Here is a 72089-nt window from a genome sequence, read left to right as displayed (position 1 = left end):
TTCTCTCTCCATAATCGACTTTTTCTTTCTTCAAAACTTCATCCATATCCCTAGTTTATTCTCTAAAATTTTCATTACAAATATCTTCCATTTACATCTTCAAAATCTATCTCAAACTCCCTCTACACCATTTCTTCACTTTGTCCCTCTATCTCCTCATTTGGACTTTTTCTTTCTCCAGACTCGTTCATGTCTCTCTCCAAAAATTCCATCATCTCTCCCCTTAGTTCCTATTGAAATCCAAAAAAATCATTTTTTTAAACATCTAGAAGGCCTTCTTTCCCATCGTTGTCACTTATGTGCACTAGTGCGTGCTGTAGGGCAACACGCATGTGATGGATGGCAACACACGTGCACCTGTGCTGCCCTTTGCCCCCAGTTCGTGTGTGTGCCCAGAAGCACCCACAACGGACAGAGGGGCATGCCCTCTTGGAGGACTTAGCAAATTTTCAGCTAATTCCAAAAGGCATTCGAACCGCTTTAACCGAGTTGAGCTGATGAGTGAAAAAGAATTCTTTTAGGCTATTCGATGTTTTAAAAAATCCTCAAAAATCCCACTCAGCCGCTACTGTTGTCAGCGATCACCAGGACAGGTGTTTTTGTCTTTTATTCATTTAAAATTAGGAAAAATTATTTTCTACATTTAACAATTCCTACAAAATAATGAAAAAATCCCTGAAATTCATTTCATATCAATTTCAAGTGATTTTAACATCTTAAAAAAAACTCTAACTCTCTTTTTTAATATTTATAGTGTTTTCTGGTCCAACATAAATTCAAGAAAAGTCTGAAAATATGTATTTGTGATTTCTGGTGTTAATTAAAACTAGGCAAATTAGTGTAAAATATTCTTAGTATTTGTTTTTGTATTTCTGCTTGAAATGTAACCGTAGAAAATTATATAAATTAACTAAAACTCAAGGAAAATCCCTGAAATTATAAATCTTATCTTTAACTCGTTTCCTTCATTTCAAGCTTCTCAAAAATTCCAAAATTGAATTTGTGGCTCTTTATGGATCGAACCCTTAGTTGCCCTATCTTCATTCTAAAGTATTTAAGTGGACAATGTTTATGAATATTTTTTGGTTAAGTCTGAATTTTAATAGCGACATTAAAACCCTAAATTTGGACTTATCATAGTTCTGTTATCACCGATGTTTCTCTTTGGATGATATTTTTCAATTTTTTTTTGACCATTGGTGCTGAAAGTTATAGTATCTTTTGTATTCTTTGATCAAATGAGATGCTTTCAACTGGTATATTCTTAGAACACAATTACAAAAACTGTCATATCTGAAAGCCTCTTCAAACTTGAATCAAATAAATCTCCAGAGATCAATCTTTTTACATTCTCAATGAACCATCTGATTCTTCCACGTCCAAGTATAAACTGTTGTAATGCTTCAAAATTCAGCCAAGAGATGCAATTGCAAGTTCAATTTTTTGTGTGATTGTTAGCGATGTTTCATAAGTTGAAACAAATTGCAAAATAGACTAAAAAGTTATGTTAAAGAAGTCAAACTTATCAGAAAGTTGAGGACCCACAAAATTTGAGGCCAACCTTCTTTCCTTTTAATCTTGAATCATTTGCACCAAAAACTCAGTTCTAGATTTGGATTGATATAACAAACAAATACCATGTTGACGAAATGCTGAAAAACTGCTTGAAAGTTCTTCAGGGAGTGGAATATCTCTCTAGCTTTTGGATTACGATTATGAAAGAGCAGGGAGAAAGGGAGTTTTAAATTAGAATTCAAACTGTATACATTTACTTAGAAATCAAAAAGGTTGTAATGGTAAGTTATCAAGAGTCCAACAATAATATATATTGATTATGATCAGATAATATGAAACATTGATCCTTTTAGTGTCAAATTTGTAAATTTACATTTTTCTACAATTTCAAAATATGTATCAAGTGTCAAGAGTAAAAAGTAGCTGTTATGCCAATGATTTCAGCTTTAAAATAATCTTAAAAATTCAGGTATGTTTACCACATCATGTTAATCAAGATATCATTATTGGACATTAAATACCCCTAGTAGTAAATAAGAATTTATGAAGTTATTAAACAAATTAAATGAGGCCAAATTCTGACAAATATTTGAACAATGTTAGAGATTATGTTTATCTTCTTCTCATAGAAAATCCAAGTCATAAATTCCTGATTGGATTTGTTCACTATGTCGTCATATTTGGTGGCCTTTTCAAATAACTATTGATGATATTTACTCTTCACTTACAATTAGGCAACTACTCAACTAAGGACCTATTGTGATTCACCGCAACCCCTATTAAAGAATGCATTACTTTGAGCATTTATAAAAACATATATTCAACAATTTTTACTCAAAGTGTTCTTTAATTATAATCTTCAATAAGATGTGGAAAATCACTACGGAGTACATTGGTTCATCACCATTAAGCCAAATCAACATGGGACACACATCAAATGGTCAAGTCCAATGATCACTTAATAAATTCATAATAAATCAAAAATATACCAAAAAAATATAAATTATTTTTCTGAGATACAAAGTTTATATATTATTGAAATTTATGTAAGAAATTTCATAAAAATAATATGAATCCTTAAAAAAATTATTTTATTTCAGAATTTCACTTGAAAAAATTCGTAAGTATGTCCAAAACATCGTCCTAAAAACAAATATAATGATTTAAGGCTGGATAAGACACACCCATAAACCTTTTAATTTATTTTTATTGATGCCCTCAAGTACTTGCTAGTTATGAGGGTATCAATTCAATAATGCTCCTTTCGATCAATTGTAAAAAAATGTGGTTCAACATAAACTTATTACATAATATCACCCCAAGAAAATGACAAAGTGAAAACTCCAATAGGAAGATTAAGAAAAAAAAATAAAAGTATCAGGCTTTATAGAATGGTCAGAAAAGTAGACTCCATGGTGACTTGTGGATCTATAACACTATCTAAAAGACCACCTGGGTTGCATTTTAGTAAACCATGCCCCCTTTGAATTTTAGATGCCTAAATTGTAGGAGCTGAGACATGAAACATATGAGAATTCAAGGGTGTGTAAATAAATAAATAAAACTACCACGAAAAGGGCATGATTCAAAAGAACCCATAAAACACGAAGGATATGAATTCATAATTTTAGGTTCCAACTTTTCCAAGTAAGCTCAAGTAAAGGTGGGATTTACCATTCATTATATTTCATATATTCGACGAAAGATAAATCTTAGTTTATAAATGTACGACAGGGAATAAATTCAAGTATGAATGCTCAGGAGCTAAAAAATATGTTAAATTAGAGCCTGGCAAACCTCTGATGACCAATATCATGAAGGATCTAGGCCGCAAGTCTCATCACTCTCTTGCACGAAGATCACTACATTAAACATTTTAGACTGTTATTATTTTTTGTAAACCTATTAATATTACATTAGTACATTTTTTTAATAAGTAGGGTTTTATCTTCTTGAAATAATAAGAACAGGGATATTACCCAAGCTCACCACTTGTTTGTTTTTTTATTTTCTATAGCATTCAATTAATGCAGATGAAAAATCTATGTTTTTGAACTTGACCCTCTCACTCTAACTATCAAGCTCACTCCAAGAAGCCAACCTATATGATCACTTAATATCACCACTCAGTTTCCCTCTGAAACCCATGAAATTATTGTGAAGTATTTTTTATTTATGAATTGAGGATGGTCAGAAAAAAAATAAAAGTATCAGGCTTTATAGAATGGTCAGAAAAGTAGACTCCATGGTGACTTGTGGATCTATAACACTATCTAGAAGACCACCTGGGTTGCATTTTAGTAAACCATGCCCCCTTTGAATTTTAGATGCCTAAATTGTAGGAGCTGAGACATGAAACATATGAGAATTCAAGGGTGTGTAAATAAATAAATAAAACTACCACGAAAGGGCATGATTCAAAAGAACCCATAAAACACGAAGGATATGAATTCATAATTTTAGGTTCCAACTTTTCCAAGTAAGCTCAAGTAAAGGTGGGATTTACCATTCATTATATTTCATATATTCGATTTAAAGATAAATCTTAGTTTATAAATGTACGACAGGGAATAAATTCAAGTATGAATGCTCAGGAGCTAAAAAATATGTTAAATTAGAGCCTGGCAAACCTCTGATGACCAATATCATGAAGGATCTAGGCCGCAAGTCTCATCACTCTCTTGCACGAAGATCACTACATTAAACATTTTAGACTGTTATTATTTTTTGTAAACCTATTAATATTACATTAGTACATTTTTTTAATAAGTAGGGTTTTATCTTCTTGAAATAATAAGAACAGGGATATTACCCAAGCTCACCACTTGTTTGTTTTTTTATTTTCTATAGCATTCAATTAATGCAGATGAAAAATCTATGTTTTTGAACTTGACCCTCTCACTCTAACTATCAAGCTCACTCCAAGAAGCCAACCTATATGATCACTTAATATCACCACTCAGTTTCCCTCTGAAACCCATGAAATTATTGTGAAGTATTTTTTATTTATGAATTGAGGATGGTCAGAAAAAAAATAAAAGTATCAGGCTTTATAGAATGGTCAGAAAAGTAGACTCCATGGTGACTTGTGGATCTATAACACTATCTAGAAGACCACCTGGGTTGCATTTTAGTAAACCATGCCCCCTTTGAATTTTAGATGCCTAAATTGTAGGAGCTGAGACATGAAACATATGAGAATTCAAGGGTGTGTAAATAAATAAATAAAACTACCACGAAAAGGGCATGATTCAAAAGAACCCATAAAACACGAAGGATATGAATTCATAATTTTAGGTTCCAACTTTTCCAAGTAAGCTCAAGTAAAGGTGGGATTTACCATTCATTATATTTCATATATTCGACGAAAGATAAATCTTAGTTTATAAATGTACGACAGGGAATAAATTCAAGTATGAATGCTCAGGAGCTAAAAAATATGTTAAATTAGAGCCTGGCAAACCTCTGATGACCAATATCATGAAGGATCTAGGCCGCAAGTCTCATCACTCTCTTGCACGAAGATCACTACATTAAACATTTTAGACTGTTATTATTTTTTGTAAACCTATTAATATTACATTAGTACATTTTTTTAATAAGTAGGGTTTTATCTTCTTGAAATAATAAGAACAGGGATATTACCCAAGCTCACCACTTGTTTGTTTTTTTATTTTCTATAGCATTCAATTAATGCAGATGAAAAATCTATGTTTTTGAACTTGACCCTCTCACTCTAACTATCAAGCTCACTCCAAGAAGCCAACCTATATGATCACTTAATATCACCACTCAGTTTCCCTCTGAAACCCATGAAATTATTGTGAAGTATTTTTTATTTATGAATTGAGGATGGTCAGAAAAAAAATAAAAGTATCAGGCTTTATAGAATGGTCAGAAAAGTAGACTCCATGGTGACTTGTGGATCTATAACACTATCTAGAAGACCACCTGGGTTGCATTTTAGTAAACCATGCCCCCTTTGAATTTTAGATGCCTAAATTGTAGGAGCTGAGACATGAAACATATGAGAATTCAAGGGTGTGTAAATAAATAAATAAAACTACCACGAAAAGGGCATGATTCAAAAGAACCCATAAAACACGAAGGATATGAATTCATAATTTTAGGTTCCAACTTTTCCAAGTAAGCTCAAGTAAAGGTGGGATTTACCATTCATTATATTTCATATATTCGACGAAAGATAAATCTTAGTTTATAAATGTACGACAGGGAATAAATTCAAGTATGAATGCTCAGGAGCTAAAAAATATGTTAAATTAGAGCCTGGCAAACCTCTGATGACCAATATCATGAAGGATCTAGGCCGCAAGTCTCATCACTCTCTTGCACGAAGATCACTACATTAAACATTTTAGACTGTTATTATTTTTTGTAAACCTATTAATATTACATTAGTACATTTTTTTAATAAGTAGGGTTTTATCTTCTTGAAATAATAAGAACAGGGATATTACCCAAGCTCACCACTTGTTTGTTTTTTTATTTTCTATAGCATTCAATTAATGCAGATGAAAAATCTATGTTTTTGAACTTGACCCTCTCACTCTAACTATCAAGCTCACTCCAAGAAGCCAACCTATATGATCACTTAATATCACCACTCAGTTTCCCTCTGAAACCCATGAAATTATTGTGAAGTATTTTTTATTTATGAATTGAGGACCATGCATGTATTGATAGGAGGGAAATAATAAATTATTTTACAAAATTTAAACATCTTAAAAGCCACATGTTAGACTAAGGGGATATATGTCTTATTAACTTGAACATTAATCATCCCCCTCTTCAATACGTCCTTTTATTGTTCGTTCAATAACACATGAAGAGAAGTTAAGCTCTCAGAGTAAATCAAGAGCATTCTTAGATGATATAATCCATATATTGGAAAATGCGGAGTTGATTTCTAAACGTACAGTTACCTAGTTGAGTTGGAAGAGGCCGAATAAATCAAAGAGTTGAAGTAGGTATGGCCCAAATGTGGCGTGGGGTAATGAATGAAAAGTGTGGATTTCCACTGCACCACAATCCTCTCAATTTACTGATCCTACAAGACAAATCTTTATTCTGAGGAAGAAAATATAGATATATCCAAGTTAGGGTGAGTCTTAGAATTCCCTTTTCTTTGAATCACCTAAAAATTTATTTTATAAAGCATTACACACCATATGCACTACATCACGTTCCAACTCCTTATTAAGTCTCCATCCAAAATACCTTACACGTCAGACTTGGTGGAACTGCTTAATAATGGTAGGAACCATGACAATCCATCACCTATGCACTTAGGAAATGCTCAAGTCCAAGATATATATTAGTCTTCTAATTTTTTTAAAATTATGTCTTTATTTCATATTTGTGTAAAAACATTGGGGATAAAAATAAAAAATGGAAGCGTTACAGATCAACAAAAATCGGAGGGATACAGAATTTCGGGGTTTCAAGTGATGATAGGATAATCTGATTTTATAACTTTTATTCTTGTTGGTGCCTGTTTCGACCATCAGTTCTAGTCTTATTTAATTCATCACCTTCAGTCATCCTCAGATTATTCATACATTTTTTTTAGGACATATTTCCCTATTGTCATCTCACTTTCTTGGCACTCATATTCACTCATTTGTACTAACCTTATGGGTCACCTTGATTAAATTTAATATACTACCTTGGAATTTAAGGTTTTCTAGGTGATTATACCCTTTTGTTCACCCTCCAACCCTGACATTCATTCACTGGTCAACAACAAAAGGCACAAAATGCACCATGTGTAACTCCTGTTCAATTCCCACTCCTTCTTTCTCATTTTTTCATAGAATTAGCCAGCCATTATGTTTAATCCTACCTTATTTTATTGGTTCAAATTCAATATTATTTTATACAGAAGAGTTCAATGTATATTTGTATAATGCCATGGGTGTGGGATGTAGAGCACCTTAGCAATATATATTTTATTAATGTGCCCACGTGTAGGACTCCTGCATCTCTTATCTTCGTAATTCAAATTAAATACCTACATTTTTTTCATTGGCTCTTGTATTTTTGCATGGTTCTCCACAAACAGTTAGACCAATTAATTATCCCATTATGGCTTTAAGATTTGTGAGGACAGGATGTGCCTTTCAAATCATTGAAGTAAAACTGAATTTATGAGTCCGCAACACATGGCATGTGGCGATTAATTCAATATGAAACTTAATATATATGAAGACTCTGATAGACCTTAAGAAAATAATATTTTTGGCTTATCAACATGCATTTCCCTATGATCTTAAAGTAATAAATTCAATAAAATACCCCCCAAATATGAAAAATTAACAGAAAGTTCAAAAGGGAAAATTAATATGCTAAGGCAATGGTAACATTCAAAAATGGGAATTCATCTGCATGAGCTCATATAATATTCAGGGTTTATATAATGTACTTTTCATCTTATTGAAAGGACATCTTTAAGAGCACTTACGGGATATTTAAGGGGGAGGGGGGGACGAATACATGATGATTTAACTTATCAATATTATTTACTACCCATGTTTAATGGTCATAATGGGATTTTATGATAAGTAAAATGATATGATTAGCCATAGGAGCTTAAGCCCATTTTTATAGATTTTATGATATTTATGTGTAATTTTTTAACATCATAATCCTATTGAAATTAATTTTATAAGTCTGAATATATATTTATTGAATTACTTAGAGAACTGTATGATTTTATCTTGTTTTATCTCAATATAATTTCCCTCCATGCGTGTGTCATTTTTTCCAATGATTTTCTTTGATATTCATATGATAAGGCAGGATTATGGCATTATTAACATTTCTAAAGCCCCGATATCAAAAAATAAGGGTAATCTATACCTCCTAAGTTACCTAAGACATGTGGTAGCAGGAAATAAGGAAAACTTAAATAACAATAAATTCAAGATGAATTATGACGAATTTGTGGACACTAGGAAGAATGACATTTTTTGAGCTTTCAGACAATGTTTTTGTGAAAAATATGAACTCACAATGCCATGAGTTGATTACCAGATTATTTTTTTCTCCATTTAGGGGGGTATGTCATCTCATTATGACAATGAATAAAACAAGGCACAGAATTATGAGCCACTCAGGAGACAACTTTTGATACCTTAAAAAATGATTGACTAGTGAGGATAGAGAAAAGATATGGGACATGCCGGCATAAAATATTTTAAATCAAAATACCTATTTTTACACGAGCTCTTGTATTTTACAAGAGACAATCTTCGAGATACACTCACATAATATTGAATAAATGTTCATACTTGTAAAAATAAGGTTTTGTTTAACCCCAAGTAAACGAGCTCGAGGTATTCTCGATCGGCGAAGCCTCCAAGGTGTTATCAATCAGCGAAGCCTCAGTAAGGTGTTCTCAATCGGCAAAGCCTCTAAGGACTGAGGTGTTCTCAATCGGAGAAGCCTCCTAGGTGTTCTCAATCGGTGAAGCCTCCAAGGTGCTATCAATCGGTGAAGCCTCCATAGGGACTGACCTTTAAAGCTGAATTTAATAATTGACTTCGGTTGATGGAGAATCGATAACACCCTAAATTTGGTATTTAATTCAAGTAATTAGCCCAATGTTTTACATTTGAAGAGTTTAAAATAGTGATGTTATCATATAATTACTAAATTAGGGTAAAACGGTAATTTTACCATGTAACCTAAGTATAAAAGTCAAATTTTGAGAGGAGGAGGCCATTCTGGAGGTGGCTCTATCACAACTGTAAGACAGAGAGGAGCTTCATCCTTGATCAGCCATATTAGGTGCTTTCTATTTCATTGTATTTGATTTTTAGTATGATTTGGATTACATGTTAGTAAATTTTGTGATTATTCTTCTTGATATTGGTCTGCATTTTCTAAATTGCTTGGCTTGAGCCGAATGTACATGCCCATACTAGGATTTATAGGATAAATTATGAAATTGATCTAGCTATTCCATTTGCACATTAAGAAAAAAACTTATAAAAAAAGTTTAATTTCTAGGAGAGATATTAAATTGTCCTTTATGATCTAATAGTTAGTGAATTTGGATATGCAATTCCCCCAAAGCAATTAAAATCAAAATTTCTTCTTAGTCCTCTACTTGATTCCTTTGATCCTTTTCATTGGATCAAAGGAGTTCAATCTAGAGCTCCCAATGTCTTCTATTCCTCTCATCTCTTCTATCTCCCTTTCTAAATTCCTCCTATAATTACGGTGATTTGATCTTTATTGAAGATTAAATTAACTTTAATTAGGGTCAAATTATTCAAGCAGATCATCAATTGGATTCCTTACTAGCTTCCTTTGGATGATACCTCTACTTATCACTATATATCTTGAGTTAGGGTTTTATATTGTATAAGCTAAAATCAACAACGACAAGGGATTAAAAAATTGCAAAATTACCCCTAATTTTGGCTCATCAAGAATTTAGTATGATAATATTGGTAGATAAATTACTTATTTGAGTGATAGAAATAGAAATAGTAGTGAATATACTGGAATAGTAGAAGATTAGTAATTAGTAGTTGGGAGGTACTATCTAGTGGATGATAGAATTAAGATTATACTTGACATTGAGGAACAGTAAATGGTGCGAGAGAGAACTAGAGAATAATGATATAGTATACGATACTATTTGTATATGTTTATAGTTATTAGGGACAATAAAGAAGTAGGACATTTGAAATGAGTTAATGATTCTATAACGAAGAGTGATGTTACTGTAGGTAGTGAAGAAGAATAAATATTAGTGAGATAGATTAAATAATAAAATACTATGAATAGAAGATGGGAGGATTATTTATTTAATTAATATTAATTAATAAGTAAGATATAAGATGGATATAATAATGATAGACATTGAGATCTAGTTAGATAATAAATAAAGTTTTATTTTAATAAGAGGTAAGAAGTTAATTAATACTAGAGTATGATAGAAGCATGAAGAATAAAGGGGGTCTTAATATTAACTATACTAAGGAATGAATTATTTAATTAGATATAGATTAGTGAGATGGTGAAATATTTATATATACTAAAATTTCAGACTTAGAGGGATGTAGAGAATAGAGTTTTTTTTAAGAAGAAGATCATGGGTTAATGGGGAAATGAAATATGAGAGAAAGAGAGAATTATTAAGAGAGTTATGGCATTGATGATGTGTATTAATACACCTTCATATTTCAGTTTGCCATCACCGTTGCCTCTCACCACATCATGTTCACTTCCCCTCATCATCTTATATTCACTTCAATCTCAAACCCTAATGCAATCACGTCTTTACTTCCAGCTCTTTATTCACACGCGCTCTTCTCATCATTAATTCTTCTCGTTATAATCAATTTTATTTGTCTTGTTCACATTAAATAATGGCTATCGCCTGCTCATTATTGCCTAATTTATATGTATCTCCTCTCATCTATTTTTTATCACTACAACCGATATAACCCCCGATCTCTAATCATCATGCTCAACATGTAATTTTCTCTAGTTACATTTAGTTATGAGCATATTGTTTCTTATATGTTTATTAAATAACTCAAAAGCATCGATACTATTTCTTTGAAATGATTATTTCAAGGGATTTATTTGTGTCCTTATACTACAGCTTTATTCTATTTCACTAAAATTAATTACGAATACAAAACAATCAAGAACCGCCGTGAGTCAATTCAAGGGAAGGTTAAATTTTATTTTTTTTCTCATTAGTCCATGTTTTTGTATTCGTTACAATTTTATTTATAATCAATAGTAGAATATCACTTACACATCATGACTTAGGAAATGAAGTTTGCCAAAGAAAAAGTTATAAAGATAAAGACACTCAGGGCCATTTTAAAGATCTTGTGATAAATTAAAATGTCGGGACAATAAATGGATAACAAGGATTGAAAGCAAAAGTGGCTCCTTTAGGGTATGAACCGCTTTCTAAAATAAATGCTACTATTGACAAGATATCAAAATCGAAATAAATCATTACAGGGTCCAGTCTCTCCCAAATCTAATGGCATATCTCATCCAATTTTTTTCTCATTTTCTAAAGATTTTATTTTTATAATGTTACTAATGAATTATTAAGAGTGATATTCTACCCTCTCAGTCATAGATATGAATATTGACATTGGCTTACATCGTTAGATGTGAGCTTTGTATCATGGAAAGAAATATTAATTGAATTGTGTAAAATAATTTATGCCATTGGAAAAAATGCATGTCAAAGAACCATACAGGAATCCTAGGGTGAAGCATGGGAAACAGAAAAGTATAGAATAATGGGAAATTGTCCAACATTTTATGTATTTTTCAGAAATCAAGCTCCCCAAATGATCGACGCAGCAAGTGCAGTTACATATATACAGAAAGATTTGGATGAAGCCCTAGAATTTTAGAAACTCTTTCAGAGAATGAGGCCTATTAAAAACAAATCAAGATCAATCTTCACGTTAGAAATACAAACTATAGAAGTAAGATAACAGATGTAAATGTGGTTGAACCCAATTTTCTTATTGAGCAATCAGTTTATGACTTAGTTGTACTTTTAGATAACTTGAGGATCTCATCATTGCCCTAGATCCCAGATTCAAAACCCATACTACTCAGATATATCAGGATCACATCATTGCCCACGATTGGATCATGTACAGGTTATGGCCATTGGTAGATCCAAAAAGAATAAACCTCCAGGTCCAAAATCTTGGAACCCTAGTGATAACATATTCTTATCAAGCTATGATCACATTGATAAATGTATTTTTATCAAGCTAACCCTTAATGTTTTACCTTAAAGAGAAAATTCTATCCACAGGCTCCACAAAATAATTTTGACCGAAATTTCTAAGCTGTACATCTATGTAAAAGAAAAGCAGGACAAGATGGAGCAAAAAATTTTTAATGCTGAGAAGAGATGGAGCGGATGATAGAGGAGCAATAACCAAGAGTGAAGCACAAACAAAAAGGTAAATTGGAAAAAAGTGGATTTGATATTTAGAGTTAATCAAATTTCATGGGCACCTAAAAATGGTTGCCGTGCATTATTTTTACGCTTGAGGAAACTTTAAGTGAACTTTATAAAATGTGAACATATTGAAGAATGTCCAAAAATCTTATGCAGGTGACCTCTATGACTCCAGTTACTAACTCTACTACACTAATAGCCTTTATTGGAACCTCTTATTTATTAAACATACCAACTATCCATTACCTAATAAATATCTGATGTAATACGATTGGCCGGGATCGATCGGCTCGTATTACGCCACAAGAATTTGATGAATAATTTCGTGAATGATATGAATATATGACGATGAAGAAAAACGTCGAATGAGCAAGACTCGGTGGTTTACAAGCAGGGAAGAAGACCCCACCGATCAAGGGGAAGATATTGACCCTAGATCAAACTCCCAATGACCCTCTTGATCGACTAGACGACTACGAGGTAAGGGGTGTGTGACGGCCCTAAGATGTTCGGCGTTCAAATCAACGAATATCCTTTCAACCACAAAAATAAGATCCTATCTCTCGACGAATGTGGCTAACCCTATCCATAGATTATATTGAAAGAGGCCAGCGGACGAGATAGGGGAAGACGACACTGAAGGCGGTAATATTACTGGGAATGACAGAGGGGAGACGAGAGGGTACCTTGTATGTCGATAGTCCACGGCGTGGGAAATGGTGTCTCGACGTAGTCAAAGGTGATGGGAGATTCCGTGTGGGTGAGGCACAACGAGAGCGGAGGATGGGGTTCTTGGCTTGTAATCACCCCAAGAATGCCTCTGAATGGTGGCTCGTGTCGATTCTTAAATTTCTTGCGCAGTAGTTGATCAGGAACGCCAAGAAGGTGACGATTTCTTGAAGCCTTGATTGTTCTTGAGCGGTAGTAGATGAAGAATGCCAAGAAGGTGGTGGTTTCTTGAAACCTTGGGGTTCTTGAGCGGTAGTTGATCAAGAACGCCAAGGGGGTGGCGGTTTTCTTGAAATCTTGGTGGTTCTTGGTGGATGGCGATATCGGCGGTGGACGATGGCGGCGGCGGGGACGATAGCCTCCAAGAAGAGGGTTCTTGAAAATAACCACCGAAGAAGTCTATGATAGAGGGGCGTTTCTTGATCTTCTTGGATGGATCTTGGAGGAGGTCGATGGTGGCGGCGGACAACGGCGGCGGCGGGGATGATAACCTCCAAGAAGAGGTTTCTTGGACGTTTCTTGGGGACTAACAACCCAAGATTCCCAAGGAGAGGGCGTTCTTGGAGGAGGTTGGTGAAATCTTGGGGAGGAACAATGGCGACGCGTACCCGGAGTGATCTCGACGGTGACGGTTGACGATGCTTCTCCCTTGGTGGCGCTTTCTTGAATCCTTGAGACCCTTCGGAGTGATCTCGACAGAGTGCTTCTTGGCTTCAAGAAGGGAGGAATTCTTGAATCTTTTAGCTTCTTCGGAGTGACCTCGACGAAGACGTTGAACGTGTTCCCACGGAATGGTCTCGACGTGGGCGGGAATAGCCAATTCCCTCTACTCTACTTACTATGATAGGTGGAGACCAGAGTTGTAAAAATTATTTCAACAAATGACTCAAATGTTCCTTGGGCATGCTATCCCCTTATATAGTGAGGATAGGTGCCAAGTGAACATGGGGAGAGGATGAACTGTCGCGAGACGTGGTTCGGCCTCTCCTTATAATTTGAAAATAAAACTGAAATTTCAAAAGTAAAGACGAAGGCGAGGCCCAACATTGGCCTAGTCCATGAAATCCAAAGACACAAGCAAAACATAAACAAACACAAGGGAAGATAGAGATGCTTACGTGGGGTACTTGAACCCCCGGTGGCGAGCGTCGACACGAGCTGCTCGGCGTGGCTGATGTCGTCCTGTCGTGCCGTCTCTAGGATGGTCCTCCATCAATATCTGATTCAGTCCCAACTTATAGTCAGCAGTTTGCTCGTCTATTGATAAAAATAGATCATTTCCTTCACAAATGATCTTGGCTTTAAGGAACAGAAAAAACAATGGTCCCTCTGTATCCTCTCTTTGGTGGTAACTTTTTCTCTGCCAGGAATAGGGTTTGGGTGTACAATAACCTCTTACCTCAGGATTCACCAAAAGTAAACTCCATCAGAATGTCAATTTAATTAAAAAATATTGAAGAGGAGTAATTACCAGAATCAAATTGTACACAAAAAAGTTAAAATATGAAAATGGGGCTCTATGGTCCCTTGCACCTCTGATTATTATTCTTCAATTTTTCTGCTAGATTGATGGTATGAAACTACTTTTACATAGGATAAAAATAGATCACAATGGATTACACCATATTATGAGATGGTGTTATCACATTGTGAGGAATATATTTCACTATCACTAGGTTCATTTGACAAGTATTTTTAAGATATTCATATTTTTTACTGTCATGCTCTTGAGTAAATATATTTTCCATACGGTCATCTTGATGGAGTTGTTAGTACATTTGTGATATACCCGAGTAAAGATCAGATTGATAATTTTAGCCCCATAGTTTTGAGAGTCACAATTCATAGTCGACACAAAACTGTGCATCTAGAAGGTGTTTTTTGGTGCAAGAACCACTTATCTGAAATTATATTAATCAGCCTGATTGTCAGTAAGGTATACTACCATTCAAATATTCATAGAGTGAATATTTTTTTGACAAGTAGCCTCTGTGTAATTGTTGTCACCATACTAATCAATTCAAGGTTCACCATATTCCTCATATGTGTTAGATTAGATAGTGTCATTTTAGCTAGATATTCTGATGTCATTCTTGAGATCATTTGGATTGAGATATTTATAATGCATATCTAAGAATGGTTGATGAAATTTTGTGATCTCATCATAATTATCTTAAAATTCATGGACTTAGTTATTAACATGTGAGAACTATAATGAATATAAATTTACTTTGATGAACGAAAAGACCTCAAAGGTGTGTAACGGGCATGTGTGAACACATAGTATTAAAATGAGTATATATATACATGGTATCAATACTAAAATGATAAATCTATTTATATAATTCATTATGAGTTTAATAATTTTCTAGTATTTGTATCCCTTTTCTGGTGTCCTATTCACAAAGACAATACTTTTAACACTCAATATATATATAGAAGTGCTGACATTATATTCATTAATATGTTATTTTTATAAGTCTGAAAATAAATAAACATATATATATATGACCTAATATTCACTTTATGGGTTTATGGAAGGACTTATAGTCTTATTTTTCCCCTTTTAGGTGTTGTCATTCTATTTGATGAGTAGAGACCTGTAACATTTTTTAGCAATGAAAAATGCATCTAGTCATTAGAAACAGATTTATTTACAGAATTTCAAATTGTGATGCCATAATCACCAATCATTAGTGGACAAATCCCTTAATTTTTTAATGTATAGGGTGACATGCGTTAATGGAAAAAAGCCAGATTAGAATTAGAACTGTGTTTCCAAAGAATAAGATGGAGGGACACATGCCAGTCTTAGAAAAAAATTCACTGTACGTTTAATTTTATGCTATAAAATTACAAAAGAATCACACACTTTTCAATTCATAGTGGGTAGAAGAAATAAAATCTGTTAACATGGTGCAGATGGATGCATCACCGCATCACACCCCTAATGTTTCTCAATTATTATTTTGTTATCTTATTCTGGGCATCGATGAGAGTCATTTCCTGTGCTGTAGATTGAGGAGGATGTTGAGATCCAAGCCAATCATCTATGTAGAGTTTTTTGGAGAAACTAAGGAGGCATAACCCTAAAAATGATGTGGCGGTAGTGCTAACAAGGAGAGACAACATTTATTTAAAATCATAGGCCATTATTGCTACAAATTAAAATACGGATTTGTGATAATTCAGAATGCCAATCATGTTAAAATAATATTTATGGGATGCTTCATCCTTATTCCTTTTTCTATGAATGCCTTGTGATCTATAAGTTCACGCACTAAACATTGTGAAGATTGTATTTGAACTTGCAATGCATTTGAAGACAATTCAAAGGGAGTGAGTTGAGATATACACCAGGTTTTCATGTTTGGTGTCTTGGGTGATTGAGGATTGGCATATAAAAGAGAATGAAGTTAACTAGGTCTGGAAAACACCTTGGTTCTGGTAGAACGTAAGGATCGAGGGTGGTACTTCTTGTCTGACATTGTGTCATCTTCATACTCTGATGGCGCGGCACCGTGCGATACCGCAGGGCCGTCGCTCGAGGAACCAGCATCATCATCGAGCCGACACGACAAGCCACAGCAACGACACGCAACTCCAGGTTCAAATATTCGGCGTGACGACGCGCCATCTTCGACCCGTGCCTGCTTGCATTTCCCGCTTTTAATTCCCGCTTTCTTAGTTTTCTTCGTACCCGCGTGTAGCGAGGGGAAGTTCCCATATGAGGATACCTTCCCCTCCCGCTAATGGGCCCTAGCCCTTTAGCCATTTCCCTTTTTATTTTGTTTGTTTGTTTTGTTTCAAGGGGCCCATCCACCTATTCCCTATAAGAGGAAGGGGTGGGCGCCCTCTTTTGATACTCTTGAATTTTCATTGGAAAGTATAACGTTTGGAAGTCAAAGAGTCACTACGTGGAGGAAGAAGGAAGAAGGATGAAGGAAGAATGAAGAAGGAAGGAGGAAGGAGGAGGAAGGAGGAAGGAGGAAGAAGAGGAGGAAGGGAGAGGAGTAGGGGTAGTCGCCGCCGCCGCTGTCCCCAGCGCTGTCGCCGCCCCCTGCGCCGTTGCCGCCCCCTGCACCGCCGCCGCCGCCCCCTGCGCCACCGCCGTCTCCAGCACCGCTGCCGTCCCCCAGCACCGCCGCCATCTCCAGCGCTGCTGCCATCCCCTATGCCGCTGCCGCTCCAGCACCGCCGCCGTCTCCAGCGCTGCCGTCGTCCCCAACGCTGCCGCCGTCCCCAGCGCCTTGCCACCCTGCGGCCGGCCGTCGCTCCACGCGCCGACGAGGCATCGCGCATTGACGCTGCCGCGGATCTCGCCGCTGTCCCACGCGACTCCGCTAAGCCCTGAGCGCGCCACCGCTCTACGGTGCACCGCACCTGCCGTTGCGACGTGCCTCGACGACGCCATAGACTCCGCCGCTGTCCCTCGCACCTCCGCCGGGCCCTGAGCGCACCGCCGTGCTCTGCCCGTGCATCGCGCCCGTCAACTGGCTGCGTCCGGACCGCGTGCCACATGCCCGCTGTCGCTGGCCACCCGGCCGCGCGCCGCAGTGCACCAACTGCGCGCCGCGCGCCCGCTGCGGCCGATCACCTGGCCGCGCGCCACCGTGCTTGCCCGCACCCCGCGCTCATCAATCGGCTGCGCCTGGACAGTGCGCCGCGCGCCTACTGCCGCAAGCACACGTCGTTGGCGCCGTCATGTACCGTCCGCACCTCGCCGCACACCATCTAGTCTCCAGCCATGTGACGCTGACCCACGCTGCTTTTCTCTTCACCGGCCCCAGCCCTGATCACCGCGCCGTTCCTGCCCTCCAACGATCCTTGGGCACTACCGAGATAGCTGTCGCCGGATGCAACGAAGGTACCCCTCTTCACTGCCCTTTGTCTCTTACCTTTTCTAGTACGCTTTCGATTTACCTCAACCGTGCTCGGGTTAGACGTAGGTGCGAGTGAGACAGGTTGAGAAAACGACGACGATAATCTATACAAGAGTCTTACCTGCCTGGTACGAATCAGGTCCTCCCGACGTGTGTGAGCATATTAGCGGGGTATTCCCGTTCGGCGACGTACTCGCCCTCGACCCTCTCGGGCGAGGTTTGGGAGGTCCGTTTGACCTCACCAGAAGTGATCCCGTCAATCTCTGGAACGGCAACACCGCATTTTGGCACTCGCACATACCACTGTAGGATTTTTACGCATTTCCGTCATCATTTATACCTGTCCATCAGCATTATCAGACGACACTGATCGTCGTTGTCCGATCGAGACCCTAATTCGATACCGAGCCGCTACCCTCGGTGTCGACCGGACGACGTCTTGACAACGTCCGGCATCATACTCATTGTTTAGGTTAGATCTATCTCGTTATCATTTTCACTTCATATCACTTTTATTAGTCCTTGTGCCATCTATGTAAGCCTGCCTCATTATCCTGCCATTATCATATTTATAAGAATACATATCCTCCTCCTCATCATACACAGTCACTTCAATTTATTTTTCTTAGTCTTATTTCTCATTCTCTCACACATCACTATTCACTATGTTCCATAGTGCATCTTAATCCTCATATCTCTATGAATATTCTCCATCATCTTCCTATCTCATCACCTCCCCCTTTTTTCTGTTTCATATTTTATCAGTATTTTGTCTGACATATTTAATCACCTTATAAATAATATTAAATTCTAATCATAGTTTATTGTGGAGATGATACTTAATAATCACTAACTAACATTTTATTCATTAAGGTAATAAAATGTAATTTTACTAAACTCAAAATCCAACAATAGGATATAAGATAAGAAACCCATTTTAAGTTTATCAGCTTTATGTCACGTACATGTATATTTTGTCATATAATTTGAAAACAATAATACTAGGATAGTTCAATGATTACATCATGAGTTTTGAAATTTAAATTAACATAAAAATTTTTGATATTATGACTACAGAAATGTATTTGCATCCTATAAGTTGAAAACCTAATTTTGGAATTTTCCCAAATAACATTAAAATGTTTGTAGATCACATTTAGTGTTGTATATTATTATGTACTATATTTTTGTGTCTGATTTTTTATAGGAAATGTGAAATTTAAATAATACATTACAGCAAAAAAATAGACTTTTGTTTAAAGTATCAATTTTGGATATTTTTAGGAGTATTTTTTACTTTTATGGTTGAGAACACTGAATGAAAATCTGATGTCATACAATTAATGATTGTCTTTGGTATCACTCTTCTATGATGAATCATATTGGAAGGTTTGAAAGTGTTTCAGTATTAAACATTCCCTCCATTTTGAGGAATAAAACTTGTGAGAATGCAACGTTTTATGTTTTTATGAATATTGAAATGGTCATCATCAGTCAACTTTTTTTTGCCACTCACATTAACTGATATGGTTTCATTCATTTTAAAAGAGTTCCAAGTAGTAAATATTAATTTTTAATGAAAATGTATGTTCATGTATTCACTTATAAAAAAGATCCAAACATGTGACAGTATGTGAAATTGATGAAACCATCAAGCTATGTGACAGTATGTGAAATTGATGAAACCATCAAGCTATGTGACAGCATGCGAAATTGATGAAACCATCAAGCTGTAATCAAAGTTTCCGTGGCACAAATTTTTACAGGATAGATCTCTTGGAAAATGTCTTTTGAACTTTTTTCTTAATTTGGGTAGATTTATTTTTTTATCAACTCATATATACCTTTCTCGGTCAATGCTTTCTTATATTTGATACTTTTTTAAAATGAGTCATAGATTAATATCTCTATGTTTTCGCGAGATATTGAAACATTCGAATGCCTAGATATCAAAGTAACTTTGTCATTCAATTACGCAGAGATGAATGAAGAGAAAGGCGTTTTTTGGATCTGTTATTCATTTTACACAAGGGTAATCTGGTAAGAGTAAGAACTGATATAATTCGCCATTTTTTTAATCACGAACTGGAAAATGGACCTGATCGTCAATCGTACTGCCAGAAGCGTTCAAGCTTAAGGTCATCTACTGATGGTTTGGGTTGCTATCCGCAAAACCTAACTAGACAGAAAACAGTCACATCTCTATAAACCACACTCTGTATTTCTGTTTTAACTCTAATTTATTTAGGGCTCGAGGTGATATCATTAACTCTCTCTTTCTCCCTAAAAAAATCATCATGCACTCATTCTCCTTCCTCACGAATACTAGTGATGCATGAAAGCGTCGTGTCTTGCCATGACATCAATTGGAGAGTAGATTTGACGCATTTCATGCAGGGATCAAAAAGACCTCAGAAAGGAAATCTTAGGAAATCAGAAACATCATCTCACAAAGTTCTCTTCAATTTGATAAAATTTGGGTGATTTGATTCTATTTGGTATCTCTTTTATTTCATATACATTTCAAAGTTGTTAAAATAATATGTAGAAAACGAACGCGAGCCGTAAAGAAGAACCTAACGTCTAGAAGAGAAAAATAGAGAGCAGCAATAAACAAATAGTCTGATATTCATGTGCCTAATATTTTATTGGTGACTTCTCGGTTTGAATCCAAGAAACGAGACAACGAAATAAAATGTTTGATATAATATGTAGATGACGAAGGAAACTGAAATATTTAAAAGCGTGCAATCAGGCTTCAACTATTCCAGTTTCCTATACTGTTAGCTAGTCTTACAGGATAGCTACTGCTCCCAACATGCACAATCATAAGGGATAAATGAATAAAGGATGTAAATGGACAAAGAGATAAATACAAGTAAAAGGGGAAAAAGTACAAAAAGTATCTAAATTCATAATTCATAATTAGATGTGCATAAGTATAGTCTACAAGAGTTATCTGAAAACTATTGTACGAAAAGATTTGAAAGCAAATCACTTAGGAAATAAATAGCATAAGGTATTGATTGCTTATTTGTTTGAAATTATCGAAGTAATGTTTTGACGCAAATATTGGGGGATGAGTAGGAGCTGATTACACTAAAACTATTTGTGGAAGAATTTGGGGTTTGAGTGAGATAGAGATCACACAGATTTTAATTTTCATTGTACTTGAGTATTACTCAAAGGTGTAGGCGCGGAGGGCTCAATACATTCTTGCATACGATATCCCACGACGAGACAAAGAAACTATCCCTAAACTGTAGAAAAACAAATGTGTCATTCTTCTCATCCTCCGAAAGTTTTTAAATCAGAAACAAATATATTTAGACGAATAACTAATTAGACTTGGTTATAACATTTGGAATGGCATATTTAACCGTATTAGATCAATTCTAAGCAGCATTAATTAACAAATGTGGCTTTTAGAAAGACTCTAAATGTTTAATCATATTGGATATTTGGTTGTCGACAGTTTGCAATGGAAGACATCGGTTCGTCCGAACATCAAGTGATCCTGATCTAACATCACAGATTATTGATCACCAATGACCCCGAGCTTCCATCAATGTTGTAGCTTCGATTGGTTAATGACAAGGCCAGCAGTGAAAATTTGCGCTCACCGTGTATAGGAGGCCCGAGAATATCGTAAAATAATCTGCACTTGGAGGTTTTCATAATCCACTCGTAAGTTTTTCTAATACTCATAGATCTTATCCCCTCGACGTTTTTCCTGCCGATCATGTGAGATGTATCAGAACTAAACTTGGAGCTTCTCAATACTCTGCTGAAAGAGAAAATCCTATTACAGCAAAAGAAATGTTGGGGTCGAAAGTAAGTTTAACGCATTAGCTTCTAAGAAATAGCTTCAAATAGAATTATGGAACACAGCTTTTGTCCATTCGCATCTCAAAAAATCTTCAAAAAGAATTATCAAAAGTAAGTTTAGTCCAATTGCATCTGAGGAACATTAAACAACAATCCACCACTCAATTTCTTTTATTTCTAAAATGATAAGTAACTTGGCCGGAATATCCTTTATGGGGGCGTCCAAACTTGGAAGCGGAGAGTCGTAGGGCGCGGTCGTCCTCGCCGCGCGATGAAGAGGCACGCACGAGTCTAACGTCGGAGATTTTGAGTCTTTCAAAGAGTTGGAAGCGCCACAAATCCCTTTAAACAAAAAAAGTCAACTGGGGATAGTCCACAACAAAGCGTCGATGCAAGCCGAAGAAGAAGAAGAAGAAATCAAGTGGCATGCAAGAAGATCCTCCGTGGTAGAGAAGTAGGCCGGCGGATCTGCCCCTTCATCGTCTCGAAGAGCGCTGAGTCCATCCTCCTCAAATCCCTCCGCAAATCCTTGTTCTTTCTCCGGTCTATATAAGATCAAACCGCACGGCGAGGAGTCTCCAAGCTTCCCGCTCGCCTTCTACGCAGACGAAGAAGGAGAAGGCAGAGGAGAAGGCTTCAAAGAGACAGGCAAGAAAGAGAGGTTAAGGCAAAGAAGAAGGAAAAAAGGAAGAAGATGGGGTCTGTGGGCAACGTTGGGGAGGAGAGCGCGGCGCCGCGCAAGTTCGCGCTGGCGGTGGACTCGGAGAACAAGGCGACGGAGTTCCGGCTGTTCTCGTTCGCGGCGCCACACATGCGCACCTTCCACCTCTCCTGGTTCTCCTTCTTCGCCTGCTTCGTGTCGAGCTTCGCGGCGCCCCCGCTGCTCCCGATCATCCGCGACAACCTGAACATCACCTCCACCGACATCGGCAACGCCGGGATAGCCTCCGTCTCCGGCGCCGTTCTGGCCCGGCTGGTGATGGGCAGCGCCTGCGACCTGGTCGGGCCGCGGCTGGCCTCCTCCTCGCTCATCCTCATCACCACCCCGGCCGTGTACTTCACCGCGTGCATCAACTCGGCCACGACCTTCTTTCTAGTGCGGTTCCTGACGGGCTTCTCTCTGGCGAGCTTCGTGTCCTGCCAGTTCTGGATGAGCTCCATGTTCAACCCCACCAAGGTGGGCATCGCTAACGGCGTCGCCGCGGGCTGGGGCAACCTCGGCGGCGGCGCGACGCAGCTCATGATGCCGCTGGTGTTCGACCTGATAAGGCACATCGGCAGCACCAAGTTCACCGCGTGGCGAGTCGCCTTCTTCATCCCCGGCGTCATGCAGACGGCCGGCGCGCTCGGCGTGATGATCCTCGGGCAGGACCTCCCCCTCGGCAACTTCCGCGACCTCGTGGAGACGGGGCAAAAGACCCAGGACGGCTTCTTGAAGGTCTTGATCAACGCCTCCAAGAACTACCGCGCCTGGATTACCGCCCTCTGCTACGGGTACTGCTTCGGGGTGGAGCTCGCCGTGGACAACGTCATCGCGGAGTACTTCTACGACAGGTTCGACTTGAACCTGCGCACGGCGGGGATCATCGCGGCCAGCTTCGGCCTGGCGAATTTCGTCTCCAGGCCCGGCGGGGGGTTTCTGTCCGACGCCCTCGCGGCCAGGTTCGGGATGAGGGGGAGGCTCTGGGGATGGTGGGTCGTGCAGAGCCTCGGAGGGGTCTTCTGCATTTGGCTCGGCAAGACCAGCTCGCTCAATCTCGCCGTCTTCGTCATGATCGTCTTCTCCTTCTTCGTCCAGGCCGCCTGCGGGCTCTGCTTTGGCGTCGTGCCCTTCATATCCAGGAGGTGAGCGCCGCCCATCCCTCTTTTATTTCCTCCGATTTCGATCGCGAGTTCGCCACTCGCCCTCGACACGTTTATGTCTTCTGCTTGTGAATGACGCGGATGATGCGCGCAGGTCGCTGGGATTGGTGTCGGGGATGACCGGAGGCGGAGGGAACGTGGGGGCGGTGCTCACGCAGTTGCTGTTCTTCAAGGGGACCAAGTACAGCAAGGAGGACGGCATCACGTACATGGGCGTAATGATCTTGGCCTGCACGCTGCCCATCATGCTCATCCATTTTCCCATGTGGGGGGGAATGTGGACCGGGCCGTCGTCCAAGGAGGACGCCAACGAGGAGAACTACTACGCGGCGGAATGGAGCGCCGAGGAGAAGGCCAAGGGTCTCCACCTCAACACCGTCAAGTTCGCCGAGAACTGCAAGGGCGAGAGGGGCAGGAGGCGCCGCATCACCGTCCCCATGGACGCCAGCCCCGCCCATGTCTAGTCTCTCTATATCTCTATCTCTCTCTATTTCTCTATTTCTCAATCTTTTTCTCTCTCTATCTCTCTATCTCTTTCTCTATCTATCTATCTCTTTCTCTATCTATCTATCTATCTATCTATCTCGCACTCCTCTCTCTCTCTCTCTCTCTCTCTCTCTCTCAGTCTCTCTCCCTCTCTTTCTCTCAGTCTCTCAGTCTCTCTCTCTCTCTCTGTGTCCCTCTCCCTTTCTCTTCCCCCTTCTATCTCCTTCTCACTTTCTTTGTGTGGCTGTCTATGGAGATTTATCGCTGTAGGCCTGTACATATATGTTTCTCGCTTTTATATATCGCTTTTTGTCGGCTTGGATATGGACTGGGAAGGATTGGGTAAAAAGAAAACCAAGTCAATGTGTATGATTTATGTTTTGCCGCTTTGATGAATTTAATTTTCCATTGTCGATCTTATCATTCATTCTTTGCTGTGTGAACCCTAATGAGGACTGGTTCGTGTGATGTGTCGATTACCCTTTGTTGAGGGCTTGTTTGACTATTCGTTTTTGTATGGGAAGGTCTAGAATTCCTCATAAATGACTCTTAATGTAGAGAAAAGAAAATATCTTCTTCTGAATTGTCAAAAAATGTAACTTACAGCCGAAATACAGGATCTCTAAATTTAGTTCCTATTTCTTTTCAAATGTCCTAGGAATAACCAATGCGTGAGAGCCGATGTGAGATTAATTTCCTTTTTTACGGACAAATATGTGCACTAAAATTATTGCAAACTATTCTATCATTTATACATATCAATTAATGTGGCTCACTATGCTCATGATGGGAATAATACATCTTCAATAAGTGTACATCTTACAACTAAATGTCTAGAGATTCTCTATCTTAATTATAGTGATGTGAAAAATAATGGTAGCATAAAGATGATTGCTTTTTTCCTCTTCTTATAAGGTTGTTGGCATTTAACCCAAACGGCACATTACCAAGAGAGATTTCAGCTTTTCTCTTTCTGCTGATCCAAAAGACTTCAGCTCCATTTCTTTTGGTTCTCTCAAAGGTGTGATGGATGAGGTATATTTTACATTCATCTATAATATGTTCATCCTTAAGAGTTGGAGTAAACGTCCTTCAGGTGTAACAGCACATGATTCCAACAGTTAAATCCCATATATTATCACTTATCCTACAATTCTTGTCATAGGGGAACATGTTGGAAATATATGTGGCTTGTAAGTCAACTGCATCTTTCACCACTTATCCAGTGTGTTTGATTGATGTGGTATTTATTCATTTTAATGGGTGTACGATGCTTATAATTGAACATCATGAAGACACACGATAAGTGAATTATGATGAGATCATAATAAGATGCTGAACATGGGCTCTATATATTTGTGTTTGAAGGATATTCGAGATGACAAATATATGTACTAAAATTATTGAATACTATTCTATCATTTATACATATCAATTAATGTGACTCACTATGCTCATGATGGGAATAATACATATTAAATAAGTGTACTTGTTGCAACTAAATGTCTAGAGATTCTCTATCTTAATTATAGTGATGCGAAAAATAATGGCAGCATAAAGATGATTACCTTTTTTATGTCTTCATATAAATGGGGGTCAGGGCCTGTGGTAATAAGGTTGTTGGCATTTAACCCGACCGTCACATCACCAAGAGAGACTTCAGATTGTCTTTTTCTGCTGATCTAAAAGACTTCACCTCAATTTCTTTTGGTTCTCTCAAAGGTGTGATCGACGCCAGCCCCGTCCATGTCTAGTCTCTCTATCGTTCTCACTCTCTCTCTCTCTCTCTCACTCTCTCTCTAGCTAGATATATTTCTCATATTTTCTTCCTCTCCCTCTCTCTCTTTCTCTCTCTCTCTCTATCTGTCTATCTATCTGTCTAGCTAACAGGTTATCCCTGAGCTGGTGAACTAAATGAAAAAAAAACTCAGAGGTTGTTTTGGGTATTGTCGGAAAAGTTTGACTGAGTTGTGGTAGTAGTTAAGCAGTTTATGATTTTTCAGTCACCGACTTTAGATAGGATGTGTGGTCTTTGAAGTTAAAAGAAAAGCAGCTGTGTAATTGCAAGACCAATGACTAGAAGAAGGTACATCGTGCACATGGTCATGGTCATGAAAGTAATAGATGCAAAAACGAGGGCAAAGAGAATCATAGAGGAAAATCAAAGCTAACGGAAAAAAATTCACATATAGGAGCGTCGTGACGTAATCATCGCAACAGAATCCGCTGAGGAGCATTAATCAAATTTGATATTGGAAATTAAAGAAGCATATGAAATAAAGCGGAAGATTGTGGCGTTTAATCTTGGCCTTTGGAACTTCAGGTGGCAGTTATGACTTTGAAAAGCCATAATGAAAAGATGGAACTCTTCCAGAAATTTCAGAAACTTCTTATCCCACGAGGTTAGAATTTCACAAGTTTCTTCCTAAAGCTCTGTGAAAAGTTGTATCAATGCACTATAAATGTGGAATTGATGTATTTGATGAATCAGAATGCAATAGTATGTTTCCAATGTCTCTCGCTCTCTTGATCTTATGTTTTTTTTAGCATCAACAAGGAGAGAGCTTTTTTTTCCAACAGACCTTGCTCCGTCACTTCAAAGTCCAAAACTTATGATTCAGACGAGAACTCCACAATTTATGGATAATTGTGGCATGACACAAACCAGCCGCATTGGAGTTCACACCAGTTATACTGATTTGATAATCCATGCAACAGTAAGTGAGAGAACGACAAACTCAAAGAGAATTTGAGAGACCGAAGGGAACCCATAGATGCCCCACAAGACCAGCGCCGCTTTCGCTAGAAGGAAAGGTAGGGGGAGAGAGTGCAATATAGCTAGATTGATAGAAAGAGAGAAAGAAAGAGAGAGACGAAAGAGCGAGCGGGAAAGATAGAGAGATAGGTCGATAGATAGATAGAGAAAGAGAGAGAGAGATAGGTAGATAGATAGATAGAAAAAGAGACAGAGAGAGAGAGAGAGACTGAGAGACTGAGAGAAAGAGAGGGAGAGAGACTGAGAGAGAGAGAGAGAGAGAGAGAGGAGTGCGAGATAGATAGATAGATAGATAGAGAAAGAGATAGATAGATAGAGAAAGAGATAGAGAGATAGAGAGAGAAAAAGATTGAGAAATAGAGAAATAGAGAGAGATAGAGATATAGAGAGACTAGACATGGGCGGGGCTGGCGTCCATGGGGACGGTGATGCGGCGCCTCCTGCCCCTCTCGCCCTTGCAGTTCTCGGCGAACTTGACGGTGTTGAGGTGGAGACCCTTGGCCTTCTCCTCGGCGCTCCATTCCGCCGCGTAGTAGTTCTCCTCGTTGGCGTCCTCCTTGGACGACGGCCCGGTCCACATTCCCCCCCACATGGGAAAATGGATGAGCATGATGGGCAGCGTGCAGGCCAAGATCATTACGCCCATGTACGTGATGCCGTCCTCCTTGCTGTACTTGGTCCCCTTGAAGAACAGCAACTGCGTGAGCACCGCCCCCACGTTCCCTCCGCCTCCGGTCATCCCCGACACCAATCCCAGCGACCTGCGCGCATCATCCGCGTCATTCACAAGCAGAAGACATAAACGTGTCGAGGGCGAGTGGCGAACTCGCGATCGAAATCGGAGGAAATAAAAGAGGGATGGGCGGCGCTCACCTCCTGGATATGAAGGGCACGACGCCAGCAGAGCCCGCAGGCGGCCTGGACGAAGAAGGAGAAGACGATCATGACGAAGACGGCGAGATTGAGCGAGCTGGTCTTGCCGAGCCAAATGCAGAAGACCCCTCCGAGGCTCTGCACGACCCACCATCCCCAGAGCCTCCCCCTCATCCCGAACCTGGCCGCGAGGGCGTCGGACAGAAACCCCCCGCCGGGCCTGGAGACGAAATTCGCCAGGCCGAAGCTGGCCGCGATGATCCCCGCCGTGCGCAGGTTCAAGTCGAACCTGTCGTAGAAGTACTCCGCGATGACGTTGTCCACGGCGAGCTCCACCCCGAAGCAGTACCCGTAGCAGAGGGCGGTAATCCAGGCGCGGTAGTTCTTGGAGGCGTTGATCAAGACCTTCAAGAAGCCGTCCTGGGTCTTTTGCCCCGTCTCCACGAGGTCGCGGAAGTTGCCGAGGGGGAGGTCCTGCCCGAGGATCATCACGCCGAGCGCGCCGGCCGTCTGCATGACGCCGGGGATGAAGAAGGCGACTCGCCACGCGGTGAACTTGGTGCTGCCGATGTGCCTTATCAGGTCGAACACCAGCGGCATCATGAGCTGCGTCGCGCCGCCGCCGAGGTTGCCCCAGCCCGCGGCGACGCCGTTAGCGATGCCCACCTTGGTGGGGTTGAACATGGAGCTCATCCAGAACTGGCAGGACACGAAGCTCGCCAGAGAGAAGCCCGTCAGGAACCGCACTAGAAAGAAGGTCGTGGCCGAGTTGATGCACGCGGTGAAGTACACGGCCGGGGTGGTGATGAGGATGAGCGAGGAGGAGGCCAGCCGCGGCCCGACCAGGTCGCAGGCGCTGCCCATCACCAGCCGGGCCAGAACGGCGCCGGAGACGGAGGCTATCCCGGCGTTGCCGATGTCGGTGGAGGTGATGTTCAGGTTGTCGCGGATGATCGGGAGCAGCGGGGGCGCCGCGAAGCTCGACACGAAGCAGGCGAAGAAGGAGAACCAGGAGAGGTGGAAGGTGCGCATGTGTGGCGCCGCGAACGAGAACAGCCGGAACTCCGTCGCCTTGTTCTCCGAGTCCACCGCCAGCGCGAACTTGCGCGGCGCCGCGCTCTCCTCCCCAACGTTGCCCACAGACCCCATCTTCTTCCTTTTTTCCTTCTTCTTTGCCTTAACCTCTCTTTCTTGCCTGTCTCTTTGAAGCCTTCTCCTCTGCCTTCTCCTTCTTCGTCTGCGTAGAAGGCGAGCGGGAAGCTTGGAGACTCCTCGCCGTGCGGTTTGATCTTATATAGACCGGAGAAAGAACAAGGATTTGCGGAGGGATTTGAGGAGGATGGACTCAGCGCTCTTCGAGACGCTGAAGGGGCAGATCCGCCGGCCTACTTCTCTACCACGGAGGATCTTCTTGCCTGCCACTTGATTTCTTCTTCTTCGGCTTGCATCGACGCTTTGTTGTGGACTATCCCCAGTTGACTTTTTTTGTTTAAAGGGATTAGGGGCGCTTTCGACTGCTTCAAAGGCTCAAAACCGTCGACGTTGGATCCGTGTGCCCCTCTTCATCGCGTGGCGAGGACGACGGTGGCTGGCGTCTCTACGCTTCCAAGTTTGGACGCCCAGCAAGGGAATCGCTCGCCGCGTCTGTGGGGGCTGATTATGAAAGCGACTTATGTTAATTGCTATTTTTTTTTGTTAAACTATATTCGTCTGCCGTCTCTCTCGGGCATCCTATGGGTCTTCTTTTCATACCGATCGTCAATTTCTGTTCATGATGGTCCCTTATTTGTCTCCATTTGTCTTGATTCAGATTCTCAATCATCATCACTCGGTGACTAAACGTAAGGAATCTGCCATCTCTCTCTCCTCTTTTCTATTTCCATCTAGCTCCCTCTATTTCTCTCTCTCTCTCTTCTATCTATTTCTTTTTCTCTCTTATCTCTCTCACACACACATTCTCTCTCTTATAATATATTCCCCCTCTCACCTCATTTAGAGAAAACCAGATTGACTAGTTCGCTGAAGGATCTTCCTGCCGGCGTGTGGGAGATGTCGGTACCCTTTCAGTTGAACTAATGATATTATTTTCTTTTTTTTAACTTCGTATATTAATGTGAGTCATGAACTTTATTAATATACTAATGATCTATTAATGGGTTTTGCACCGGCAAAACTGAATCAAATTATTGGTTTTTTTCTTGGCAAATCGATCGCCGTCTGCGCCCAAAAAAAGAGGGCAGACTCTTGTAGTTTGGAATCGTTATGTATCCCATATTTTCGTATTCTTTTTGGTCTGGGACCAGGAATACAATGCGAGGAAGTCGCATTGGGGTTTTTGGCCCTCCTGAAGTGCCCTGTCTGTCGCTATTTTAATGGGAAATATGAATGATGAACTTTAAACGGCATCTCTGAAATAGAACAGCGTTACCCTTTCAGAAAAATATTGCCATTATTTTTCTCTAAATTTATCTAATTTGATCTATTAGAAATCAACTTAACTATTATCTTGTTGTGAATGGATGTCTTCGGTGTTGAAAGTTACTTGAAGCTCGTTGGGAAACGAACAGGAAGAGGCATTGCCTGGTGGTGAATCGTCGTTGGACTTTATGGATGGATACAAACGCTGTTAAATAATATTGAAGATTTGGCATTTTGTTCCCCAAAAGAGACTGGGTCCAGAAAGTGACAACCAAAGATCTCATATGATGAGAAATGTAGGAAATGCGAAATAAAGTATTTGTGTGGTAGGCAATCAATCATATATATGAAGCATTGATTTTCAAAGCAATAAAATTAAATAAGTAATTTATTGGAACTGAATAATGACTATTGTAACTACTTTTGGATCAAGTTATTTTGATGATCCCATAATAGTTCATTTTAATGTGTATTATAATTTAGAGTACTTCTTTAAATATTGATGACTCTTTTTAGAGTAGAATCGTATTATAAATAAATAATGCCGTCATTCCATTTGTACCAGTATGCATTTTGATACTTTTGCGTAGGCTTTTTGCTGTGCCTAGTAGTTCACCAAACTTGCCTCCAAGGTTATTTGATTAAAATGTGAAAAAGTTAATCCATGAGTTCGTTCTCATGCCTTCAACATTGTGCTTCCCCAAACTACACACTGGGCCAACACGTCAAAGCACATTAACAAAGATAAGGGCATAGGGATGCAGAGGCTCCAATAAATTAAATACGTTTTTTAGTTCGTGGAGTCAATTTCACACTGACATGCATTTGCCCCCACACAGTCTTTAATTATTCCTTTGGCATTGGCATCTTCCAAGACATGATCTCTTGGAGATAGATCTTTAAGGGGTTCATTGGTGCTCCATATCCTTTATCCTATTGTAATTAAGAGTTTGCAATAAGAGCCTCCACTGTCCTTGCTAAGTAGGTCTTTGTTCTGTCATCAAAATGCCAGCAGTCCTAACATTTCCACCTCAGAGTATCCTTGAGATTATTTTGGAATTGGCCTACAATGAACATATAATATATTTCAAATTTCATTTTATAAAAAAATAGATAGTCCAGCATCTGGTTTCTTTCGTTATTTGATATTTACATCAATGTATCAAGAAACTAATTAAATTAGTATCATAAGTACTCCGAAATATGGATATCCTTTATGTTATACACTTCTTTATTTTTAGTATCTGGAGTAGGCTTGAGAGGTAATTTCAGTGAGAAATATTTTGTGTATTTGATATTTTCCTTGTGAGTTTCAACAAAACAGTCTCATAGTTAATAATTTTACCACTTTTATTTTTTTCTTTAACAACATTTGGAAATAAAAAATGCTACTTCCATTTAGATTTAATATGCCGATTCCCCTTCCTTCAGGGCATAAGTTTCCAATCTACCTCTTGATGTTAATTCACGTTAAGGAGGATTAGAGATGGATGAGCTTATGAGATGAGACTAAAACTATTTTAATAAAAGGTACTGACTACTGTCATAAGGGCTATCTGATTGTGTTTGGTCGTTCACCATTGAAACAAATCTAGGTTCATTATGATCCTATTGGGGTGTATGTTATTGCTGACATCTTGAATATTATTCAGGCTTAAGAAATAAGCTAAACCAAATACAAATATTCTAAAATGAAACCAAATACATTGATTAATTTTCATCGATCTGAATCCAGAGAAACGATTCCTCAAACGATTATATTCAAGCTACATATTTGCAGCCTCTAGACATATTCATGCAATCCTATGTAAGTTGAATCTCCGCGCCATCTTCTCCAATAATGCAGGAGGAGAACTGTAAATATTCCCTCACCATGCCAACTAGAAAATTGGACTTTTTTTTTTACTATTAAACAATATTTTTTCTAAAACCCTTTACATCATATGTATATCTTTCAACATCTAGGTAACCCTATATGTACACTCTAGGCCCCTGTACTTGTATGGCTAATACCTTATAAACCCAGATTACTCTTTATTTAATTTGTTCCTTGTTAAACACATGCAATGTATAGACTAATTCATCATATACTGATTTAACCTAATTGATAGGTTGAGTAGCTACCGCACGAGGTGGCAAGCTACACCACACATTCCAAATGGTATGGATTACAACTACATTAGTTCTACACCACACATTCCAAGTTATCATTAGTTCTTGTGTAAGTGTAGTTGCTCATATGGGGGCAGTGTTCGCCCGTCCCAAAACCGGCATCGGATTACGGTATCAAGATGGATGCTTTACCAGATACAGGAAATCAAATTTCCGGTATTCATTTTTTCTGATATCCGGATATCGGATTATGATATCTGATATTAGTTGCTACAATACCGATATCCGACATTGTGATCCATCTCGATGTCCTCATCCGCCTCCGTCTATCGAGAAGGATGATGACATCAGATATCACGGTTTAATATCAGATTTCAATATCCAACATATAATGGTTGTAATTTTTTTTGTCATATAACTATCATCGTGCAACGATTTAGAGCGGAAATATGTGGGCCAGCAGGTAACCAGAGAGGTTTCTGAATAGTTTAGAATCTCGTTAAATATATACAGCTCAGAATTTTGGTTTTCTTCCATATGGGATAATTGGATTCGGAGTTTAATATTAAACTCTGAATCCTATTATCCCGTATGGAAGAAAACAAAAATTTATGGTGTATATATTGAAAGAGGTAATAATATAGTAAAAATACTTCGCGTTGTTAACAAAAATCATCTGAAGTCATGATTATTAATGATTTTTTCTTTTGATACCAGATATCGATATCTGAATACCGATTCAGATATCCGGATATCGAAACCCGATACCCGGTATCTGAAATTTGCCTCGTCCTTACCCACTCGATATATGTCCCGATTTCTGTATACACATTCCAGAAACAATCCATTCGATACCTGATATCAGACACCGTTCCAATTTTTTCTGGATATCGAATCTCCGATACCGGATATCAGATATCGGACGTACATTCACTATACAGGGGACACTCCTAGTGTGACTTAGGGAACGGACAACTGTCAAACCCAAACTGGTCATTTAAGTTAGGACTGATGCATTACAAAATAATAGAAGAACAATTTGCTCTTTATTTCATTGCATCATGGACCTAGGATTTCATTGCATCTCGTTAGAGTCTATTTATTCTTACTAAAGGGCCAAGCAATCTTATTTTTTCCACACTCACCTTCATGGACTTACTTTTGTATTCAAGCAAAGCTTGTTTGAACTGGTTTAAGAGACTTGTAGATCATGGTTAAATACACTCTTTTTCCACAATATTTTACTATTCATTATTTGATATGAAGAAAAATAAACAATATATATACACACCATCTCTCTAAGTAAATGTTAAAAAATGATGTAATTTTTAAAGTGGTGTGGGAGTCATATTACCTCACATTTGAGTTGATGACCTGGGTTCAAGCTTAAACTAAATGTTAAAATAAATTACTAAGCATGGTGTAATTTTACAAGGTAAAAAATGATGTTGAAATGTAAAAATTTTAAACAAAAATACAAATCAACTGTAACATCGATAATTAATACTTTTGCAAAGCTCTCAAGATGACTTTCAAAATGAACTATTAAGTGCAAAATATTTCAATTATATGTATCAGATTTTATGATCATCACATTATGAAATTTGATGGTTAACATTTTTTAAGGTCATCAAAAGTAGTCTTATTTTTTACATTAAAGATTTTAAAACTATTGCATAATATATGAAAGGAAGATTCTTTAGTATGTCAGCACAAAGCCCATAAAAAAAATATCTACCAATGGGAATGTTTGGACAATGCTGTCATCGGAAACTATCCTCAACATTTACTAAAATCATGTTTTCTGGTGTGGAAACATCTAGAGAGGGCACGCTAACTACTCTCTGAAAAATATTACTGACCATATCCTTGGATTAGAATTGGTTTGATACCAATCGGGCTTGGATTTATTTACTAAAGAAATATGTTATGGTGAAGTACATAAGTCTCTACAGAAAGATTACATAATGCATTAGTGGAATGAGTTTACTCTATATAAGTTGGGAACTAGTGGATGTCGCAATAACATATTAGTTAATTCCTTAATCTCGTGAATCGTACACGTGTTTGCAGTAAAATGATCATGTGTGTGCCTTATCTAGGTTACATGATTGAATATATTTCTATAATAATATTCAGCTGGATGGATTTCCGATTATATGGAATTATCTGAGATCACTTTTCTAAATCAATTTATTTTTAAGTTGAACTATGTTTTTCATCATCTACTTTAATGGTTTTTTAAATTTTAATGCGACTTATTATGAGGTAATGCCAGCATGCCAAGTGTTGCAATCTGATTTATCTTGAACGAGATGAATCATTTGTTGCAGCCCATTTATAGCTATAACCAGTGATTGGCTACTGTGGTCATTCCAGAAAGGTGTCATTACAACATCTCAGTTCGCGATGATATAGTGCACAATCATGGTTTAAAACTCTTATGCTTTTTAATTCACAAGATGCATATGGCGGTGAAAAATATCTAGTGATTAAAATCATGATAATTCCAACAGGAAGCATCATACACATGATGTGCTAAAGAGTATCTGGTTAAAACCATAAAAATGCGAAAGAAAAGTGGGGACGTGTGGTAGAAGCAGGAATGTCACCATTAATGTCCCTTTAAATGCACCATTACATTTTTATCATGTCGTTACACGTGGTGATATTAGAGTCGATATAGAGGAATAGGTGGGTCTTTCATGTAGATCATGAAGCATACACCTAAATGACTCTACGGACATAAATTTGACATTTTAGTTTGAGTTCAGACCAGTAGTTATCACTAAAGAAAAAGATGAATTCTATCTTATTTTATTAACCCGCGGATCCATTGAGATAGACTACTGATTAGGTCTACTTATCCCTCTCACGTTCTTTCCCTCCTAAATATGTGCAACTACTAATATGTGCAACTTTTGATTAGGTCTCCTCGACCATGACACAACCTGAAAAATGCCAAAATAATGAGCTCTCACGTTCTTTCCCTCAATTACATGTAGATCATGAGGCATAGAGCTGAATGACTCTATGGACATAATATTTTGACATTTTAATTTGAGATCAGACCAGTAGTTATCACTAAAGAAAAAGAAGAATTCTCTCTTATTTTATTAGGTCGACTCATCCCTCTCACGTTCTATCCCTCCTAAATATGTGCAACTACTAAATATGTGCAACTATTGATTAGGTCTCCTCGACCATGACACAACCTGAAAAATGTCAAAATTATGAACTCTCACGTTCTTTCCATCCTAAAAATGTGCAACTACTGATTAGGTCTCCTCGGCCATGACACAACCTGAAAAAAAAAATCAGAATCGTCTACTAGAAAGATATGCAGGTGACAAGGATGCTATTAGGGACAACGGGGATTCCTTCCTGGGCCGCCGTAGAAGAAGAACTTGCCCCAAGCGGAGTTGACGCCGCCAATAATGCCATAACAGAGAGGGCGGTCTGCGAGGAGATGGAGATTAGAGGGAACAACGAGGCTATTATCTGCATCTACCAGTTGTAGGTTTCGGAAGTAGGCTGCACGCCGGAATCCTAAGCTGGAGAAGTGGCCGCTGCCCATTTGCGTGGCCGTGTGGGCGCCGCCGAGGCGAGTGTTGACGACTTCTCCCCCGAATTGCACCATGCTAGCGTGCGACGCCAGGTGACTGAACAAGAACGACGGCCAGTAACCTACCAGTAGACCAGGCCCGAGCTCCAGCCACCAGTTGCCGTGTTTTGGATCCTGCCCATTCGAACCGGTGAACAGATAAGTAAAGATATAGAACCATAGATATATGGATCCATAGATAGGTAGTGAGATATATAGAGATAGAGAGATGTATGGGTAGGTGGATAAATATGTATGTCTTCCATTGTTGATGTATGCTGTGTGCATCAAGGTTTCTTCCTCTCTCAAAGTGTACTTTCTTCTTTTTTCTCTGTGTGAGATCAAGAGAGTGAGTGCCTGTCCTTCCCTTCTCTGTGTGAGTTGCTGAAGTGAGAGAGCTAGGTTCCAACAAAAGATATAGAACCATAGATATATAGATACATAGATAGGTAGTGAGATAGATTGAGATAGATAGAGATAGAGAGATGTATGGGTAGATGGATAAATAGGGAGTTATAGCGAGCGAGAGGGTGATGCATATATAGATACTAAAGAAAGAAAGAGATATATAGAGTTATACGGATAGATGGATAAATAGAGATGTATAGAGAGGGAGAAATAGAGAGATAGATCGTGAGATATAGAGCTAGATAGAGATGTATAGATAAAAATATAAATAAAGACAGAGGGGGAGAAATGGATATATAGATAGACAATGCAAGAGAAAACTATAAAGAGAAATATGTCGGTAGATAATTAAATAGGGATAGAGAGAGATATAAAGATAGATAGATATAGATGGGGAGATATATAGGTAACTTGGCAAATAAGAGATAAAGATAGATTAATAGATAGACTGATAGACGATGAGAGAGAGAGAGAGAGAGACAAAGAGATCGATAAATTTCAAAGCTGGGTAATATAAAAGTGCGAGCCTGTTTTAAATAGCCAGATAGAGCAAGCGTGAAGAAGAGAAGAGGACAAGGGGGAAGAAGATGGAAACCTGCCCTGGGAATGTGTAGTTGGAGTATGAAAGGATGCTTGATGCAGATACGTAGAGGGACGAAGAAGATGGAAACGGGGATGACACAAAGTGATTGTTAAACAATCCAAAGATACATTGACAATGTGCTGGGGAACCAAAGAGATGGAGAAAGAAAGTATTATTGGACTACGATAATGACATAGAGACAGGTAAAATAACTTCTAAGATGTCCAAACAGGGTTAAAAAGATTCACTAGTAGAATGATTATAAGTCAGAAAATAGGAGAAATAGTTATCGGATATAGACATTTCAGGGAGAAGAGAATAGTGAAACACGTGGCGAGGCATTGAACTGGGCTAAAAATGAGCGAAAGGAGAGGAATCGGACGCCTGATAGGGTTAGAAAACAGGACGTAACAAACACTGTTTGAGAAAAGCAGGGGGAAAAAACAAATGCATAGAATATTCAAAACGTAGTTACTGTCCGAGACAGAGAATCGAACCACAAAAAAAATAGTTGAGAAGACGTGAGCAATCAGCTCTTAGATCGAAAATAGGTTAAAAGTTGATAGGAGAGAGACGAAACAAGACATTAATATGGAGAAGCAACTCCAACTTGTCGCTTGGTGCAGCTAGTAGGGAGTGCTTGGGAGCTGGCTGGAGGTTTGCCGAACAAAGGCAGACAAAGGGGCTCCACATAAACCAAAAGCAACGTATGTAAGATGAGAGTAAATGCATCCGTCGTACTCTCTTGCTGGCCAGGATAGATCTTTCTTTCCAGAGGAAAGTTCTCAGAGTCAGTTACTCATTCAATCTTCTTCGATCTCTGAACCCACCCACGAAATTTCGGAGATCTCCCTCGAAGTCCAGACTTGGAACGCCACGTAAAAGGAAAGACATAACTAATTTGATAACACCAGTTGTACCACCCAAAGTTTGTGCATGTGAGGGTGTAATCATGTCTGATGAGTGATGATTGGCCATGAGATTTTTTAGAAAATGAGAGAGAAATTGGTGAGAAGATGGAAAAGAGGGAAACAGACGTAAGCTAATATGAGAAGCCATACTTAGACAAATGGATAGACAGAGAAACATAGTGAAAGAGACCAGGGTAATGAGGAAAATTAAAAAGACTTGTAGAGTTAAAGCACACGAGCCTCGGGCTCGTTTACCCTAATCGATGGAATGAAAATAGAATGAGAGAGAGGGACCAGGGGAACGAGGCAAAGGAAGAAGACAAATATTATAAGTAGAAGTGACCCTGAGATCATTTACTCCGTTTGACAGAGCGAATATGGAACGAGTAAGAGAGAGAGAGAGAGAGCACGCGAGAAAGAGAACATAAGAGAGAGAGCGCGCGTGAGACACAGAGACAGAGAGAGCGTGAGAGAGAGCGTGAGAGAGAGCGCGTGAGAGACAGACAGAGAGAGAGTGTGAGAGAGAAAACAGAAAGAGAGAGAGAGAGCGCGTGATTGAGAGAAAAGAAGATAGAGAGAGCGCGTGAGAGACGGCGTGCGAGGGAGAAAAGAAGAGAGAGGGAGAGTGAGAGAGAGAGATAGATGAAGAGAGTGAGTGAGAGAGAGAGCGTGATTGAGAGAAAAGATGGAGAGATAGAGCACGTGAGAGGCAGAGACAGAGACAGGGCGTGTAGAGAGAACAGAAGAGAGTGATGGCGAGCGAGCGAGAGAGAAATGGATAATGGGAGAGTGAGAAAGGCACACAGAGAGAGATAGATCAAGACAGAAATATATATATATATATATATATATATATATATATATATATATATATATATATATATATATAGAGAGAGAGAGAGAGAGAGAGAGAGAGAGAGAGAGAGAGAGAGAGAGAGAGATGGCCGGGTTGTACCTTCCAAATGAGGAGGGTGATGTCGAATTGGCCACCGTTAAATGTGGACACGGGGGAGATAGCAGCGCCGATGGCGATCTTGTTGTTGGTCTGGACGAACCCAGAGCAAAGAAGATTGTAGCAGCCGGTAGCCTGATAAGCATCAGTCTACACAATGAAGCCATCAACGTTGCAAACAGATAAATTAGGAATCGGACTTAATGCGATATCTGCTAATTGTGAAATAATCTGAATAGCGGAATCTACAGTCTCACCGTCCAGTATGTGAAGAATCTCGGATGGCTATCGCCGTACAGCTCCGGGCTGACCTGAATTTCAGGAATAACGCTCAGAAAAAACTAGAGAGTAAAAAGACACTGTTATAGAGGCAATGATGATGTGACCCGGGCTAATCTTAAATATTCTAAATTCAGAAAAACATGTTAGTGTAGATACACTGAGAAAGACTAAAACAGGAGTCAATAGCCTCAGTTCATGGAATACTACAGCGGTGGAGGGAGAAAGAAAGGGAGAATTAGTGATTCACAGTAAAGTACTGGAAGAGAGAGAATTGAATTAGATGATTAGATGTAATAATTTTGAGTTCGAGATAAAGCTGCAGATGGACGGATAGGAGATAAAAGGTAGAAGGTGATAGAGAGAAAAGATGGAGCTATGAAGCCAATGGTAATGCAGACAACAGAGAGATTAGAGAGTCTGAGGTTCATACAAGTAGAAAGATTACAGGTTAATGGGTAACTGGCTGTACGGACGAGTCTGGGCCTAAACCGATGAATTTCATTGATAGCGACATAGATACATAGGTCGTTTCGATAAAAAAGATTGAGCTACAGAATAAATAAAGATATATTGGGATGCAAAGATGTATATGGGTAGACGTAGTGTTTGAGATAGATACACAAACAGAGAGAGGGAGTCAGATAAATATATAGATTGTGTGAAGGAAAGTCACAGAGAGAGACTCGCAGAGATATAAGTAGAGAGAGTGCGCGAGAGTGAGAAAGAGTCAGAGAGATATATAGATACATACATCGACAGGTAGACAGATAGATATATAAATAAATAAACACATAGAGAGAGAGTCAGAGAGAAATTAAGATAGAGAGTCAGAGAGTCAAATGTAAATATAGATAGAGAGAGAGAGTCAGAGAGTCAGAAATATAGATAGATAGAGTCAGAGAGTCAGAAATATAGATAGATAGAGAGAGTCAGAGAGTCGGAAATATAGATAGATAGAAAGAGAAATGTAGATAGAGAGAGACATATAGAGAAATATAGATTCTGAGATAAATATAGACATATACAGAGAGAGAGCCAGAGGGAAATATAGATAGAGAGAGTCTGAGAGAGATATATAGATAAATGTATAGAGAGAGAATAGAGTGAGAGAGAAAGAGTAAGATAGAGAGAGAGCGATAGAGAGAGAAAGAAAGAGAGAGAGAGAGAGAGAGAGAGACAGAGAGAGCGAGAGAGAGAGAGAGACAGACAGACAGAGAGAGCGAGAGAGAGAGAGAGACAGACAGACAGAGAGAGCGAGAGAGAGAGACAGACAGACAGAGAGAGCGAGAGAGAGAGAGAGAGAGACAGACAGAGAGAGCGAGAGAGAGAGAGAGACAGACAGACAGCCAGACAGAGAGAGAGAGAGAGAGAGAGAGAGAGAGAGAGAGAGAGAGAGAGAGAGAGAGTCACCTGCCACCCCGCTTCGATGGAGTTGAGATCATGGCCGAAGGAGCCGGCGATAACCCACACCTGAGACAGGCTAAACTCAGAGGGGCTGGCAATCCCGGGAGACCACACGTTCATGCTGGCCTTCACCCCGTAGTACGTCCCCCCCATCACGTATCCAACGGCATGCTGCATGCGACCACCGGCATTTCCTCTCACTATTACATCTCACCCATTCATTCTTCCCGTTCGAGATCGGCTATTAAGTATCAAAGAAGATTAGTGCGCTGGTTTTTCCTGACCTCATGGCCGCCGCTAGAAGAGTCTTGCTGGAAAGTCATCGCCGGCTTCTTCGCGAATCTCTTCACCGAGCTGGCTCGCAGAACGTCCGCGGTCGTCGTCCTCCTCACCGGAACTGTGTTCTCTGGGCAAGACTCCCCGCCAATAACCCACCATTGTAGTATCTCCGTCGCGTTCAAGTTCGGCGGCGGAAGACCATTCGGCCTCTCCGGCAGCCCCTGAAAGTCCTCTGTTATCTCTGAACTTGGATTACAAGATACTTAGTTACATTGATAGCCAGATCAATAGCTAGAAAGATAGGTTTATTCATTTAGAGACGGATAGATTGATGGATAAAAGATATACGAGTATCCATAGATGTGGAGTCAGAATAGTTAAATAGATAGATACATTGGTTAGATGAGAGACGGGTCGATAGTTAGATGGATAAATTCATAGATTATCTCAAAAGAACGATCTTTGTACCTATTGATGTGGAGTGAAAATATATAAATAGCAAGATACATTGGTTAAATGAGAGACGGGTCGATAGTTAGATGGATAAATTCATAGATTGTCTCAAAAGAACGATCTTTGTATCTATTGATGTGGAGTCAAAATAGATAAATAAATAGATACATTGGTTAAATAACAGACGGGTCTATAGTTAGATGGATAAATTCATAGATTATCTCAAAAGAACAATCTTTGTATCTATTGATGTGGAGTCAAAATAGCTAAATAGATAGATACATTGGTTAAACGAGAGACGGGTCGATAGATGAATAAATGACAAAGCTTTACCAACGGTCTCTGCCCTTTAAGCATGGGATGATCAAACGCCGGCTGGAGATAAGAAGGAACGCAGTCGATAAGATCGCCCTCCGGACTCTGCGATCCGCCGAAAAATCAAAACCGGGAGAAGAAACAAGGACCCAGATCATCAAAACCTCGGAAAAACAAGAGATTTCAGTCTGAGAAAGAACCTTAATTGTCTTCACCGGCGGTTTATTAAGCCTCTTAAGACGAGCTCTGATCCTCCTCATGTTAGATAGCTCCACGCCGACCGGGATAGTGGAGTTTACGGCTACCGGCGATAACTCCGCGGCGGCAGCGGCGACGAGAAGAAACGCAAAAAAGAAAACAAGTATGGGCGGCGACGCCGTACCGCCGCTAAAGGCCATAGCGGAAGAATTTCGCTTTCTTCTTCCTTCTAAACCTGTCTGCATTCGCTGGCACGAGAGAGTTTGTCTTCTATTCCTTTCTCTCTTTCTTCACTCTCGTCTCGCCATTTCCACAGCCCCGCAGCGCTTTGCATCACGAAGGCGCCTAGCGCAAACAAGAACATCTCTCCTCTCTCTCTCTTACCTTCCGTTCACTGTTCTTATACCTCTGCTCGCTTCGCTTTCCGAAATCGTGGTCTTGGTCTTCAGTCGTGGGCTCTGACAAAGTCCCTAACTTTCAAGGAAGATAGAATAAAATAATCTCCGTTTAACGGGTTGGGATTCATTCCATGCGTCTAGAGCGAGAAACCAGGCGTGGGAGGAGCTGTCGTCCACGGAGTCAAGACAAAACTGTGTTTCTCTGAACGATTGAGCTAAAGATGATGTAGAGAGAGAGATAGAGATAGAGATGGAGATACCCACAGATGAAGAGATAGAGATCGAGATTTAGAGTGTAGACAAGCATCTGGTGTGCGTGGAATACATCTGTCTTCGTCTCTATCTCGATCTCGGAGAGTACTAAATTCTTCCTTGAGACTCTTTTCCTTTCTAGCTTGGGTTTGGATCTTTCGTTCGTTCTTATTATTTCCCACTTCCCAAGAGTTTCTCTTTCTTACGTATAGCTTCGCCCTCTGCTCTTTCTCCTCCGCGCAGAGCTCAGAGATCGAGAGAGCTGTCATCTCTCTTCGAGTGATAAACGATAATATCATCGTCGTCTTCAACAGAGATTCTCAGCTTCGTTTAATATTCCTTGAATAATGTGTCGAACTGCTCCAGCATTTCCTTGATTTATTGTTTGTTCTAAAAATATATTCAGTGAGAGATGGTGTCAAATAGAAGAGAGAAAGATATCCGAGTAGAAGAGAGATATATAGATGAAGATACAGGGAGGGAGGTGGGTAAACAGATAAACCTGTATTTAGGGAGAGATGGATAAATAACGGCTAGACATATGGAGAGAGAAAATGGATAAATAGGTGCATCTATGGAGATGCTAAATAGCTTGACTAATGGAGAGAGAGATGGATAAAAGGTAGGCCTATAGAGAGATGGATAAATAATAGATATTCCTATATAGAGAAAGATGGATAAATAGATAGAGCTATATAGAGAGTTGGATAAATAGATAGACCCTTAGGGAGAGATAGATAAATAATAGATGGACCTACAGAGAGAGAAATAGAGTAGGAATAAACAGACATGTAGAGTAATGGATTAATAATAGATAAACCTCTTAACATATAAAAATGGATAAAGTATAGATAGCAATAAATACTAAGAGATATGGATAAATAACAGATAGAACTATTTAAGAGAGATGGATTAGTAATAGATACGCACACAGAGATGGATTAATAATAGACAGACCTAGAGAGATAAATGGATAAATAAATGATAGACCTAGGTAAAGAGAGAGATGCATAAACAGAGAGACCCAAAGAGAGAGAGATAGTACCCAAGAAGACGCATTTATATCCAACTTAAGCTTTAGTTGGTCCGGACAGAAAGCCTACAGGTTTGGTTAGAGAGATAAAGAGAGAGAGAGAGAGAGGCAGATACACAGACAGAGAGATGGAATAGGTAGAGAGAGAAAGGGGAATCGATAGATAGTGTTAATGATTAAGGGGGGGTAACAGCGACAGCACCAAGGAACAGGGACTTGTACGGTGTGCTCACCTTTCTTTCCTTCATCATGGCAAGCCCTGCCCTTCCCCCTTTCTCTCTCTCTACCGTCCCAAACACCACACTTTCTCTCTCTACCATTCTCTCTCTGCAGAAGCCCACCTCAGCGTCTCATTTTATACACAGTAAAGTGCCTCGTCCTCCTCGAAAGTTTGAAAAATTGCGTATCTTGCTGGATATTACTTGATGTCATGCAGGAGGGAGTCAGTGAGTCGTTGGATGGGCTCATTTAAACCCAAGCACGCCCTGACAGCAAAGAAAAGGAAGAAGAGAAGAGTTAATCAGAGACGGAGTTGTTTTTTTACTTATTCAGGTTTTAACAGAGGTGCGCAGGCCTTCTTACAAATATAGTTCTCGATCGTCCCGGACGTGGACGATGGATGGGACGGTAAGAACCTTCCCGTCCAGTCGTCCTGGGACGAATTTTCGTCCCGTCCAGGGAAAAACCGTCTCATCCCTTGTCCTAGACGAAAAAAACCCATTTTATATTTTTTATATATTAATACAGATTTTTGTAAGTTTTTTAGAGGAATACGGAGAAGAGAGAATGCAAAGTGTCAAATGTAAAATTATTTCTGAGCGGCTCTCAGTTTGCACGCGAGTAAAAATACAGGGACTATGATGCAAATTGTCATAGCTAGGCCATGTGGCTACATCTCAACCCTCAGATGTGAATCCGGCGGTTTTACCTCCAGATTCGTCCGTCCATCGTCCGAGACCTCCAAATGAACAGTTTTTTCATCCCCGGGACGAAAACTGTCCTGTCCGGTGGTCCCCGGGATGAAAACCGTCCCGTACGGTGGTCCTTGGGACGAATTGTTGTCCCGAATTTCGTCCAAACCCTTGGATCGGACGATTTTTTCGTCTCGGGACGAAAAAACTGTCCTGTCCGTGTCCTTGCACTATACTTACAGATTTGAGAAGGCGGAGGGCGGCAGAGCGTGTGAACTTCCGGGCAAAAAGGAAGCAACGAGACGGTTTACCCTTGCTGGTGCACCACTCCTTCCTGTACTCAGTTTCATAGTAGATGTTGTCCACGTTCTAATCATGCAAAGTAGATCAAATCTGATTACATGCTAAAAATTGATCAATAGATCACTAATGGTCTATTTATTTTTTTAAAAATAGTTATATTGCCCACTTTCTAAGCGTTCAAAATCTATCAAATTAGACTAAAAATAAATGAATGAATAAATAAATTGCTTAATTCTCGATTTCTTTTTTGGAAAATAAAAAAAAGTTGCGCACTAGCTAAGCGTGCAAAGAAAATCGAATTTCATCGGAAATTTTATGAACGACAGAAAGATCACTTTTAGATTAATTTGAAACATAGTGGATCTTATCGATTATCTAAGCAGAGGAAATTTAACAGCTTTCACTCAAAATTAAAAAAATAAAACTGATTCATTTATGATTTATTTATTGTCCACTTTGTAATCTATTTAATATTTCAAAATAAAAAATAGTGGAAATTGAGCACCTTCTAAGCATGCAAAATAGATCAAATTTCATCAACAAGATAAAAATAAAAAACATATCACTATGTGGTTAATTTACTTTTTCTTCAAAAAATGATTATTTACATATAGGCCACTTTATTATCAATTACAAGTTGAAAATTAAAAATTAAAAGCTAAAACTTAAAAGTATTAAATCTGGTCCACATTCTTAGCACACGCAAAATAGATCAAATTTTTTTTACACAATGAAAATAACATATAGCACAATAATGACAAATAAGCAGGAAATAACAAGGAAAATGAAGGTTCATTCAACAGTTAGAAGAAAATATTTTACCCTCATAGTTCTGATGAGCTGGGGTGTTGCGTCCATGAGCTCGTATGTGACCGGGTGCCAGTTGTGCCTTTCTTGGCCTCTATGGCCTGGAGCCGCCCATGAGGTATGCGTCAAGGACCGTCGGGTGATCTCTCCCTCGAGCCCTTGTTGCTGGATTGAAGCAGGTTAATGCCGATTAGCATAATCCTTAAGGGATGTATAATGGGCATGACCAATCATCTCGTTATTCATCATCATCAACATCGTCATCATCATCCTCATCATCCTCGACATGATCCTCATCGTTATCACCTTAAGCATCATCAACATCATCTTTACTATTATCATCATTTTTTAGCATAATTATCTTAAACATCCTCAGAATCATCATCATTATCATTATCAAAAACATCATCAGCAGCAACATCACCACTACTACCAAGATCATCATCATCCTCATCATAATTTTTTCTCATAAGATAACAAAGAGTTCACAGGAGAAATCCGATCTTACAGCCAGCAGAGTTTGAACGTAATGCTCGTCAGGTATGCAATTATGAAGTTTGGAAGCATCAGGAACCTGAAACAGAAAGCGAAATGAAAAATAAATTGGGGAGATTTCTTTCCATGATCTCACGTTAGTTGGGGGGAGAAAACGTCGAATCAGAGTAGGACTGGCGTACATAGAGATGTCTATTGTTCTTTTCCCCCAATTTATGAGCGAAACTTTGGTAAAACATGATATGGAAATTCTTAAAAGAAAACATGATATGGAAAATTACTCGGCTCAAGAACTACACGATTTAAACTATCTATGTTCATACCATGACCGACAACATAAAACCTACATACATCGGTCAGCCGCAGAACCAAATGTAGTAAAATATAATTTTCAATTTTTTTCCCAAATGGCTTCCATCGGGAATGCAAAACGTAAGCTGTTCGATTGATGATTGATGACTCATCGAACAGAATCCATTTGGAAGAAATTTAGGCATCTTTTTTAATTCACAAAAACAAGGGCAGTGAATAAATGCTCAGCGTATTACAGAATTACTTACAAGAGGATGATCCCGCCAAAACTCAGGAAGCGGTTTTCTCTGAAACATTCAGGAATTATTAGATACTGAAGCGGAAGACAAATAAGTGATCAAACTTAAAGTTTTCGTCCTGAATAATGAAATTTGAAGTTTTAAAAACACATCGATTGAACTTGTGCACAATTTAATGATTTAACTTACACGACAATGCTGCTGAAACACTGGAAATAGAGTTTCATCACGTAGTACTAGCTTGGCATGCTTCCTAATTAAGACCACCCACTGCAAAACAGGTAAGTTTAGAAACCCCATCATACCAAGGTGGTGAAAAAATGTGAAGATTAATCCTGACTCCCAGATAACTTACCTGGGATCCTTTCCTCCAATTAAACACTGGAATTATTGGATGCATTTTTGGATTATAACGGCTCTCTTTGGTATCGGCAAAACTGGACAAAAACCGATGAACAGATGATTAGGTTCGTTTATAATTGAATAATGCATGTAGGAACCACTCTAGGTAGAGAGACTTAGGAATGCATTCTAATGATAACTAAATAGTCGATAAGCGTAATCCTAAGGTTCTCTAGTTCTAAAAAAGAAAGTCAAAAGAACTTTGTTAAGAGAGATATGTTTAGAGAAGTACTCAGAGAAGTGATTCCATGATTTCACTCACCTGTCAACAAAACTTTTCGGCGACGACATTATGTAATCATACACGTAACTGAAGTTATATAAGGGTATACAGCTGAAATAAAACAGCAGAAGTTATATCAGCTTGCATTGCATTAAAAGCACATCTTTTACAAAGCACAAAAAAAATATAATTACGCAGCCGAAACCAGAGATATGTTTCATTTTATCCAAAAAAATGCATGATAAGTTATACTTTGAAAATAATAAAAATAAAAACGTGATGAAAAAGAACATTTTAAAAAAAACTTAACATTGATTATGAAAAAAACGTGTTGACTGTAATATTTTGATTGCCTGAAATCGTTCTCAACCGTACAGAAAAAATACACCATAAACCCACCTGTCAGAGATAAAAACAAACCGCTTGTTATCCACATCTTCGAGAGCATTCTTCAGCAGGATACGCTCAGCTTGGATCATACTCGCTTGCCCCCAGTCAACCTGAAACGTGAAATGAATGAGGCCTTGGCGACCAATCTTTCTAGCTCACAAGGAAACCGTTGAAAATATGATGCACATAAAGCAAGAAATACCCACTGTCAAGTGCTTGAATCGAAGTATTTGATGTTCACCATTAAAAATATCAGATTTTGAGAAACTTGAGAAGCAAACTGAGAGACACCCACACCCTGAGCATCAATTTGGCAAAGACTTGCACATTTGATCCCACTCTACGTGTCAAAAAAGAGGCGATTAGAAATTTGAATAAAACATCCTGCCACAGACTGATTGGGTATTCACACTCTGTCATCAAACAAAAAGCCTGTTGGCTATGGCCAGGTGATTCTTGAGTTAGAGAAGGCTTGGTCCTGTTGCTGGAGTTGCTGGTCCAAATCTAGGACTAGTGCAGAGGTTATGTCATACACTAACACTGGGTGGAGGATTCCTATCATATCTCACAATCCGAATGGTGTGGATATTGTTAAGAGGCGTAGTATTAAATTTACAACCCATCCCACCCACTTGCTCCACTGGTTCTATTGATCCCTAGAAAAACAGTGGAGGTAGCGTTCTAGAGAGTAGTTGATGACCTCCAGCTGGCCTTTGGTCTAGGGGTCATATGACATGCTATGACAGAAGACTATGCCTTGTAATTGAAATAAGTGTTTCCATAAACACTTACTAAAGACCTTTGTAGCAGTAAGAAACCATGGGCCCAGGAAACCCATGCCAGAGCACCATTTCTCCGATGAAGAGCTTTTCCACCCCACAGGCTGTGAATAAGTGTGACAATGTACCAGCCTTCCAAATTGTCCCTAATTTAGCAAATGTCGTTTTTTGTCATTTATCTATCTCAGCATTTAAATTATCTCCTTGTACAGTTCACGATATAAGAATGAAAGTGGGGGTATAAGTCTCTTTCACCAAAAGCCTATGTATTTTGAAAGAAGCCATTGATTCCTAGAGAAGACAGGGAGGTTCTTAAAAGACCATAAGTCGGCACATCCAACATATGACTTCAAGGAGCTTGTCGTGGAGTTGGATGGTTAACACAATGGATTGAAGTGAGCTACTAAGGCAGGGTCCACCACCACTGATATACATGGAAATAGGGAAGTCCTTCCTCAAATTCCCCAATGATGGGTTGGAGGAGTCCTGCTTCCACAAACTTCCACAAAGACCACGCGTTGAACATTGGCAGATATCATACTGCGGAAAAAAAAAATTGATATCCTTCTCCATGTGCTTCCAATAGAGCGCTCGGGAAACCCTTTGTTGTCTTTAAAAAACTGGCATGGCCCACCATTAGCCCATAATGTAGCTAATTAAAAAGGTGACACATCAGGGTGAAGGAGTTGGTAGAATAATGCAGCCCTCGAACCTAAGGACTCCCTGGTGCGTCGCGTCGCCCAGCAGGACTCGATGTCCTGTTGATCAATGATTGCCCATCTGTTCTTGGAGAGCTGAGGATCCTGCTTCACTTATTTGCTAATCTAGAGGATGCCCAATGATGTTGGCAATTTTTAAAGTCGTACATTATCAGGGTAGGGCAAGATAGAGCATTTGTGACAGTGTTGTTGACGCCTGACTTCTAGTATATCTCAAAATCATACCACATCATTTTTTGGAGGAGTACCTGATATATTATATTTATACTGCAATAGGTACCTTCTTTTTTTTGAAATTTTGAACTGTGATCACATGCCCATGCTGTGGTCACCAAGGAGGACTTCCCAGGCGGTCACCCATCCTGGTACTGCTCTCGCCCAAGCACGCTTAACTTCGGAGTTCTAAAGGGATCCAGTACACTAGTGTGCTGATACTCCAATAGGTACTTGAATGATCATAATCATAATCTTGGGGCGGGGCTCAAATGTTCATAATCATAATCTTGTCGAGAGATCCAAGACCCCAAGTATTCTAACTTCCGGTGCACAAAAGGTAGAAACAGAAATGTCATTCATGAAGCCCTGAAATGTTGCACGTGCATTCTTCAGGCAGCCAAATGGCATCTCAAAAAAATTGTAACATCATTGATGAGTGTGAAATCTGCCTTCATTGCCCTTCTTCCTTCATTCTGATTAAATGGTTGTCAAAACATGGGTCCAATAATGAGAAAAGTAAGCACAATGTAATCCATCAAGCAGCTCCACTTCCACAGGGATTGGGATTCTGTTGGTATTTGTAATAAGGTTGAATGTACGGTAGTAGAAGCAAAACTGCGAGCCCCATCATTTTTATTTACTGAGAGGGCTGGACTGGCATATGGACTGCTGGAGGCTTGGAATATGGTTGTGGCGCACATCTCTTCCGTGCATTTCTCAACCTCTATTTTCATTGCTTGGGGGTAATGTCAGGTACTATCAAAATGGGCCTTGTACCACAGTCAAAAAGATGGCATGCTCCATACCCTGCGGTGGAGGTTGAGATTTTGGCAGTTTGATTACCAGTTCAAATCTTGATTGCAGTTCACAGATCAACACAAAATTGTCAACTTCTTGTTGTGGAGACATTTGAAGTGACTTCTGAAAGAGAGCCACACGAAGTTTGCTACCTTTCTGGAGTTTGTTATGCATCAGTTTCATATGCCAATGGCTAGAAAAAGAACTCCCATCATATTTTTACATAGTTTCTTCGCCCTCTTCTCCTGGATTTGCTCTATAATGAGATTGAGACACTGGGATCTGGAGTTTTATTTATTTATGGCATCTGGATCAGAAGGGAGTGCTCTTTAGTGATTTTCAAAGAGTCGTGGACCTGGATGACTCTGTCCCTCAATCTCACCCTTTGAAGAACGAGTGGCTGACCACAGTGATGTTTTTGGTTGGGCGCCGGATGCTGTTGGAGTGCGAAAACCACTGTTAGTTCCTTGTTTTCTCACAATTTCTGGAGGCCAACTCTGCACGACTTTCTCATGTCTGACATTTGATGAGGTTTTTTTAGTCCTTCTGATGCTCGCTTGAGATTGGCTGCCAATCTGATAAATTGCTTCCTGTACTAAAAAAACGGTGAATCTCCCCCTCAAATCCAGTACCCACTCTCGGGCTGTACCTCTGCGGCTGCCTGAGAATCACTCTAATTGCTGCACTTTTAGAGTGGGCCAATCCCTAATGAGTCTCAACTTGAGAATCTGGGAGACTACTGGTACCATGCCTAGACACCACCTTCAATGAGGGTCCCTGCAACAGTGAATTTTTCTTCTTCAGATAGATCACGATGCTAAAGTAGAGTTTGACTTGATTGAAGCATTCAAATTCAGGGTAATATGTTGAACACTGATCCTTGTGGTAGCTCGTTAATGTCTCTTCCGTGTTTGCGGAGAGTGGGGTTCCAGTCAAGAGGATGAGGGAGGTTTCAGTCCAGGCAGTTGTAGCCAAACTGATGGGCACTAGGCTAGTGACTGAAAGGTCCATAGAGGACAAGTAGGTGGAGCAACTTCAGGTATACATGGGGTCAGCATTGGCTGCGCTGTGTCTTTCGATATCGACTTTTTTTGGTAGTGGATGATCTCAGATTCAAGTGATTACTAACTGTGTTTAAAGTTATAGCTGATAGCAAGGGTGCTGAATTTCAACTCTCCCCCACAACACCAGCTGAAGTGTTTCTTCTGAGATTTGAACCTGCAACATGGCTTTGGTACCATGTTAGATTCAAGCGCTTACCAACTGTGCTAAAAGATATAAGCAGGATGGTGCACTTCAACAGATGATCCTTGGGATCCCATGACCCTATTAATGCAAGAATACCACAGGAAATAACTTTTGCCAGTCTATTTCATTCTGCTCGAAGATATTTGTATACTTGTAACAAGTCTACAGAGAATTGGCAGGAAATGAGTTTCCCAAATCTTGGAACAACCTGGGACTATTGTCTACAAAAAGGGTAATACTTTTCCCAGATCTAGAGGGCTGAAAAAATATTAAGTCTGTCAAGGCCTTTAATGAATAATGACACTGTTGAATTAAATAATGCTCACCAAATAAACGCTGTGTGAGGAAGGCAAACAGTGAAGGGAAACTTGAGTTTAACTTGAGGAGATTTTTGCTTTCTGATACAGAGACTAATCGACAATTAAAATCATTTCTCAGAGACAGGTCGAGGGTTCATTCTGAATCAACTAACGCAAAATGCAAAAAATGAGCAAAGAATTATTGATTATTCTTCTAAAGTCTATTTCATTAAAAAGTGCGTTCATGATGGGAGGCACAAACCTGTACGCTGTCATTCACCTGGTGACCATAGAAAAATGCAGAGCGGGTCGTGGCCGGATTGAACGAGAACCCAGGCCTAGAATGCACAAAAACAGAGAATCTACCCTCCTTGTCACCCTATCGCAAGCATTAGAACATCGATTAATTCGGAGAAAAAGATATTCGATCATGCAATATTTCAATTGGGTTGTGGGAAACCTTGAAGAAGACGGCCCAGACATCATCAAGCGGCAGGCGATTCCGCGCGATAAACAGAAAAGCAATCTTCGGAACGCCAGGCGTCGGAGGAGGCAGCTCTTCGACCACCGACGATCCAATGCCGAGAGTACGAAGCTCGAAGAACACAACACTCCCAAGAAAGAACCCCACCAGAACGGCCACCGAGAGCTTCGTCCGGCGGAGCCAGAAAGATCGCCGCTTCATCGAGCCCCTTCAATCTCGATCAATTGTCAGCAATCAAACACTCAATTTCTGCATATCAACGAGTGATCCTGACAAGAAATCGAGCGAATTTCATGGATTTGGAAGGAATTTGAAGAGGAAGAGGGCATCGAACGAGTTCAATCTCTTAATTCTGATTTCCGGTGAAGAGCATTCAAGAATCATGTGACCTCCGCTTCGATCACGACCGATCGCCGGTCAGTCTGACACTTGCAGGACGACGACTGTGTAAAATAGGCGGGAGATCTTATTGGGCCTATGAAGCCCACTCCACTTAGGCCCATTTATACATTTCAAATCCCCTACTGGCCCATTAATGTGGCAAGAAGACAATACCTACACAACCATGACCATCATGAGTTTGTATGATGATCATAACCATGATTTAGGAGTGAAGATACAGAATAAAACATCTTATTTTGCCATTCATTGGTTGTTGAGTGCAGTATGTAAAGATTCCATGCAAAACCATTGACATTTTTATGGTACTAAGTGATGGATGTATTCTGCGGAAGCCAAGATGGATGATGATGACAACGGAAGCCGTAAGGTGAATGGAAGCATGAATTTTTAGATTTATGAGTCAAAAATATTATTTTATTTGTACAAGAGAGAATAGATTGAAAAGTAAGTTCCTTTTGAATGGTCTTTAGGTGGAGCATATTAGTTAATATTAATCTGTATAGTATAAATTAGGGATTCAGTTTTTGATAAGAAGAAAATATGTCCTGAACTATTCCTAATTTCTGATTAGAAGAATCAGTCGTTTAGTCCTCATTGTTATAATATGTGCTTTGATATGAATGTGAATAATGTTGCAAATATGCATATTTATCATCTATTTATATGTATTGTGTTATCGTTTTATTATAGAATGATCTAAATAACCCATATAAACATTTTATTACATAAATATACTAATTAAAAAGATGTTAGTTTCAAACTTCTATACTCTTTTAAGTGCATATGCATTAAACTAATTAAAAAGATTTCCAGACGCATGAAAATTCTCTACATAGTAGATAGTGACAGGTCCCTAATTGGAAGCTTATGAAAACTCACATGTCTCCAAAGATTCCACTAGCTGTCTGAAACATTCATTTGTTCATATCATTGCTGCATGTCCACCATCTGACTTTTTGGCAAACCATGTCAAGGAACATACTCCATTACCTCTTCTTTCATCCTTGATAACTTCAAGAGAGTTAGCCATGGGCCACCACCAATGTCTCAAAAGCAGGTAGGATAATTAAGTAACCAAATGAAAATTTAAATAGATCACTTGAGACATATGGTCTTTAATCACTTTTCTTTAGTACACTGATAATGTTTAAAAAATTGATTGTGTGTGTGTATAAGTATGATGAAAATTTCATCGTTTGGAAGATGAACAAATTATAAACTACATTGGGAGATAGTCTGAAAATTATGTGTTTCCTTTCACCCTAAAACTTTATAAATAAAGAACATTTGAGATAATAGCATAGCATATTGATTATTTGATAAATTTCACACACACAAGGACATCCTCACAGCCTTAGAAGAGTGAAGTAATCAATACAAAGGCAGCAGAATTACAGATGATTTGTTATCATAATAAATATCAACCTAGACATTGAAATTGATACTAGATAGACTATACAGTACAAATGCTTCAAAAATACTAGCATTCGAGAGTAACAATGAATTTTTTTCCCTTGATGTTTTAATATTGATAATAGAAAGAATAATTTAATACGTATAAAAATTCAAAATTCTGTATACTCTAGGTCCAATAAATTCTCTAGAAATAGATCTGGTTATTAATCAAGCTCTAATTATCAGAAGGCTTCCATACTGTATCGGTGCAGTTGTATGGCGTGAAACCCCATCACACTCATATGTCTCATTTGAAATAAATCATATTCATATTATTCATATCCAATGTTTAAAATAAACTTTAATTATATATGCACTAATTAGTGAACTATGATGATACCACAATCTAGTGATCACTTATTTTGCAATATCTATTCTCTTTTTTCTTATTTATATGATATTAAATACGAGACAAAATATAGTTATATAAGCATTATCTACTTCTTCTGATACAGAGAAGATGGTTGATTATGTAACCATTTGTCTGGAGAGGCTAAGAATATGCAGTTGGTCCTCTTTATGGAAAGAGTTCACTAAGTTGATTCATAAAAATATTCAGATGGTTAACTGGTCCTTGGACTTCAGGAAAAAATACATTTGTGTAGGTGGAAGGTTAAATTTTGACTGCCGTCTATGATTCCTTCATCATGATATTATAAATGATATTATGAAATATTGTAGAACTATATATATATAAATGATTACGGGGTTAATATGATATCATCCTCCTTCGATACAAGGGGAAACAGAATCGAGGAATATGATGAGATAAAATCCATGGGCGGTGTAAATGAAATTTCAGATACAATGCTTTTGATAGTTGACCATGCACTGGTCATTCTAGGAGCATTGACCAGTGTACAAAGGTGCCATGAAAGAGTTTATAAAATCATTTTTTATGACAAAGATGTACCTTGTATAACACATAATGCAGCTTGGCATCTTACATGTTGGCAACTCAACCAATCAATTGGATTAAACTGATACATGATTAATTGATTTATGTATGGAATGTAGTTAATAAATTAGTTTTGCCAATAAATAATTATTGCAATTATAGAGTTAATAGCTAGACTAGAAATTTTCTCAAAAGGATGACATGTATGAGGTTATTGGGTGTCAGAGGATATAAGTAAAGTGTAAGGGTTTTGATGAATACATATTTGAGAATAACCCTTCGAGTTTCTCTCGGGTGCACCTCCTTCCCTATCTTTTATGGACCACCAACACCACCTCTGTCAGATGGGAATGGCAAGAAAATCATCTTAAACATCTGATGGCCCTGTTTGAGATGTCAATTTGGGGATTTAACATTCCATGGGCCACATGGATACATCTAAAGGACATAAAACTATGCAGCTGGAAGAGTGCCTCAAGAAATGAACCGTTTGCCAATTCAAATAAGTGTAATATGATTATATAATAATTTCTTTATGTTTTAACATATTTATATTCATTTTTATGATGCATATCATTTTGGATTTTTGATGATGGAAAAGTTGATGATGTTGGAGATCGTCAAGTGACTTTGTCCGATAGGTAATTCACTGAGAGAGAGGTAACTACGTGAATGCAAGTGACCTAGGCAAAGGGCATGTGCAGTTCTGACTTGTAGGAATTCGCGGACTTCTGAGCTCCAGGGCAGGCGACTAATGACGATGGCAGTGACCTTCTGACCCTTGTCAGAGTGGCCACGACAAATACAGCGCTGAACAGAATAAGCCCATAGAGGCTCATATGTAACAGATGGGCTCAGCTCGTACCTAGGGAGCCACTTAGTTCGTAGTTTTTTCAAAGCAAATTATTTTACCTAATTCTAACCCGAGTGCGTTGGAGTGCAACCAAAAGTATACTGGAAGATGTAATTCAATGAACGAGCAAGGGAACGATGGCGTACCTCGTCGGTAGTGGCATTCGTCGTCGTCTTCATCGGTGCAAGGGCTGGTGGATGGTGCCGAAGATGGGCACAAAATGAATCGCCTCGCGGTGATGACGTGGCGCAGGAGCGATAGTCGAAGGATGGAGGCGTGGATGAGAAGGGAGATCTGTAACCAAGCAGCCCCAAGTGAACGATTGAGCTCGGCGGGCGCATCGTTATAATGGATGGCGCGGGCGGAGACAAACAGCAGTTGGGAACATCGGCAAGTGGCACGTTGGTGGAGCCAAGTCCGTCCTGCGCAGCGACCGCGTCAAGCGGTGGTAGTGTTAGCGGCCAGCGACAAAGGGCGTGGTGCGGACGTTGATGCAAGAGACGTATGTAGTGGCTGCAGTTCACATGCACTACCGAACGTCAGACAATGGACTGCACAGGTCGGGCAGCGTGGGGCACATCTTGAAGCGCACAACCACTGTGGACAACGTTTCTGGTGCACTGACCGATGATGCGTTTGACAGCATTACCACGGGGGTGTTGTAATTGATTCGGGACACCAGGAGCAGGTCAACCGTCGCCGGGTTGGCTAAGCTCCAATGGGTATAAGATGGCAACGGGGTGCCGAATGGCACGCGATGTGATGAGAATCCAGGCGCGCGGCCGCTTGAGAGCAGCAATGCCGCGTAGGAGGTTGGTCCCACCGTGAATGGCTCACAGATGATAAGCAAGGTATGCCTGTGAGGTGCAGGTGCGGGAGAACCTCACGGCTTGGCCGCAGATTTTGCGCCAATAGCATGTGACAGTATCACAACGTCGCTGGTTGATTCCACCGAAGACAGTCAACAATCGTTGGGCGAGGCACGCCCGTGAGATGTAGGCATGGGAAGACCTCTAAGCACAACTAGGAGATTCACACCAACTGCGCGAGGGACCAGCCACGCAGCAGGGTGCAACCGGCGACCAAAAGTTGTACCGTAAAGGCTTCGGCTGTACGTGCGATGCAACACTAGGTCGACAGAGGCATGCAGCTTTCCCTTTGCCCTCGTTTTCTCCTTTCTCTACTCTTCCCTTTCCCTCTTCTTCTTCTTCCTTCTTCTACTTCTCTTTCTATTCCTCTTCCTCTCCTTCTTCTCCTTGGAGAGAGATCTGGGGTGGCGATAACTGCCAAAATAGAAAATCCTGATCTGAAACAATGTGGTGCCCATCATAGCCGTATATAAGGCCATGATGGGCCCCTTAAACGACGTGAAAATAAAAAGGTATGGACGTGATACGGACGCGTCACGATGAAAGGCATGGACGTGATACGGACGCGTCACGATGAGTAGGGTGCACTCGTCGTGATGAACACGAAACATAAATTAAACAAATGAAAACAGAATTATTAAAACGTGAAAACATGCGCAGATGCGCCCTACCCAGGATATTTAAACCCGAACATCTTCACGAATGCTTTGGCGTGCCGGTCGGGCTGGACATGAACCGTCGATGATGCTGATGACGACGAAGACGGCTACGATGACATTTCTTCAACATCGTTTGGGCGCGCTGCATCAGCTGAACAATTAAATGAACTCAAAATTGTCACAGCCTACTCCATTTCATGATCCAATGTGACAACTACAAGCATACATTCAATAACAAGACATTAAGTTTGTTACATAACAAAATCAGATGGATAGCTTTATATAGGTTTAATTAATTAGATAGATAGAGTGGTAAAGAGAAAATGTTGGGGCTACCAGGGAGTATATATATTTATAAAGTCGCCTCTATTAATGAAATACAATTTAAATATGTATAATATTAGTTAGAGAGCTAATATATATATATATACATATATATATTTATATATTAGATAGCTTTTATATATGAATTTTTATAGTAGAAAATTAGAGTTAATGGGGTAGTTGGTCAAACACTCAAGAAGTCTATGACATAAGGCCTGAGGGAGGTTGGGGTAAGAGTAAATGGATACGAATATGTATATGTGTAGATTTTTGTAAGGTTGGTAAAAGAAAAACTTTCAAAATTGATAAAAAGATTTCATTGAACACACAAGGTGTTCAATGGAATGCCCAAATAAAATCACGGTAGTGATTTTGATCGAACTGAACTAAATCGTCGATTAAAATAGCTTAATTAAAGTGTATGTTAATCTTATAATCAAATTCAAAAATAATGAACTAGATTAGTCACTGACCTGCCCTGATTCAAGGAGCGAGAGTGCTCATGTCGGTTGCCATTGCCTAGCTTTGCTATGTAGGTTCCCTCGCTCTTCTCCTCCGTCCTGGCGTAGATACAACCTCTGCTAGCTCTTCCCTGAAGCCTCCTAAAGCCTTCAGCAGCCGTTAGAGATGTCACGATGCCGTCGCGAGCTTCCAACCTCAGAATGGACCTCTGTTGTCTCCTTCGTCCACGACAAGAGATAAGAGGAATTGAATATCCCCGTCTCCCTTTAAAGAGACGAGAGGAGTTCTCTTGACCCCTCAAGGGGTGAGGCTTGATCCAACGACCCCTGAATGACTGTTGGATTAGCCAATGGTCCCCTCGTTGGCGGCATCTGTTGGTTGACTGATGAAAATGATGGCTAGGGGGCGAAGCAGACAATATTTTCCCCCAACCGTTGGATCACCCGCCTTGAAATGTTAAATCAAAGTCGTGGACCATTTTAAAATCTGTGTGCCTCTCTAGGCCATGTCAGCATGCCCCACCAGTCGCCCGTTAGCTATGTCCTTCGTGATTTATCCATTTGGGTGGCCCCTTGTTCACTTATGTGCTTACTTTCCATAGATTGATTATATGCCTGTAATTAAGCACAAAATGATTGAATCCATTTTTTGAATTATGTCATGAGCTTATTAATTTTTAAGTAGTTTTAGGGGGTTTTCTCACTTCGTATTCTGAAAAAAAAATTTGAAGTTGGAATTTATTGTTCCTAAATATATCGATCTTATATTCATAAAGATATGACTTGTATATGTCACAATACATGGATTTATTTATTTTTATTTATTTATAGATGGATTTATTTATATGAATTAATAAGGTACTTTCAGGTTTGAAAGTTGCTGCACCATGTGTCAACGTTAGGTTCGTCAAACGGTGAGGAAGATTCATGTTAATGATTTGTGTCCACCTGTCATTAAATCCCCTTAATGGTTGGCATGAGCCAATAATTAAAAGAAATACCGTTATTACATTAAACTAGGGTGGCCATTATGGCATTAAATTATTTATAATGTTATAGTGCAGACGATGGCGCGCACAAAGGTAAAGATGTAGGTATTTTTTACACAACAGAGAAGAGGAGAGGCTGATCTGCATCAGGAAAGAACATGATGGCGCGACGCAGCTCAAGCCCCAAGGAACGTCTTCAGAGACGTCGGCGTCGCCAATGACACCATCGCTGACTCGCGTTAAGCCTGCCCGACAAGCCAAAGTGACGGCGCAAATGCCCCGATTCAAATATCCGGGGTAAGGGGCATATCATCTTCGATTTTCCGTTGCTTTCATCCGAGTATTTATCCATGTTTTTCTGCATTTTCTGCTGTCAGTGTTCGTCTTTTAATATTATCGTCCCCCCTTCTCTTGTCTTTTAGTTCTTTCCCCCTTTTCTTTGCGTTGTAGTGAGGGGAAGTCCATTCTATGAGGACTTTCCCCTCCCCCTATTCCCTAATGGGCCTTAAACCCCCTGTTTCCTCTCTTTTGGGTTGTTAGGGGCCCATTCACATCCTTCCCTAGAAAAAGGAAAGGATGGGCGCCCTAACAGTTTGGACTTGTTATTTTCTGAAAGTATGTTGTTGAAAGAAAAACATAAGTGCCCCCCCCCCCACACCGAGAAGAAAGGAGGGTGAAGAAGCCATAGCTTGTGGAAGAGGAGCCCCAGGGAGGAGGAAGGACACTTTGCGGGAGGCCCGTCGACTGCTCCCGACCATCTCTTCCTCGACGCCCCTTCCCAGCGGTGCAACGCGGAGCCACCTTCTCTGATGCTCATCACCATCGACTTGCTCTAGCGTCGAGGAGGATGTACCGCCTCTGGGTACGCGGGACTCCTTGCGATTGTTACCCTCACCGCCCATCTTCCTCTAAGCTACCCTCACCGTTCGTGCCCTGGGAGCATCAGAACCTGCCTGATCAGTTGACCAAACTCTCTGGCTATTGGGTAGACTTCGGGCGATCATGACTGCCCCTGACCCCACATTGGCGCTGCCTCAGTTCGGCCTCCTTGCCTGGACCGTTCGGGTTCTTCTCCCCCCAACCTTCCTGATCACTCCAACCAAGATTGTTACACCTCCATTGACACTGTCTCTGGCATCTCCTGTCGACACTGCCGCACATGCTCTGGATGCACAAAGTTGAAGAATATCGGCTTGCAGACACCGATGAGGCACGTCTTCACTCTGCCCGCCCGTCTCTTATTTTCTGCAGTGCTTTATCGAATTGCCTCCACTACGCTCGGGTTAGATATAGGTGAGAGGGACTGGTTGAGCGATAATTGTGATAAACTAGAGCGTCTTCCCCTTGGTACGAGCTGGGTTCGCCCATCATGTGTGGGCAAACCCAGCAGAGTTACTTCGTTCGACACCGTGGTCAACCTCTTCCCTTCAGACGAGGCTCGAGAGGCCTACCCCCTCCACCACCGGGCGACTCCGTCGACCCTAGGAGTCGGACCTCTCTGTTAGTTGGCACTTGTACGTACCATAATTAGACTAATCGTGCATCGCATCGTAGCTCATTTTCCATTTTAGGATTTTTAGTCGGACGATGCCACCATCGTGTCTGATACCCTTATCATTCACCGGCACCGAACGACGTCAGACATCAGAACATAGGAATGAAAGGTTAGTCTCTTACCTTAAGTTGATCCATCTTCAAAGCATTGACTTAGATAGATCCATATCCATTTCATCTTTTTTACCCCCATCTACTATTCTCCGTCATTATCATACAACTTCCATCATCTCTACCTGTTACCTCTTATATTCTTATCAAAAGTATAAAAACCCTAAATCATCCATTGATCATATTTCTATCCATATCTCACCTTTTCATATATCTTCCTCTATCTACTCTATCTCCTCACTTTTACTTGATCTCTTTACATCTTCCCTCTTATTTTTCTTCCACTCATTCATATTACCTTGTCAGTATCATTATCTCTTATCACCATCTTCATTTCAACACCACTTCCTATCACCTGTGTTATATTTATCCCCTCTTAATCTATTTAATCACCATTTAAGAAGTATTAAATCCCTAATTTACATTCCCTATCCAGACAGCTCGTAGTCATCCACGAGCTATGAATATTTTGTGAGTATTAGTTATAAAATTTATTGATTAAACTCAAATATACAACTGCATAGCTTTTACTCCAATGTTTAGTTTATCACCTAACCCCTATCTTACCTCAACCTCTTTGCTCTATCTCTCTCTCCCCTCTATCTCCCTCCCTCATTGCTTTAAATATACTATGTGTTCCCTCTCTCTCTCTATCTCCCACACACACACACATATGCAAATGCCCATAAACACAGATACATATTCACACAAGCACATAGGCGCCACACACAAAAACAAAATTCCAAGCAGGCACACATCTGAAATATCCAACGACACTCACATCTGAAAACCCGTAAGGTATAAAACAAATAAATACACACATGTGATCGATTACACATTTAATATCTTATTCCATGGTCATTACTAGCATAAATTTATAATAATTTGCATATGGTGAAATTCACGAAAAAATGGTCCCAGATACAAAATTATAATGAGATCATAATACAGAGATCTTTAGTCTTAAAGTATGTATGATAAAGATTCCTAGCCGAACGATAATCGAGAAGGAAAAGAAATCTAAATCGAATAGAACTATATACTCTGACCCATATGTTATGTTCAAACTATAGTCTATATTGTGGATGAACTAATGACCAATAGTGAGAATTCTTTAGCAAAATGGGTTCATTGAATTGATATATGAATCCCTGAATAGTTATATACACAATTTTCAATCAAGTTGATTCATATCATGGTTTTGTAAGTGCTTCTTCGACTTTACAAACCAAAGATAACATGAGGATAAGCACTTGTCCTTTAACATGATTGAAGATTAAGCTTTAAGGGCATTTTAGCACAATGCCTTAATGCATGTGTTGATGAATGTTCAAAGTGATGCATTGATAGATGGATTTTTAGTAGTAAAAATCTACACATTTTAGAGTCATTATATGCATCATTTAATCTATATTATCTCTTTTTTACTATAAATCTGCTCTGTGTGCATTATTTCATGAAAATCCTCAATATGGGAATTTTTTATTGTTTAGTGCATGAAAGCCATTTTTTCTTATCTCATTTTAAAAGAAAAACGTACTTATGGCGTTCAAATAAAAAGATTTATAAATGAGTATTGAAGCGGCAGTTCAAGGACAAGTCCATGGCCACCAAGCCAGCCGCCGAGCCAGTGAGGGCACTACGCTCAAGCCAACCTAGCAGCCAGTTGAGGCCCACCGAACAAGGACCCCACCATAACCACTACTAGAGTCAATCACAAGGCCCGCACAACTGAGGCGTACCAGTTAAGCGCACAGAGACCCTAGGTATATGCAAACACAAGAGTAATTATTCTAATTCAATATGAGATATTTCAAGTCCCTTTTATAGCATTCACCAGTTTAAGAACATTCGATATGGGATTATATCCCACTCTCTCTTTCAACTTCATGTCAGGCCGGGCCATGAAATAATGAAATCAATCGCAGCAAAATGGGCCATAATTCTTTTGGCTTTAGAAAGAATTAATTATCGGGCTTCAATCCGATCTGGCCCAAAGCCTGTATCATTTTGGGCCATTTTAAGAATAGGGATATGATCTTGTCCGTCCAATCTTCTCAAAGAAGATGGGATGGTAAGATCTGTCCCATCTTTTTAGTTTTTTTGAAACCTTTTTCAGGTCCTTTGATTGGTCGATGGATGTTGACATGGAACGCAGGACTCACGACAGCCGAATCAAGTATAGTTGACAGGGCAGCTGACAAGGCCTGTTGACGAGCAGGAGCAGGGGTACATCGATCAGAATGGGTCCACAACTGCAATTTAATTTCAGCCGTTGTCCCAGATCGAGGAAGATTCAACGGCTGAAAAGGGGGCAGACTTGTCCTTTGCCGACCGGCCGGCAGAAACCGCCGACGAGGGGACCACAAGCTGGACCAACAGTCTCTAGGAGGTCGTTGGACAACCCTACCCTCTGAGGGGGGTCGAGAGACTTCTCTCGACCCTTACTCCACTATATAGTTGAGTAAGATTTATACTTTTATAAAATTTATTTGATATTAGGCAAATTAAATCCACAATGACATTTGAAATTTATTACGCAATTTGCCTCTGTCATGCATGTCGCAATAAGGGTTGTGATCAAAGCACAATAGGCCCTCATTCAACTACTTGACTCATTGTATGTGAAGATAAAATAGGAGTTAGTTATATTAAAAGGCTACTTAGTTTGACTATACGCGGAAACAAGACAAATCATGTATTTAGGGCTTGCATTCATGTAGATAAATAGAGTTTTTAACACTATTCAGGTATTTGTGTGAATTTTTCTTCATTTAATTTGTTGAATAACTTGTTGAAAATCCTAATTACTACCTTCAATTATTTAAGGCTGAATTTACTGATGATTTAATGAAAATTAATTACATTAAGATATTATTATTAAATGTTGATATCTTAATTTAAATGACATGGTAAACATATCTAAAAGTTTAAGATTATTTTAAGGCTCAAGCCCTTGGCATAATGGCTAGTTATTGCTCTTAACTCTTGAAAGGTATTTTGAACTGATGGGAAAATAATAAATATAAAAAATAAAATTAAAGTGATTATTATTTACATTACTTAATCATAATAAATGCATATAACTGTTGGATGTTTAACTAATTACCATCATGCCCTTTTGTATTTTTATGTCCACTTATACAGGTTGAGCCCTAATTTAAAACTAGCTTCTCCTTGCCATTTTAAAATCACAGTCCAAAAGCTAGAGATATCTTTCAATCCTTGGAGAAATTTTTAAGCATTTTATGAGCATTATTTGATAGATAATTTTTTTCTAACAACAATCCAAGTACATAAAACTTGGAATCGTGATTTTTGTTGCAGGGTGATTCAAGATTTGAAGGAAAGAAGGCTGGCCTCAAAACTTTGCACATCCTCGACCTTGTGATAACTTTACGATCTTTAGTAAAACTTATATACTGATTTTGAGCTTATTTTTAACATATGAATTGTCACTAACATCCATAAAAAACCAAAGAACTTAGAATTGCTCATTTGGTTGATTTTTGAAAGAGTTACAGGGTTTTAAAGTAGGACATGGAGGAATCGGGCGGTAAACAAGGACGTGGAAAGATTGATCTCTAGAGATTTATCTGATTTCATTTTGAAAACTTTGTGTGAGATAAGACTTGTGCAAAATTGTGTTAAGAAACTATTCCTGGTCGAATCATCACATTTGGTTCATGACTAGAAATTATATTTAAGTTTTAAGCATCAAAGGTCAAACATGAATCAATAATTTCATCCAAAGAAAAATGTGGAGGAGAAGAAGAGTGAACAAAGAATGACCACAAAAAGGAGGTATTACTGAAGGAAATTCATAGTTATATTTATGATTATTTATCCCCGAAATCATATAATTTTGACATAAAAGTATTCGTGTTGAAATACCTAAAATTAGTCCTTGTCTTGAATACTATTAAGATAGTTTTCATACTAAGTGTTGTTGAGGAGAAGACATTATTCAGACAGATACTGTTATTGGTAGATATTTGTGGTCACTCAGGCTAAAACTTTAGGGGCCAAGTTTAAGTAGACCAAGCGACATCATTCCGTGGAAGCCTTTGGGGGTTGAGGACAACAAGGCTTTATCAACTTTTTATTTTTCTTGGTATCCTTGTTCAGCTCTATTTCCAAGTGATTTTCTTGTGGGGCATTCACACAAACACACTTAGGGCACATCATCACCTCTGGACAGATACCCCCGAATAGCATTAAGGATTATCCTAAACTGTCCAAAACAAATAATTGTGTCTTCCATTTCCTCTACCTCATTTCTAAGGTAGAAAAATCCTAGGCTAATTAAAATAAAAATTATAATATACATAGAGAACCTAATTCACCCCCCACACCAATCTTAGGTTATTCCTACGCCACCTAAACTAACGAGTATAAGCTCTTGTATTATACAAAACATGAGAATTTGAATTCCTCTTAACTTGGATGTAGAAAAATGTTTATGATGATGATTAATATGTCAAGGTGGGACAGCCCACCCTCGATATAAGAAGAGGCAGCTCAAAGAAGATGATGCAATGGAGACCATGGCAAATGTAGTTGATTATTCAATAAGAGTTATTCAATGATTCCTAAATGTATGAGTGCTAACTTGGATGATTGATTATTGTTTGAAATTTAACTATCCCCTAAATCATCCTAATATCATTAAGAAAATGAGTGGCTATATTAACATGATAATCATTGACCAAAAATTCCAATTATATCTTATAGAGCACACCAACACACATCATGGAAACTAATTTCAACAATTGGGTTATATCAACAATGATAAACTAATCTATATGATGGTACATATAATTTATTAAGAAAACAAATAAATACTATTGGGCCAAGAAGGGTAGACAAAATGGTTTTTTGGATATTAGAAGGTATACTTTAAGTTTAGAGTTTTCTGAAAAGTTCCCATCAAATATAAAAGGGGAGGGGCCTGAATGAAATTCACCCAACCCATAAATTTTATTGTGCCTACCCTTTTTCTCCCTTCTCCTCTCTATTTCTGTAACGTCTAGATGTGATTGGAATGACATAATGGCCATGGTGAAGTGATAAAAATGATTGTCCAGAGGGAGGAGGAGATTAGATGTTCCAAAGATTGTGTGTATTTCTAGGGCTGGACAAGGAACTGAGGAGTTCTGAATCCTATCCGTGCCAAGGTCATGGATCATTATATTTTAGAGTCCTAATATGATTAGATTCTCAATCTTATCGTGCCTAAATCATCACATGTTTACCTCAATCACAGTGTGCAAACACATGCACATTTTCACACACATGCACATAAACATAAACATGCACGTCCAGAGTAGACACACATAGCCATATTTATCAACACACCCATGCGCAATATTATAGCCACACAGCAACACACCTAATGATAGCACGTAAGTTATTGGGTTATTTATGTGAAAAATACACATGTTTATTAGTTAAAAAAATTATAATTGTGTGTTCTCAGCCTTCAAATAATTTAATCTATGTTAGAGTGATATTCAGATTTTTGTGGATTTAAATATTTATAGTGATAGTCAGCCTTCAAAGGAGTTTTTCAAAATCATATTCTTAAAGGAATTAATTATCTGAATTTTCTGATGCAGTATTATTTTTATAATGAACTATTCATATTTTTTGCCTTGATTATGTGCCTGTCATGTGTTTCCATTCGATTCATGAAATGGCGACCACTTACGAGTATCTGCAATGATAAGTTGTGCTAATCATTGCAAAAAGGTACGATTATGGCATTGTGAATCACAATTCCATGATACATCAATTATTATAAGACACTCTCTTTATTTTTATTCTCAGGGGTGATGTGGACCAATAGAAAAAAGACATGCTCTAAATCGAGATAATTTTGATACAATAATTGATAGAGAAAAGAATTAAAAAAGGCAAAAGAGCAGTCAACAACTGTGTTGGTACACATGGCGCACACCCGTACCACTACATTTGATTAGAACGGAAAAATGAACAAATGTGACACATGAAAACACATGTCACATCAGGTGATAATGAGGGAATATTCCCCCTTTCTAATTAAACAATAAATCTATCTTTCTGACTTTTCGTCTCTGCAAGTACATGGGTGTTCTTGAGCTTCATGTTTGCAGAAGACAAAGAAGCATTATACATCTGAAAATTTGACAACTTAACCAAAAAAAGAAAAAGAGGAAGCATCAGCACCTATGATGAGAGGGAAAATGGATGGCTAGGATTGTTCCAACGTCAATGTGAAATATTTAACAATCCGTAAGTCAGACTGAGCTGAAAATTTTAGGGTGCTTCATCTTGACCCTCTCTTCGCATCCATACCCTATGATTTATAAATATAAACATGGATCACAGTCAAAATCATTAGATAAGATTTACTAAATGAGTACAAGTTCATATTTTTCTATAATTATCTCAAAAACACCAACAACAAGTTTAAGCCTTAATTTTGAGATTATCAGATGTACACACAAACACATGAACAGACACAGTGACATACAAACAAGAGTACACAAACATATTCACATGCATAAGCACATACATTCGTACACACACATCTACATGCACGTGTGCACACATGAACATATCTACCGACACGTGCACAAAGATATAGACACAAAAACATACACATACAAATATGTACATGAACATGCATCCATATATATGCACACACACCCACACACATACACACAAACACAAACACACACCCACACACAAAGACATAAAAAAATTTATAACACATATTTAGTTGGTTCATATTAAACATTTTACCTCTTTATTCTCACAAAAATTATTAAATTTAATTAAAAATGAAGATTCAAATTTTGTAAAGTTTCTAATTTTTGGTGGATATTTCTGACATCATTAGGTGAAACAAAGCAGTTTTTTGAATCCAAATATGATTTTTCCTAGACTTTTTGAAACTTATATTATATAATTTATGTAAATTGGAAAAAATATATATATCTATTTATATTATTTATATTTAACTTTATATAAAATATTTATGATTTTTTGAGGTTATCTTGTGCCACATTTCGCCATTCAATTTGGGCAAATGACATCAAATCATAAGTTGCTCATGGATTGGTCTCAGCTAGTCACTTAAATATGTTATTATAGTATCACAATGTGTGATGACATAATAGCTATTCATTTACTAATGAGGTTTATTGAATGCGAAATGTGGAGTGGACCAATAAAAATGGCGGACTTAATTAGCAATCAAAGTGATTGCATAGACCAAGGATGGTTTAATTAAATAATATCTTCTTGATTTTTACTCATTTGATAGGTCAAATACGGGGTTTCTGCTCAAAGTGTCTCGTAAAGAATGATGCCACAAATACACATGGTGGCTTTTTGAAAAATGATGACATGGAATGCTGTTGGACGTGGCCCGCATAAATGCATCGTCATGTCAGATGTATGGTATTTAACACAATTATGTCTTTTTCACATAGGACAAAAAATTGTGAGCCCCAATCCATCAGTCCAGAATGACAAAAAATTGTATCCAACGATGGGGAATCTTCATAAAATTAAGGTAGCACAACCCTAGGCACAACAGGGCAGCCATGGCGGCGATGAGGATCTATAAATATTTGTAATAAATCAATGGCTGACAATGGTCCAAATTTAGGGCTTGATATCTAGGAATTTATAAGGGCAATCAAGCTGATGTCTTAAATGTAGCTTCATCCTTCTCTCCTCTATCCATCCATATGGTTGGATCTAAAAGATGGGCCATCGAGCTTTGCAGAAAAGATATTTGAATTTTTTTTACTCCTCTGAGTTTCTGATTGAAAGATAGTAAGGTTTTGAAAATACAACTGTTCATGATTATCCTGAGTGTTCAGAGAAGATTAACAGATAGGATGAGAGGCTTTTCTGCATTAGAAAATCATTAAGGTGATGGCGGAACATAAGGAGCTATAGTAGTATCCACTGCGTTATATAGATTGATCTCCATCACTTCTATTTTAGTTTGATTTACGTGGTCTACACTTTCTACTTCATTCTACCATAACCACCATGCCTCCTCACATCATCTCCATCATGTCTCATGTTCTGATCATCTTCTAGACCCTAAATCCTAAGATCCCCTTGGCCTCATTTATTTTCTTTTTCATCCATAAACACTCCTCCATCTCATCCATCTTAATCCTGCATTCTCACTCACTAAGTTCACATCCCACTATATAACACTTTCTACTTCATCGTATTTTTATAAAATTGTTGTTATCACCTTCTCACCTCAAACTACTTTATTCAACTATTTCAATTCCCTCATTCCACTATCTCATTTTTCTACTCTCTGTAGTCTTAACTCACAACGGCTGATAAATCCGTAATATCTGTCCTATGTGCAGACAACCTATACTCATCACTTACAAGATGAATTTACATGTATGAACGTCAGTTTCGTATACTATTATTGGTTAATCTCAAAAACACAGGCGGCATAATTGAATCCTCATTATTGAGTCTATCACAAATACATACGTTCATAAGGATGTGTTCACTCAGAAGCACACACATGTACATATGACACATTCACATACACATAGAGAGATAAATACATATGTGCATACGAAAATACAAATAAATCACTCTCCGTAGCACACACAAACACACACCCAAACCAAGCACACATAAGCACATTGTCCCAGACAAAAATTCACACATTCACAAAGATGTGCTTACAAAAAAATAAACACACACATACGCACGTGCACACACAAATTACATTATGCAGATCCGCACAAGTATACACAACACACCCAACATAGAAATGCACACAAACACACAAAAACGCACACAAAGACATTTGAATTCTTCTGACTTTTTCTGATGTTTCTATGCTCAATATCTTTAACAAGGAGCATGAAGTGTGAGGGAGAAATAAAGGCTATTTGGCATTATATATTTATGTATATTATTTAAGCTGATGTATCGGATCCCAATGAGGAACATCACCTATAGTAAAAAATTTCTTCCATTTTATTTCTGAATTTCCCTAATCTGTTTGAATCTTAGATTGGATCAATGATCTGGGGTTAAAGTATACATCCACATTAATATGATGAATTTACGTTCCAAAATTCTACAATATTTATAATGGAACAAATATTATCTTTTACTCTTAATTTTAAAAGGTCAACTGTAACTGAAATATTTTCACACGAAAATTTAATTAATTAAAACATTTGAATTATCCTCTTAAACATAGAAAATACCACAAGAATCTAACTTTCAAAACTCCCATAAAATACTTCATTAATAAGAAGTGACTTTGCATATTTTTATGTTTTTAAATAACATATTTTTATTTTCTCCTTAAAAAGTTTAAATTTTATTTTAACTTGAATTATTTCATACATTGGGCCACTGAATATACATTAAATTAAAGGAATAAATTTGTCTACTCTATAGTTGCATAAAATATGTTTTGGGGCATTTCATTAAAACTCTGAAAATTCGTATTAAAATGCTATCCTTAACCCATTGAAAACTATCTGAAATAAAAATGAGCAGAAAAATGAAGATATTGTGTTCAAACTATTTCCATTTTCACATGGAATCGTTTTCTAACTTCACATGATGATATTATAAGATACTATCAATTTATTCGTTGTTAACCTGTTAAGCTGGATTAAAAAGGAGTATACCACTCTGGGTGCCCTATAAATGATTTGTTTCACTAGGGATACCCCACTTAATGAACATTAAAATGGAATATTCCAGTTAGGTCACATAAGCATACTCAAGAAAGGTGATAGAGGCTATTGGAATAATGAGTTACAAAACAATCATTGAAATACTATGATATGCTTTGTAAATTATGGGCTTTGTGATTGGATATGTTAAGTATTCAAAAGTGGTGCATCTTCGCATTATTTGTAAATAAATTTACATTAAAGCCACTCTACATTTTAAAAAAAATTAGCATATACAGTTGTGAAATAATGATTGGACTGGATTTTCTAATTCAGCCTTTGAAATAGTTCCTTCGCTAGTGCATAACTAAGCATAAATATTTTTTGGACGTATCCTCCTTATTTAGAAAAATTAGCTTCAGACTTGGGAACCAAGCCTCAAAGTTAATCTAGTAATGTTATCGTAGAATTACAACGAGGAAGAAACATAAAGATGCTGATATTGTGAATATTTGGGAACATTTACATAAGTGGTCTCTTAAAACTTGGGGTGAATAAATTCAGGGTGAAATATTCAGTAATGTCTTGGCCAACATTTATAACACTCCCAGAGTCATCATAATACTCTTTTGTTCCAAAGATAACTTATTCCCAGTTACCCTAAAAAATCTTGGAAGGAAAATCTAGCTAAGTGTATAATGGATCAAATAATCCTGGAATGGAGCTATATATGTGTTAATATTAAGCCTACATCATCTTAGACAGGACGTTAATTACACATCCAGAGTCATCCTAATACTCTTTCATTCCAAAGACAGCATGGGACAAAGAATCCTGAAATGGAGCTATATAGGTAGTAATATCCAGCCTACATCATCATAGAAAGGACCTGGAATTGGAACACTACCCTAACACTTCAGCTCTCATTTCAGCACAACACCATCCTGGTGACCTAGTGTGAGGTTACATAAATTATCCGATAGGAAAATCTTGAAAACACAGTATTTATCATCCTTATTTATGGTTTTATTGTCATAATTTATGGTTTTTTCTATTTGAAATAGTAGATTTGGATCTTTCCATCAATGTCATTTGGATTTAATTTAAGGGAAAACTATGGTCAAACGTGACCTAGTACTCTCCAAATTCTCCAAGCTCTTTTCTTTCTAAGGTTTTTAAGGCAATGTTATACTTTTTTTAGTAAATTCTATGAATTTAAAAATATAAAACCATAGAATTCATCCCTATCAATTTAACACTGTAAAAGTAAAATTATGAATAACACTATAAAATTCAAATCATGTTTCTATATGTAAACTATTATCTTTTTGAAATAAATGCTTAAAATGACAGATCCACCCAAGAACGGACTTAGATCGTTTAAACTAATTTAAGTTTTCATAAAAGTTCTCGCTTTTAAAAATAATCGCATTGATACTATTAGAATTATACCTTTGAGTTATGACTTTTTCCTCACTTTATCTCTATTAGAAACTGACTAATGAGTCAGAATTTCAGCTCTAGTATCATTGATGTCTTTGCTCAGTATTGCCTTTCAAACTTTGTGAAAATATTCATGAATAACCTTGATTTAAATTAGGTTCTAAGTTTTGATCCATCTGGGATAATGAAGCCTAATTTTTATATTTTATCAAATCATAAGGCTGGCATTC

General features: G+C 38.8%; 4 protein-coding genes across 7 annotated transcripts; 1 reads left to right on the top strand and 3 right to left on the bottom strand.

Moving 5' to 3' along the window:
* Positions 1-22351: 22351 nt before the first annotated feature.
* LOC144701280 (high affinity nitrate transporter 2.5-like) lies at positions 22352-24706 on the top strand. The gene is made up of 2 exons (XM_078573056.1): positions 22352-23787; positions 23900-24706. Exons 1-2 carry the CDS (start codon positions 22637-22639, stop codon positions 24267-24269), a joined length of 1521 nt encoding a protein of 506 aa, XP_078429182.1. The 5' UTR covers positions 22352-22636; the 3' UTR covers positions 24270-24706.
* A 2607-nt stretch (positions 24707-27313) lies between these two features.
* Positions 27314-29415, bottom strand: LOC144701281 (high affinity nitrate transporter 2.5-like). The gene is given in 3 exon segments (XM_078573057.1): positions 27314-27828; positions 27941-27967; positions 27969-29415. Coding segments are annotated over 3 exon segments (1518 nt in total). The 5' UTR covers positions 29090-29415; the 3' UTR covers positions 27314-27458.
* Positions 29416-35775: 6360 nt separating this feature from the next.
* LOC144701277 (protein neprosin-like) lies at positions 35776-42278 on the bottom strand. Of its 4 annotated transcripts, none has more exons than XM_078573051.1 (7): positions 41862-42275; positions 41680-41766; positions 40899-41114; positions 40621-40785; positions 39186-39239; positions 38932-39063; positions 35776-36209 (listed from the first exon to the last, which is right to left on the bottom strand). In XM_078573051.1, exons 1-7 carry the CDS (start codon positions 42102-42104, stop codon positions 35832-35834), a joined length of 1275 nt encoding a protein of 424 aa, XP_078429177.1. In that variant the 5' UTR covers positions 42105-42275; the 3' UTR covers positions 35776-35831. The 4 variants fall into 4 exon arrangements, with proteins under 4 accessions (XP_078429177.1, XP_078429176.1, XP_078429178.1 ...); XM_078573050.1 differs by having other exon boundaries at positions 38932-39078; positions 41862-42270; XM_078573052.1 differs by lacking the exon at positions 35776-36209 and adding an exon at positions 36232-37930 and having other exon boundaries at positions 38932-39078; positions 41862-42278.
* Positions 42279-43548: 1270 nt separating this feature from the next.
* LOC144701279 (Core-2/I-branching beta-1,6-N-acetylglucosaminyltransferase family protein) lies at positions 43549-52603 on the bottom strand. Its single transcript, XM_078573054.1, has 11 exons — positions 52144-52603; positions 51946-52062; positions 47634-47734; positions 47274-47345; positions 46965-47046; positions 46799-46879; positions 46619-46657; positions 46072-46137; positions 45579-45728; positions 44694-44822; positions 43549-44027 (listed from the first exon to the last, which is right to left on the bottom strand). Exons 1-11 carry the CDS (start codon positions 52366-52368, stop codon positions 44007-44009), a joined length of 1083 nt encoding a protein of 360 aa, XP_078429180.1. The 5' UTR covers positions 52369-52603; the 3' UTR covers positions 43549-44006.
* Positions 52604-72089: the final 19486 nt, after the last annotated feature.

This window comes from Wolffia australiana, chromosome 3 (assembly GCF_029677425.1).
Source record: "Wolffia australiana isolate 7733 chromosome 3, ASM2967742v1".
NCBI classification, from domain to species: Eukaryota; Viridiplantae; Streptophyta; class Magnoliopsida; order Alismatales; family Araceae; genus Wolffia; species Wolffia australiana.
The sequence above is the reverse complement of the archived record's forward strand: the minus strand, read 5'-3'. Positions and strand labels throughout refer to the sequence as shown.

What these genes read in the sequence shown, in the direction of transcription:
- LOC144701279 (XM_078573054.1), bottom strand. Translation starts at nt 52,368, where the DNA reads ATGAAGCGGCGATCTTTCTGGCTCCGCCGGACGAAGCTCTCGGTGGCC. An exon ending in TCTGGGCCGTCTTCTTCAAG is followed by an intron (nt 52,063 to 52,143) that starts GTTTCCCACAAC and finishes TGCTTGCGATAG; the next exon opens with GGTGACAAGGAGGGTAGATT. An exon ending in AGCTCATCAGAACTATGAGG is followed by an intron (nt 44,823 to 45,578) that starts GTAAAATATTTT and finishes TTGCATGATTAG; the next exon opens with AACGTGGACAACATCTACTA.
- LOC144701277 (XM_078573050.1), bottom strand. Translation starts at nt 42,104, where the DNA reads ATGCAGACAGGTTTAGAAGGAAGAAGAAAGCGAAATTCTTCCGCTATG. An exon ending in TTAAAGGGCAGAGACCGTTG is followed by an intron (nt 41,115 to 41,679) that starts GTAAAGCTTTGT and finishes GAGGACTTTCAG; the next exon opens with GGGCTGCCGGAGAGGCCGAA. An exon ending in CCATCGAAGCGGGGTGGCAG is followed by an intron (nt 39,240 to 40,620) that starts GTGACTCTCTCT and finishes CCTGAAATTCAG; the next exon opens with GTCAGCCCGGAGCTGTACGG.
- LOC144701280 (XM_078573056.1), top strand. Translation starts at nt 22,637, where the DNA reads ATGGGGTCTGTGGGCAACGTTGGGGAGGAGAGCGCGGCGCCGCGCAAG. An exon ending in GTGCCCTTCATATCCAGGAG is followed by an intron (nt 23,788 to 23,899) that starts GTGAGCGCCGCC and finishes TGATGCGCGCAG; the next exon opens with GTCGCTGGGATTGGTGTCGG.